The sequence below is a fragment of the Balaenoptera physalus genome, assembly GCF_965194825.1.
Source record: "Balaenoptera physalus genome assembly, chromosome: 15".
Taxonomy (NCBI): Eukaryota; Metazoa; Chordata; class Mammalia; order Artiodactyla; family Balaenopteridae; genus Balaenoptera; species Balaenoptera physalus.
Window position 1 is genome coordinate 25720501 of NC_138894.1, and position 72089 is coordinate 25792589.

Genomic DNA, 72089 nt, shown 5'->3' on the forward strand with positions numbered 1-72089 from the left:
GGGATTTGATTATGTCACAATAGTGCCCCTCCTACCCTGTTGTTTTGGCTTCTTCTTTGTCTTTGGGTGCAGAATATGATTTTTGGAGGTTCCAGTCTTTTTTTTTTGATGATTGTTCAGCAGTTAGTTGTGATTTGGTGTTTTCATGAGAGGAAGTGACCTCAAGTCCTTCCACTTCCCCATCTTGTCTCCACCTCTTCCTACTCACATAAAGTCCTTAAATGCATAGAACTTTGCCTCACTGGAAGCAAAGATGGAGTCCAAGCATGCAAGTATTTGGTGTTCAGTTGCTGGTTCTGAGACATAGGGACTACCTACAAGAACTGATGAGAGGTTGCCAGGAACTGACAGTCAGCTACGAAACAGGGACCTCAGTCATACAACATCAAGGAACTGGGTTACAACAGGCACTTGAATGAGCTTAGAAGTGGATTCTCCCTAGAGCTCCCAGATGAACTGTCCAGTCTGGCTGACATATTGATTTTGGTCTTTTGAAACCTGGAGCAGAGAAACCAGGAGCACCAACACAGATGGACTTCTGACCTACAGATCCTGGGCCACCGTCCACTGCTCATGCTGCCACACACTGCTCTGCTTGGGCCTGGACTGCGCTGGGGAAGGCCAGTCCATTTCTCTAATTTCCTGTTTTTAATATAACTTTTTATTTCTTAAACTAAACCAAAATTGGCCAAGTGTTATCCTTTTAAATTGCTTGTTTTATATGCATAAGTTAATTAATATTTTTGTTTTAAGATTTTTAATACTTTAATGATAAAAACAGTAGGGCTGTTGAGTTTAATTTAATTTACTATAAAATCAGCAGTTAACACGCAAAACAAATAGAATATGTAATACATATACTAAGATCACAGTCAAAAATGAGTAAATAATTAATGTATTGTTATTAATAGTCATATTACTTTAAAATTTTCATAATAGTTAGACTTTAAGCTGAGTGAGAGCAAGAGTTTTCATTTTAACTACTCTGTTTCTGTCTCTTAGCACAGTGCCTGACACACAATAGGCACTCGATGATTCCTGAATGACTGACTGAATCAGTAAATAGATAAGTATTATGATTACTAATAGCATTGTCTAATCCTATTCAACTGGTGCATGATTCAAAAGGGTGAATTCTCTTTCATGATTTCTTCAATAATGTGGTCCTGGGATTATGTTAATGAATGTTTAGTATGGTGCTAATCAGAAATCATAATTTTACTGAGGACAATCCAGCAAAGTCAATATTATTCTTTAGACACTTCTGGAAAATGAAGCAAGACTAAATACACAAAGAACAGAGAGGCAAAAAAATATACAAACTATTTTTCCTCAGACAAAATTAATACACTCATATTTTTTACTATTATTTATGCTTCCAACATGAGACCTTATTATCCATAAGTTCACCATGGAAAAATTGCATTGAGATACAAAGTTTGTTTTGAAAGGTTGCCACTCAGAAATCTCACAGGGACTCTAGATTTTTTATTTTCTGCAGAACCTGTTTCAGTGCTACTATTTCACTATATTCAATTCTATGTATGATCTATTTCTCCCATCACAGTATAAAGGCAAGAACACAGTTCCTCAGTTTAGATTTAAGAACAGCCAGGATGCAGTCCACAGTGCTCTGGACCAGAAGCTAATCAAGTTTGGCTCCATCCCTCTTGTGGGTTGGTGCACACATCTGCAGTAGTTCTCATCCTAATAACTGCCTCATCCTAGTAACCATCAGTTAGCAGACAGATGCAGGATTTTCCCTGTATGTCCAGTGTTTTGCCCCCAATCCCATTTTGCTTATTTCTCTTTTTATGATGTATAGGAAGCAGAAGTTTATCTTAGGCCTAACTTGCTACAAGCAGAATGGCATTCTAGTGAAAATTACTAATCTCTTTTTGTAGAGAAAAACTTCCTTTTTATTTCAGACATATATTTGTTCCATAGTGTGCATCAAAACAAGCATAAAATTAAGTAACATGATACATTAAACATATGAGATTTGGGGAAATAAACTGTTAAAAGGCTTTATGAATATGAGAGAATTTTCCCCCAAAAAATACTAACGAGTTTTAAAAAATATTTGAAAAAAATTTTCCATTAAAGTGTTCTGAATCCCCCAAATTTTGAAACTTGGTAACTAAAAGAACTGGTTAAAGTTTCAGCCATTATCATGTTCTGTATTAAACATCAATGCATAGGAAAATCAATTAAAATAGTCCTTACAACATGAAATATAATATTTAATTGTATGCATTTCATTTAAAAATTCATTGAAAAATTAAAATATATGTAGTCAAACAGATTCATTGGGATAGATAAGTGGCTTCTTAATAGATGAGGAATAATAACATATCCTGAAAAATACATGCTTCTGAAATAACAAAGATAAAATTAATCTCACTTTTACTTATTCAATAAATATTCATTGTACAGGAACTATATGTCAGGTATTCATCTAGATGTTAGGAATGCATGAAAATCCAGACTCATAGAGTGCACAAGTCTAATAAGTATGTAAAGAAATGAATAAAATTTTGATATATATGATAAAAATATAGAGTAATATAGCAGAGTGTTTGCTTTACTTTAGGAAGTAATTTTCTGAGAGACAGTTGAGCTATGGTCTACTTATCAGATATTCTGCTTGAAAAAATCCATATTTTCTGTATTGAAAGCAAGTATCTGTGGAACAGAAAATATATGTTAGTCACCCTGGAGTTCAAAATTACAAGAAATATAGTCTCTTCCCTCTAGGAATTTGCAATACAGTAGCAGAAACCTGATACTTGAACACAGGTCTAATATAAGTAAATGTGCTTAAATTTGCTTCACTTGGTTTGTGCTCACTATTTTCTGGCCCTGTTCTGAAAATTTTCTATATTTCAACACTTTTAATCCTCCAGTAACATTATAAGATAGCACTTAATATTGTGTATGTGGAAACTAAGACTAGAAGAGTAAGTTTTCCAATGTCACAAACATAATAGTGTGCGAAATGGGAATTCAATTCAAATAATCTAACATACAGTCCACTCTTAATTTCTATCATAAGAAATGAATGGTATGACATAAATGCAGTACTCTAAAATTATTAAAAAAAAGATAGATTTCTGGTTGATGTTCTCTGAGATGTTGTCAAGATGTATTTGCTCAAGCATGAGCACCTCACTCATTGCCTCTCCACTTTGAAGATGCTTCCATGACAACTGTGACAATAATCACATTGACATTACATTGGCGACACAAGTGACAATAGTAGCTTAAGTCATAAAAGACACCTTGGATTTCACCTGGAGATTTCTCTTGGGACATTTGCAGTATATCCATAAAAGGCTAATACTATAATTACAAAAATGTATGGATAAAGATAAGAAAGAAGAGGCTTGGATATTAAGCAAAAATAACAGAACATTATGAATGAACAAATGTCTTATGAAAATACATTCATGGACTTTCCTGGTGGCTCAGTGGTTAAGAATCCACCTGCCAATGCAGGGAACACGGGTTTGAGCCCTGGTCTGGGAAGATCCCACATGCTGCAGAGCAACTAAGCCCATGTGCCCCAAGTACTGAGCCTGTGCTCTAGAACTCGCGAGCCACAACTACTGAGGATGCATGCCACAGCTACAGAAGCCTTCATACCTAGAGCCCATGCTCCACAACAAGAGAAGCCACCACAATGAGAAACCTGCATGTTGCAACGAAGAGTAGCCCCTACTCACCACAACTAGAGAAAGCCCATGTGCGGCCAATGAAGACCCAATGCAGACAAAAATAGATATAAATAAACATATTTTTAAAAAGAAAATACATTCATTCTGAAGAGTAATCAAGGAAATAGTAATTTAAAATGTAAAACATGTTCCAGTAGCGTTGACAAAGAAGAATTAAAGACAGGAGGAGAGAGAGAAAAAGAGAAAGAAAGCGGAAGGGAGGAAGAGAGGGATTGGAGGAGGAAGGGAGAGAAGCGGGAAGAGAGGGAGGGAGGGAAAGAAAGTAGGGACGAAAGGAAAAATAGGAACCTCCAGCCCTCCAACTAGAGCACAGACTTGGAAAGCAGGAATCTTCATATTTTATAGAGGAAAGAACAACTGAACAATATAATCAAAGGCCTATTTAAAGTTCATGTCCTTTAATAAAGCAGTTTCACTTCTATGAAGCAAAAACATATATAAATTTCAACTTTAATGATATAATTTTAGAATATATGGATGGACTATCATGAAAACATTGAATATATAAATATAATTATTGATACATACATGTTTAAAATAAATGAATCTAAAAATTGTATACAGTGTTACCTTTGTTGCCTGCAGATGGAAATGCATTGTTTTTCTTTGTCAGAGTTGTTTATTCATGTTCATTAAAAAATATAATATCTGCCAATTCTTTGACTTTATTTAGGATATAACTCTATAACACTATTATTTGATAAGGCACTGATGAAAGAAATTGAAGACAACACAAACAGATGGAAAGATATACTGTGCTCATGGATTGGAAGAATTAATATTGTTAAAATGAACTTTCTACTCAAGACAATCTACAGGTTCAATGCAATCCTTAACAAAGTACCAATGATATTTTCCATAGAGCTAGGACAAACAATTCTAAAATTTGTAAGGAAACACAAAAGATGTCAGATAGCCAAAACAATCTTGGAAAAAAACAAAACTGTAGGTATGACACTCCCTCATTTCAAACTATCCCACACAGTTGCAGTCATCAAAACAGTACGGTACTGACACAAAAAATTTGGGATTGGATTTTTGCATTCAGGATAGATTTATGACAGTTCATCCAAATTGACATATATATTAATATTTCCTTACTTATTACTACTTTTTGCTTATTTCTTAGTAGTATTCCATAGTAGGAACATTTCACAGTTTGTTTTATTATACACATGTTGAAGGGCATCTGGATTCCTTTCCAATTTGGAGCTATTACAAATAAAGTTTTGTCATTTACGGACAGTTAAATAAATACAATCATGCAGTATATCCCCTTTTGAGACTGACTTTTTTCACTGAGTACAGTGCATTTGAGAGCCATCCAAGTTGTTACATGCATTAATAAGCTTGTTTCTTTTTATTGCTGAGTAGTATTCCATGCTATGTATGTATAAGAGTTATTTAACAATTCACCCATTGAAGGACAGGGTTGTTTCCAGTTTTGGACTACTGTGAATAAAGCTACTCTGCACATTCATTTATAGGTTTTGATGTGAACATAGGTTTTTATTTCTCTGCACTAAATGCCCCAATGTGCAATTACTGGGTCATATGGTCACTTAACACTGTACCTCACATGTAGAATTCACTTGTTAAGTTCTGGTTATATGAACACATTAAAATAGTTCACATATATTTCTTCCTAGTCAAAATATATAAATGAAGATTAGTTATTATTAATTTTTAGCTGCTCTATTTAAAAATAAAGTGGTTCATCAACAAGTTGTAAAGAAATTCTGACTATGTGTTCAGTACTGAATCAGGAAGTTGAAAATGCATAAGACCAACTTCCTATTCTAAGATTGATAGTAATTTGTTTGATAAAGTGTGTTTATATTACAAAATAGTATAGACTCTCCAAAAACTAACTGAGGTTCAATGGAGAGGTGATTCAATGAGCTTTTGCATTAGTCAAGAAAGAAGGTACAGAAAATGTGAGTCTGAAAGCAATGCTTTCCAAAATATTATGTGCAATCCATTACTAGGTTTAAGAACCTATCATTTTAAAACCAGTTTATTCATAGTTAAGACCAGTAATAAAATAGGAGAAAGAAGCAGTAGAGAAGAAGAGTGTGTTATAGAGACTTGGGAAACAGTTAAACTTTTGTGCCTTATTTTTTTTCTCCTTTACAAAAAGAGAGTATTGGATAAAATAACATCCATCTGTGAATGTTATTAATGAAATAGGAAACAAATCTCTGTTATAAAAATTGTGGACCTTTGAAATATAAGCAGAAATGCTTATAACACAATCTGCTTATAACACTGAAAATAATTTTTGGTGATGGAAAACACTGCACTCCAACATTTTGATACCAAAAATTTTTTCATTAACAGACATGTCTGAACAGTACCCTCCTCAAAGCCCATAAATGCCTCTGAAATATTTTCATATTAATGAGATTTAATGAGACACAAATAATACCTAGTTGACTAAAGCATTACTTAGAAAAGAAACACATGCCTCAAACTAATTAGAGTTCTTGAATGACATTGAAAAAGGGAGCTGGTTAAATCATTTTCTATAGCATTAGGTTTAATTGACATAGATATAATGCCAGTGATAATTTTATGCAATTACAAGATCAAGAGTTTAATGTATCTGGCAGTAAGGCAGGGATTTTCTTTCTCTGGCTGTGTTGAATAAACCTCTCTAATCCTTTTCCTTTAGCTTTCCCCTATTTCTAGGCTTAAGTTTAATAAAAGGCTAAAAAACAAATCAAGATTCCACTAGGCTTCTCAAAGCTCAAGCATAGAGAGAAAAAAGGTGTTATCTCAGAGAAGCTGTGGCTCAGAATCATTAAAAAGACTAATGGCAAGATCATAGGGCTAAGTTTACAATTCCCCTTGAGGATCCCAGAATCACCCTCTCTCATAGTAAACACTTTATCTACTTTCATCTTGCTTCCAAACCACCAAAACAGAGGCAGGAATCCAAGAGGGATTGGATGATTATAGTTTACAAGGTGCTGCAAAATGTTTCGTTGGATGTTCAATTTGTCCTGCATATGGTGCTTGTTTATACATTTACAAGTTATCCTAAAACCTTGCTATATAGAACTAAGATATTCTGATATAATGAAGTTCTACAACATGTTTCCTGAAAGAGTTTAACACTTTGTAGTTTAAAATTGTGATGGCCTATCTAGGCCATTTGGTGGAGGCTATGAAAATCATAAAATTTTTTAAAGCCTCTGAAATAAGCCAAATGATTTTAAATGAAACAATCCTTTTTACTTTGTTTTAATTATAAATTACAAATTGCAGAGCTTAGGCAAGTCTGGAGTCTGGATTTTTATAACCCTGGGAAATATCTTCTTTCCTTTAGTTTTTTTATGCTTTTCATTTTAACTCCTTGAATAAAATGCCTAGTCCATAATTTTCTTTCTTTCTTCACTCTTGGTAAATATTATAGGTACTGATACACAACATTCTCATTTTTATTATTTTCTAAGGCTTCTGTAGTTATGGTTTTTATTAATGCTTAGAACCAAGAGTCATTTATTTGAAATTTTTAAAATTTTGATATAACTATTTTTCACCTTTACTCCTTTTTTCTAACCTTATTTTAAGTTGGATATATAGTGACAATGGAATGTAGCCTCTGATTTGTCTCCTTTTAAAAATTCTTTGAGTTTTTCTTGGGGTCTAAAGTAGAATTTTTTTTTTTAATAAATAGGCCATGGGAATTGAAAGATCAAGTTGTGGAGTACAATTCAATATATAAGTATTTAGAAACACTCAAAAATCCTTCACAGGGAAAGATTTTGTTTTTTGTTTTTGTTTATTAATGTCAGGGAATTTTCTCCTTTATCGAGGTAAAGTTTGCCCTGGACTTCATTCTTGCTTTGAGACATCAAATTGGGATATATTACGTTGACAAACACTCTATTCTTTAAACAAATATTAAAAAAATAAGTTATGCTTATGCCAGACATTATGATTTTTCTTGTTAAAAATTATAATTTATTCATCAAGTCATCAATTATGTATTGTATTTATAATATGTGTTGGGCAGAGTTTTTAGCATCTGAAATATAACAGACAATAAAGCAAATTATACTTCTTGCTAAGTATGTACTTTATATCAAAATGGGTGAAGTAAGGTGGAATAGGGGAAAGATAGGAAATAAAAAAAATAAATAAATACAAAACAATTAAATTTAATGGTATGTTAGAATGTGATAAACATTATGGAAAGATACAGTGCATTGAACGGAATAAAGAGTGTGGGAATAAAAAGTGGGTTGCAATTTTACATAAGGCTGTTGGGGCAGGACTCACTAATCAGGTGATGCACATGCAAATATTGGGGGAAAGAGCAAAGCAGGCAAAGGGAACAACCATTGCACAATGCTGGAGGTGGGATGTGACTGGTGTATTTGGGGAATAACAGGGAAGTCATTGTGGCAGAAGCTGCATCCAGAAGACAGAAAGAAATGAAGTCAGAGAGGTAATAGGGGTCAAATAATTTAGGGCATTTATAGGCAATTTTAAGGATTTTCCATTTTTTTCTGAATAAAAAGTGAGAAGATTGAATAATTTGAATAGGAAAGTTACATAGTCTGACTCATGTGTTAAAATGGATCACTGACTTCTGTTCTGATAGTAGAATGTTTAGGGTAAGTGTACAAGCAGAAAGATAAATTTGGTGACTATTGTACAAATTGATACCAGAGAGAAGAATGGCTTTGATCAGAGTTGTATTGATATAGATAATGGTCATATTATTATGTATTTTAAAGTAAACTCAACATGAATTTTTGGCAGATTAGATATGATACAAGTGAAATGGAAGAGTCATAGATGACTCAGACATTTTGTCCTGAGCCATTACAAGGACGGCATTGTTATCAGTTGGAGTGGAGAATACTGTATTGTGGTGTGTGTGTGTGTGTGTGTATTTAACATATCTACAAGATATCTTAGTGGAGATATAAGTAGGCAGTTGGAGATAAGCATCTGGAGTTAAGGAGAGAGAACTGGCCTAAAGATATAACTTTGAGATTCCTGGCAAATATTTGATTATAAAGCCATTTAACTGAATAAAATGATATCCACTGAATATGGGCAGAAAAGAGAAGACTAACATGCTTCTCTTCTGACTGACTTCTAACATGCACAGTATCAAGAGGTTAGTAACGGGAAAAGGAATCACCACATGTCCCTGACTAGTAAATTAAGAGGAGAAAAAAATTATGTGATAACTTGGAAGTCAACTGAAAGTTAATGAAGAAGGAAGAATTCATAATTATGTATGTACTCTTAAAGGTACATTAGATAAAATGTAAGACTGATAGTAACAGAAAAACCAAATTAAGATAGTGCACAGGAGCCTTACAGTTGGGAGGTACAGGGTACAAGACAGTGGAGAGGAAAGCATGAGGATCTCTATTCAAGAGAGGGCAACATGCAGTTTCTTTGGAATTAGTCTACAGGTGCCCAAATTCTCAGCCCAAAATAAGTGTCCTTAGGGTAAGTTAGATCTTTTGTGCCTACTATCTCCACCAGGTCCCGATGTATTTTTTGATCTAGTTAGGCTGTATTTGTCTACTTCCCAACTCTTCTTCCCAACTCCAATGATCCCTCATTTTTCTTCAACACTTAGGAAGAAGAATCATTGTTAAACAAAGGATTACTTTGTAGCAAATTCTAGAATTTTGTTACACAAATTTTAGAATTAGAACTGCCAATTTTGAGTGATTAACATCAAATTTCTCCATGTTAAGCTCATTCTGAAAACATAACACATGACATGCTATGATTTAACAGAAATAACATTTCATCTCTGTAATTAATAAATTTTCTAAAATTCTTCCTATTTCCCTTCAATAAATGTAACTTGACCTTTGAGGTGGGTCAGCCTCTCTTGACTCTTCTTTTATAAATTAAGAAAACTGATTTGTGTGAGATAAAAGATAGCACCTGGGACAGCACTTTTCAGAAACTTTCAGGGTCCAAGACTTAGAAAATCAATTGACGTAAATCATTGTATCAATAGATTTTTTAAAATTATATAATCATATCATTTGATGCAGAAACAACATTTGACAAAGCTCTTCATCAATTCATGATAAAAAGAAAAAAAACACTCAGGAAAATTGAAATAGAGGATAACATCAGTGATTTGATTTAAAAATCTACAAAATGTATATGTATCTGATATCATACTTAATAGGGAGAACCTGGATACTTTCTTCCTAACATTTGGAAGAAAGCAAGGATGTCCTTCCTTTCCACCACTCTTATTCCACATTCAACATGTACTGGAAGTTCTACCGAGTTCAATATGCCAAAAAATGAAAATAAATGAAAATAGTAAGTATAAAGAATGGAAAGGAAGAAATAAACTACAGATATTCACAGATGATATTATGGCCAATGTAGGAAAGTCCAAAGAATCATCATTAAGAACAACAAAAACTCATAAAACTAATATGCAATTAAAGCAAGGTTGTAGGATACAAATGTAATATACAAAAGTAAGTTGATTTTTCATATATCATTAATGGGCAATTGGAATTTGAAATTAAAAGCACAGCACCATTTACACTAGTACCAAAAACAAAACAAAGAAATACTTAGACACAAATCTATAAAACATGCATGTGAGATGACGAAATACTGATGAGAAAATCAAAGAAGATTTAAATAAATGGATATTCTGTAATCATGAATAAAATACCAAACATTAAGATGTTAATTATTTGATTTAAAGTAAACCCAATTGAAATCACAGCACGTTATTTTATTCATATCAACACTGATTCTGAAGTTTGTTTGAAAAAGCAAGAGAACTTGAATAGCCAACACTGAAAAAGAAGAACAAAATCTGATGACTGACACTTCCCAGTTTAAAGACTTAAAACACTGTAGTGTTGGTGAAAGATTATACATGTAGATAAATGGAACATAATAGAAAACACAGTGATAGACCTACACAAACATAGTCACTTGAGCCTTGAACAAGGAACAATGCCAATTTAATGGAGAATGGATGGTCTTTTCAACTAATAATGCTGGAACATTTGGATGTCCATACACTAAAAATGAACCTAGACACAGATTTTACACCTTACAAAAATTAACTCAAATTGGATATAGGCCTAAAGTGTAAAACTTCTTGACAAAAAAATAGAATAAAATACATAACCTTGGATTTGATGAGGAGTTTTTAAATACTAAAATAAAAAGATTGTAAGCAGGTTAATGGTTACTAATTGTGTATAGGGAAGGGGAGATGAATAGATATAGCACAGAGGATGTTTTCAGGTGGTGACTGTATTTTGTATTCTAGTGTAATTAAGCATTTGTCAAAACTCACAGAACATTACCAGATGAAATGTAAGATTAATGTATGCATGATTCTGGAGGATCCTAGGATGGAAGGCAAAATGTGTCCAAAAAATCTAAATGTGTTCAAAATGCATTAACTAGCATCGATAAAGGGATTGGAGGAAAAAGATGCAGATCTAAATAATGTTGGAAATAAGTGAAAAGTTTAAGACTAAAACAAAAGAAATTTACATAAGCATTATACCTAATTCAAAGTTGTGTCCTGTTGTGGGTATGGGTTAAAAATTCTGAAACCACTCCACATGTATACTGGAATTGAACAACAAAGCAAATAAGTGTCAGATGGTAGGAGCCCTGTTTCTTACTGTTGTTACAGAAGATTACAGATAAATAAGAGGTGGAGCCTAGAATAATCCATGTGATAATGGATTAGACTTGGAACATCGGTATGAACTCATGTTTAGTTTAATATCTATACAGATGGTTACATGTAGAAATATTTACAGATGTTTACATACACAGGTTAGTATACATACCTGCATTTTCTTGCTCTGCCAGCTGCTTTAGAAGCAACAATATGCCAGTAGCAATGAGCACAGATTGCATCCAGATACTGGTTTCTAATACCATTCTTCAATAAAAAGACCCATGGTTGCTTGTTCTAGTACTAAGGAAGGAAATATACAAGATAAGCCTGAAGCATCTTGTGGTTTGTAATGTCAGAAAGTGAGAAAGTACTCAACACACATACACACACACACATACGTGCACGTGTGCACACACACACACACACACACGCACACACACACACACTGATGGGTTATGTCAAAGGGACATAGGAGTAAATAAATGAGATCCAAATGACAAATTGGAAAATTTCATCAACAAAATTAATTAATTAACATTGGATTGTAACCCAATGTATAAAAAATATTCATGGTGTAAATAAATGATCAGATGCTTAAATAAATGGAGACAAGGTAAATCTCTCATGCAGAAAAATTCCAAATTATTTATAAACATACTGTGCCCTTAGAATGTGGAGAATGAGTCCCCTCTCCTTAACGGTTGAATTCACACAGTGATTTTCTTCCAAAGATGTACTAGGTGGAAAGCACTTATTAAAAAGTAAATTTATAATGGAGTAAAGTGACAAACAATAACTTAAGCCAGGTGATCAGGTTAAAATCAACAGTGGTAAGGTATATTAGTAGTATGTACTCTTGATAAGGCGTCATGCAAATGACACTTACAACTGTGGTCTTCCTCTCCAAAACCCATGGATCCTATCTAATCATGGGAAAAACATAAGATACATCACAATTAAAGAATATTCTACAAAATACATGAAGCAGTAATCCTCCAGTAAAGATCATCTAAACCAAAGAAAGTCTGAGAAATACCACAGCCATTAGGGAACTAAGGGGACATGGTTATTCAATGTAATATGGTATCATAGGTGGGTACTGAAATGGCAAGAACATTAGGGAAAGTAAAAGAAAATCTGAATCATTTACGGACTTTTGTGGTAGACAGAATAATGGTTCCCCATAGTGTCCACATACTAATCTCCAGAATCTGTGAATATCTTATCTTACATGGAAACAGATAATCTGCAAATGTGAGTTTAGGTTCTTTAGTAAACACAAGGGTCATTGTAAGAGGGAGGCCGAAGGGTCAGAGTTAAAGATTTGGTGATGGAAATAGAGATGTGGGTTCCTGTGTGTGTGAGAGAGCGAGGGCGAGCGAGCGAGCGAGCGAGCGAGCGAGAGAGAGAGAGAGAGAGAGAGAGAGAGAGAGAGAGAGAGAGATTTGGAGATGCTGTGTGTGTCTTAAAGGAAGATAGAGGAAGGAGACCATGACTAAGGAATGGAGCTGGCCTTTACAAACTGGCAAAGCAAGAAAACGGATTCTCCTCTAGAGTCTCCAGAATGAACATTTGATTTTAGGATTCCTGACTTACAGAATCATAAGACAATAAATTTGTTTTACTTTAAGCCACTAAGTTTGTCGTTAGAGCAGCAATAGGAAACTCACACAATTTTAATAATAGGGGAAATTGGAGGAATTTCTGCACTATCTTTACAATAATTCTATTAATATAAAATTTTTAAAATAATTTATTTAAAAACAAATTAAATGATTGAGTTTTATGAGATAGAAACTAGCACCTGAAGATAGTAGCTTACAGGCGCCCCCTGACATGGCCCTTAGAACATATGTTTAGCTTTGTGTTACTTGTCCTCTCTGACTTTACTTACTTTTCTTCTGCTGGACCCTTTGCTCTCTGCTCAGTCATTTTCTCCTTTTTCAACTCAAAAATTAAATGTATTTATTCTTCATATATCCAAACTGTAATATTCTCTAAAATAATGTTTAAAAAATATAATACAGAAAACTGTTGAAAATTTGGAAGGAGAGTACATTTTGCCAACTAGAATTTTTAAAAATGATTTATCGTGAATTCACTTGATGAAATATTATGCAGCCTTTGTAAACATGGCAAAAAACTAAAGGATGCTTTAGAAAGAGAAAAATAAAAAACAATAATGATGACTTATTCACTTATAAATATGAAATTATAATTTTTACTCAAAATATAATTTTTTTTTATTACCATGTTTAGGGTTAAGTGAAAATATTTCTAGTAATATTTTCCAAAATCAGAGTGTTTTTTTGTTTTGTTCCACTGTTTCATTTATTTTATCTATTTCACCATTTTAACTATCTCTATTTTGTTTAATAAATAATGCTATTGTTTCCTTTAACTGGAAGCCATACTTTAAAACTTTGGGAAAATTTCAAGAGCCAGTGACTTTGACAAATTTGATTTTTCAACTTCTTTAATCTGCAACATTTATTATATGAGATTATAAAAGTTAGGAAATAATGAAGTCTTATCCACTGATTTGCTAGGTATTGTTCTATTTTTTATGATTTTATTTTACTTTATTTTATGTGTGTATTTATTTTGGAGTAGTAGTGGAGGGGTAAAATAGTGTAATGAAAGGAACAGTTTTTCCTTCACTACTTCCTAACCTTTTTATCCATTAAGCCCATTGAAGACCTTCCATGTGTCAACGGTTAGCAGCATTTATCAGGTAGGACTCACTTTTATCCTGACAAAAAATTGGTTGTTCCATTCCATTTATGTTCCACTTTTCCCAATCTTATACATTCTTAAGGTCCACATGAAGTCCAAATGTTTCAAAAGACTTTGCAAACTACTCCATTTCACAGTGTTACCTAACATGCTCTAGAATATATTTTCCCCACTAAATTGTTAATTTTCATTTAATACTAGAGACATCTCTGACACATATAGCAACCAGGAATTAGTCACCCTTTACGAGGCCCTTATTTTTTTCCCCATCATTGTAACTAACAAGGTTTCTACTGGCTCAAAATGACGTCAGGTTATCCTATTGCAATGTTTTTAGTGAACATTTTTATATCTTTAATGAAATTTTTTCCCCAGCAAATAAATTATAATATTAAAGCACATTCTATAAAATGTACACAATTACAGATGTCTTGGTATAAAATGAAGTAAAGGTGAAGAGGACCTGGAAAAACTGCTTCTCCCTTTCCTTTGTGTCTCCTTTAAGGAGTTATTTAATGACCTTGGATTTCCTATCAACATAGTATAAAAACACTAGACTAAAACACAGGAAAAAGACTAATCCACTAAACTAATGGATCCCAACTACTTAGTTGTATATACTATCGGTTAAAAAAATCAAGTTCTTACTTGCAATGTATTTCTACTTATTTGTTTATAAATTATACCCATGTACTACTGTACTGATGTATTTCATATTGTACATAAAAATGTTTGAATAAAAACATCCAATTTTTAAAAAAAAATTAAATATAAATATAAATTCAAGTTCTATTATTTTCTCCTAACACACTGATGAATTTCCTCACACGTCATTTAGGTGACTTACATGAGACTTCAGAGACCATTAATCTATATCAGTAATATTTAACATCCTGTTTTGGAAGTAGATAAAATGTGATAAAATTCACAGTGCTAGGTAGTGAAATAAGATAAATAAGAACACTGTAATGAAATGTCCGTAAGTTAAACTAATTACATTTAAAGGATAGTTCTTATTCTGAAGTTATTTAATTCATTTGATTAGTGTACTAAATATCAATGTTTTAATTTCTGAATGCACTGATCATGTAATGTGTGGCTATTGTTCCAATTTTTAAAGTTAATAAACTCTGTTAACTTCCAAGGCCTGAGAACTAAAGTTTTGCTGAAGTTATTATATATGTGCAAAATAAATAGAATGATGTAGTCACACAAGTGAAGTTGATGAAGTTTGCATTCAGATAATAATTGTATTTTTAGGGAATTCTCTGGTGGGCCAGTGGTTAGAACTTGGTGCTTTCGCTACCAGGGCCCAGGTTTGATCCCTGGTCAGGGAACTAGGACCCCACAAACTATGCGACAGGGTCAAAAAAATTAGAAAATTGTATTTTTGTATTTTATTCTGACTATAACTTCACCAAGTGAAAGGTTAGTGTCACAACTATTCTACATGGTGATCAATGAGAAAAACTTTGAAAATGAGGCCTTTTTATGAAAGTTTCCCTAGGTAACTGCTTACTGGTGATATTTATGGGTCTTTTCCCACCTGAGGCAGAAAAAGAGCTTTTTTATAGAAAACTAAAAAAAAAAAAAAAAAAAAAAACAACACTTTTCACTAGCAAGTATATGTCTCTTTTGAGTACTTTTGCCAAGAGCAAATACAAGGACAGTAAATACCATCAAAGCTGAGAATAGTCAATTTACCGTCATCTTAAGTCGGAAGTAGTAGTAAAACTGAACATAAAAACCCAGAAAATACATGCTACAGTGATGTTAACTAGGAATTAAATATTCATTGGCTAAATTTCATCTACTTTGCAGGAATCATAGAAAAAAGATATGGAGAACTAAACATTATGAAGAATTAGCAAAAACCAAAGGAAGATGTAACATGTTTTAATAGCCTAAAATAAAAAACAAAACACTTGCCATGTATGTTTTAAACCTGACCCAGTATTTATTTTCATTTGTTTCATTATTTAACTATCTAACTTATTTCATTAAAGTATGTGAATAATCAATGGTATTTAAGGTTGATTAATGAAAATAGTATTTTAAAAGTTTATTTCATAGAAGTAAAGACTTGTTATTTTTAGCATATATAATAAAGCTCTTTATTGAGAATAAAGAAGTAGATATATTTTTTTCATTAAACAAAAATCTGTTTTCTCAGTCTCAAGAAATACATGCGCAAAAATATTTTATGAATATCTGATTGACAGGGGCCCTGTTCTTTAGCATACTCACTACACAAAGCTCCAATATGCAAAATAAAGGCAGAGTCTACGTTTTATGTGAGTACATTGTGCAGAATCCTGTTCACAAGTGGTGTCTTAAAAATGTGAAAGCACTTTCTCTGAACCTTAGTGTTTCTTTGAGAATCACTCATCTAGGTCATGAAAGCAGAAATATGCTTTCCCTTGAAATATCAAGTTGTTCAAAAAATAATTTCAATATAAAACTCTTGTTTTCCAATACTAATAGTGTTTTTCTATATTTAATGCATTTAACTTTTAATTAATGCTTAAGTACCATATACTTAGCATAAAGAAAGCACAAAAAATGTTTAGGACCAAATTTGTTTTCCATTGTGGAATCTGCTTGTTCTGGCACAAGAGGGGCTAGAAGAGAAGCAAAACAAATAATTGGGGTGATAGATGTTTTGGCTGAAAAACAAAACAAAACAAAACAATGCACAACAAAAAAACCTGTGAGTTGAGTTTATTAGGTGTCTTATTGAGGAGTATAATGCCAGAAACAGCCTCTCAGCTCTGAGAAAGTGTTCCAAAGAGGCAAAGGGGGAGGTATGTGATTTTGGCAAAGGGGGTATGTGCAACCAAGCACACAACTGGGTAGAAGATTGCTGCTAGTTTCAAGGAACAGACATCTTAGTTAATGGTTTTAGTGCTTTTCTAAGTATGGGAAGATGCAAGAAACTGGGTTCATAAAATTTTCTCCTGAAAATATCAAATTATCTGAAGGCCTGTTCTGCCAGTTTTCCCAGAGCACAGAGTGCCTCATTCCTGATCTCCACCCTGAGCTCCTTTCAGGGTGTGTTAAAAGCCAGAGGCTACAGTGGCTAATGACTCAATCCTTGTTGGGCTGGATGGAGAGGAACATTCTCTAATCAGCACCTGCTAAATAATATGTTAGTAGGGACAACCCAAGGAAATCCCCATGATGAGGTATTCTGGGAGAAGTTCCTCATAGCCAAAGAGACATCTTTGGTCTCTTTGCTTAATAAAATGCCGTCGGGTAGACAGAGCTATGGGATTTCCTGTGCTTCTAATAAATACTCATATTAAATAAATTACAGGGCCTTAAATATTCTGTAAAATCCCAGGAAAAAAAACAGAAATTTATACGAAATCCTTTTTAAAACTATCATTTTGGTAAGTATTTCAGATGTTCTCAGCTAGTAGATAAATATGGTGAGATATAATGAAGAATTAGAAGGTATCTCTTCAAAAATTTAAGGCATTATTTTCTATATGCATGATCAACCTCCCAACCATACATAAATAACTTATGAAAAATAGAAAAAAGTGGCCATATAATAAATGTGATATTATATGGTTCAGAAAGGAGCTACCAGAATACCGGAAAGGTGAAATGGGAGGGCAGTTGGGAGGTTTTCCTTGGGGAAGTACAACTTAAAAGCAGTGTACAGAACCAAGATCAGTTTTCAAGGTGTGCCCTGTCTTGATCCCTGATCTAACATGATTTTCAGTAACTTTGGCTACACTGTGTTACAAGACGTGGCCCACAGCCTAATTGTGATCTGAATAGTTTCTTTCAGGTATTGTATCATCTACACTTTAAATACGCTCTTCCTTTTCAATACATCACAAAAGATTGACCCTTCTTTTGTGAGAGAAAAGTAATACTCTCAAGGACTTGAAAAGAAAGATATCAAACTCATGAGTCTGTTTTTAAAGAGACCATTCCAACAGCAATAATATTCTGTAACAAAAAAGTGTCATTGTCTCCTCCTTCCTGACCTGAACAATTTGTGGAGGGTTCCTCTGTGAACCTTTGCCGGAAGTGTGTGTGTGCGCATGTGTGTGTGTGAATGTGCGTGTGTGTTTGAGATTTATTTTTCTAGTTTGAAGTTGTAGGAATTATTGTGTTACTAAAATACACAAACCAATATCTATCGAGTATGATTTAACAATGCCATGATTGACTTTTAATTAAGATATTCCAATTAAATGAGCAGGATTTTATTTTAAAAACAATATGAGTAATATATCCATCATGAAAAATAAAATTGCATAATAGTGATTATAGACCATTTTGAAATAGTTGTTTAGGGGTTCATTAAAAAAGTGGAGAGATTGTGTACTTACCTATATGCAACAAGAGCTGAGAGATATACTTCATATGGAGATTGGATCAAAGTTAATTCTCTAATGAAAGTAAATTTTTCTTTTTCCTAGTGGTCAATGCAGAAATAACACTGGGAAGACATTTTCAGAGATTAGGAAAAAGAATACTGAATTTAAAACTATAAATTAAAATGAAGCCTATAGAGGTAAAATGGAAGCAAAGACAAACATTTTCGCTCGGCCACATAATTATGTATCTTTAGAGTTGAGGCTGGTACTTTACTTTAAAAAGCAATCCAGGCTCCCTTGGAGCGTGGTGTACTTTACTCAGCAATATTAGCCACTCAACATTGTCCTTTTCCACAGGTGTTGAGAGTATTCTTTGTCCTTTCAATTTCTTTATGAATTTTAGAATAAGATTGTCAATTTCTGCTAATAAGCTATTGGGATTTTTACCGGAATTTCATTGAATTTATTTCATAGATCAATTTAGAAAGAATTGCTATCTTAACAATACTAAGTCTTCTCATACATAAAAAAGATATATCTTTACATTTCTTTAGGTCTTTTTCAATTTCTCTTAGCATAGTTTTGTAGTTTTCAGGTTTTGGAGCTTTCTTAATAGATCTCATATTTACCCTTGTGTATTTTCTATTTTTGATGCAACTGCAATTTAATAACTTCTAGGAACTAAACAGGATAGACTGACTTAATGGAACTTATGCTTTTTGGGTATATAAATAATAAACAAGTAAAGATAAAAAATTAGACATTTTAAAAGGGCAATAAAGAAGCAGGTAGAAAGAAAAGAAGGCACTTTGGGATAGTATCTGTGAGGCAGGAGATAGATGGGCCCCAGGCTGAACAGCTGGAGTTTGTCACCTGTGGACAGATACTCCAAGATGAAGAGGAGGAGGAGCTAAACCCTGCCCAGATAAGAGACCACATATTTCTCATTCTCAAGGTCAAGGAGACCTTCCTGACTATACATGCATAGAAAGGCTCCTTGGAGGTCAAAAGGGAGTGATTCCAATCTACCCACAGACCTCTTCACTAGAATCCATTTTGGCTAAGAGATGAGTGCACACACATGGGAGGACCCTGAGCTATACCAAATACGGACTCAGAGCCAGGTACAGTAAGATGATTGGCCAGAGGAAACCCAGAAGAAATATCCCATATAAGTGATTCAAACTACCACAAGTGTGCAACTCTTTCTCTGAGTCCACCTATGTATCCATCCACATGTACTCTTTTTCCTCCTGTTAAACACCTTACTTGTTTCACTACTTCCCATCTTTGTGGGAATTCATTTTTGCAAAGCCAGAGGGCCAGGGCTTTGTGGCCCTTGGTCTAGTGGCTAGTATTCAGCTCTCTCACTGCCATGGCCTGACTTCAGTCTCTGGATGGGAACCGAAATCCTGCTTCAAGCCGCTGCAGGCCGAGGCCACCTGAGATCATCTGTACTTAGAAATAACAGTCCAACCACGAAGATATTGTTAAGGACAAAAACAAATTTCAAATTTATATTTTTAAAACAAATTTCAACATGAATTATTCTCCTGTTGAAAATAGGGAAGATGTTTCCCTCCCCTTTTATCAGAACATTTACCCTAGAAAACACGTAAATATAAGTACCTTCTCTGTTTCTTTGAAATGTATCTTTTAGAAAGAATTTATAATAATAATAATAATAATTATTATTATTAGTAGTAGTAGTAGTAGTATTTGCAATTTCAGAACCTTGGCATAGCTTCCTCAAGGACCTGGGCGCCGTCTCTTTGAAAAGTAAATTTCTCCCTATCTCCCAGTTTCTGTGGGAAGCTAGGAGTCTAACTTAAGTGTGTATCTTGCCCCAAGTTGTAAAATTTCCTCCAGTCATATAAAAAGAGTTGTTTCTTTTTTTTTGTAAAAAAAGTCAATTAACTAACATAAATGGTCACCCCAATTACCAGATAAAGTTAGAATGAACTATATGTGACAAAGGGTGCAGTCAATTCCTCTTACTGGAGGCCTAGTTATTGGTTACCTTGAGGACACATATGTAAAGCATTGTATTTGCTCACCTATATAAAAGGATGATGTAACTTTTTGTCTTTGCAGCCTCTTACAGGATTGCCTGTCATGTGCATTACATTCTGGTTTAATGCTTATTTAATAATCTATTCTCTTTCTCTACCACCTTTATGGAAAGCATTTCTGAGTTGGGGGAAGATTTTATATATCTCCAACAATATCCTAAAGATAAGAAAATTCTAGAAAATTGCATTCTAATTGAAGAGCATATGTAAAGGTGTAAAGTGGAGAAAGAGCTTGACATGGAATGAGTGAAGTTGTTTGGTGTGAGAGAATGGTAAGAAATGAAGTTGGAGAGGAAAGAGTTACATTAAACTATATTATATAAGAATATTAAAATATAAATATTAAAATATAATCAGGAGTATAGGTTTATTATAATGTCAATTACTGGATGTTGAAATGGTTCAAGTGTATCTAATTTGCTTTTGTAAATGATCAAACCAGCTGTTAGGTTGAGAATTAATTTAAGAGTTAAGAATGGAAGGAAACCAGTTGGTGTTGCAGTATCCTTGAAAAGAGATGTACTGACTTCAAGAATAGGAAGTAGAAATATTAAAAGAAAGGTAGCCAAATATTTTGTCATTAAAGCACAGAAAAAAAGGTTTGGACAAGATGTAGAAAAAAAGAATGAACCAAAAAGATTCATATTTTTTTGACTGGAGCAACAAGGTAGACACTGCTTACAGAAATGGATAAAATTGGAGAGGGATTTGGGTGGAGTGGAAGGCAAGAATTATTATTATTATTATTTTTAACATCTTTATTGGAGTATAATTGCTTTATAATGGTGTGTTGGTTTCTGCTTTATAACAAAGTGAATCAGTTATACATATATATATGTTCCCATATCTCTTCCCTCTTGCATCTCCCTCACTCCCACTGTCCCTATGCCACCCCTCTAGGTGGTCACAAAGCACAGAGCTGATCTCCCTGTGCCATGTGGTTGCTTCCCACTAGCTATCTATTTTATATTTGGTAGTGTATATATGTCCATGCCACTCTTTCGCCCTGTCACATCTTACCCTCCCCCTCCCTATATCCTCAAGTCCATTCTCTAGTAGGTCTGTGTTTTTCTTCCTGTCTTGCCACTAGGTTCTTCATGAACTTTTTTTTTCTTTCCTTAGATTCCATATATATGTGTTAGCATACTGTATTTGTTTTTATCTTTCTGACTTACCTCACTCTGTATGACAGACTCTAACTCCATCCACCTCACTACAAATACCTCCATTTCGTTTCCTTTTATGGCTGAGTAATATTCTATTGTATATACGTGCCACGTCTTCTTTATCCATTCATCTGATGATGGACACATAGGTTGCTTCCATGTCCTGGCTATTGTAAATAGAGCTGCAATGAACATTTTGGTACATGACTCTTTTTGAATTATGGTTTTCTCAGGGTATATGCCCAGTAGTGGGATTGCTGGGTCGTATGGTAGTTCTATTTTGAGTTTTTTAAGGAACCTCCATACTGTTCTCCATAGTGGCTGTATCAATTTACATTCTCACCAACAGTGCAAGAGTGTTCCCTTTTCTCCACACCCTCTCCAGCATTTACTGTTTCTAGATTTTTTGATGATGGCCATTCTGACTGGTGTGAGATGATATCTCATTGTAGTTTTGATTTGCATTTCTCTAATGATTAATGATGTTGTGCATTCTTTCATGTGTCTGTTGGCAATCTGTATATCTTCGTTGGAGAAATGTCTATTTAGGTCTTCTGCCCATTTTTTGGATTGGGTTGTTTGTTTTTTTGTTATTGAGCTGCATGAGCTACTTGTAAATCTTAGAGATTAATCCTTTGTCAGTTACTTCATTTGCAAATGTTTTCCCAATTCTGAAGGTTGTCTTTTGGTCTTGTTTATGGTTTCCTTTGCTGTGCAAAAGCTTTTAAGTTTCATTAGGTCCCATTTGTTTATTTGTGTTTTTATTTCCATTTCTCTAGGAGGTGGGTCACAAAGGATCTTGCTGTGATTTATGTCATAGAGTGTTCTGCCTATGTTTTCCTCTAAGAGGTTGATAGTGTCTGGCCTTACATTTAGGTCTTTAATCCATTTTGAGTTTATTTTTGTGTATGGTGTTCAGGAGTGTTCTAATTTCATTCTTTTACATGTAGCCGTCCAGTTTTCCCAGCACCACTTATTGAAGAGGTGTCTTTTCTCCACTGTATATGCTTGCCTCCTTTATCAAAGATAAGGTGACCATATGTGTGTGGGTTTATCTCTGGGCTTTCTATCCTGTTCCATTGATCTATGTTTCTGTTTTTGTGCCAGTACCAAACTGTCTTGATTACTGTAGCTTTGTAATATAGTCTAAAGTCAGGGAGCCTGATTCCTCCAGCTCCATTTTTCGTTCTCAAGATTGCTTTGGCTATTCGGGGTCTTTTGTGTTTCCATACAAATTGTGAAATTTTTTGTTCCAGTTCTGTGAAAAATGCCAGTGGTAGTTTGCTAGGGATTGCATTGAATCTGTAGATTGCTTTGGGTAGTAGAGTCATTTTCACAATGTTGATTCTTCCAATCCAAGAACATGGTATATCTCTCCATCTATTTGTATCATCTTTAATTTCTTTCATCAGTGTCTTATAATTTTCTGCATACATGTCTTTTCTCTCCTTAGGTAGGTTTCTTCCTAGATATTTTTTTCTTTTTGTCGCAATGGTAAATGGGAGTGTTTTCTTAATTTCACTTTCATATTTTTCATCATTAGTGTATAGGAATGCAAGAGATTTCTGTGCATTAATTTTGTATCCTGCTACTTTACCAAATTCATTGATTAGCTCTAGTAGTTTCCTCGTAGCATCTTTAGGATTCTCTATGTATAGTATCATGTCATCTGCAAAGAGTGACAGCTTTACTTCTTCTTTTCTGATTTGGATTCCTTTTATTTCTTTGTCTTCTCTGATTGCTGTGGCTAACACTTCCAAAACTATGTTGAATAATAGTGGTGAGAGTGGACAACCTTGTCTTGTTCCTGATCTTAGTGGAAATGATTTCAGTTTTTCACCATTGAGGACAACGTTGGCTGTGGGTTTGTCATATATGGCCTTTATTATGTTGAGGAAAATTCCCTCTATGCCTACTTTCTGCAGGGCTTTTATCATAAATGGGTGTTGAATTTTGTCGAAAGATTTCTCTGCATCTATTGAGATGATCATACGGTTTTTCTCCTTCAGTTTGTTAATATGATGTATCACGTAGATTGACTTGCGTATATTGTAGAATCCTTGCATTCCTGGAATAAACCCCACCTGATCATGGTGTATGATCCTTTTAATCTGCTGTTCGATTCTGTTTGCTAGCATTTTGTTGAGGATTTTTGCATCTATGTTCATCAGTGATATTGGCCTGTAGTTTTCGTTCTTTGTGACATCTTTGTCTGGTATTGGTATCAGGGTGATGGTGGCCTCATAGAATGAGTTGGGGAGTGTTCCTCCCTCTGCAATATTTTGGAAGAGTTTGAGAAGGATAGGTGTTAGCTCTTCTCTAAATGTTTGATAGAATCTGCCTGTGAAGCCATCTGGTCCTGGGCTTTTGTTTGTTGGAAGATTTTTAATCACAGTTTCCATTTCAGTGCTTGTGATTGGTCTGTTCATATTTTCTATTTCTTCCTGGTTCAGTCTCGGCAGGTTGTGCATTTCTAAAATTTGTCCATTTCTTCCCAGTTGTCCATTTTATTGGCATAGAGTTGCTTGTAGTAATCTCTCATGATCCTTTGTATTTCTGCAGTGTCAGTTGTTACTTCTCCTTTTTCATTTCTAATTCTATTGATTTGAGTCCTATCCCTTTTTCTCTTGATGAGTCTGGCTAATGGTTTATAAATTTTGTTTATCTTCTCAAAGAACCAGCTTTTAGTTTTATTGATCTTTGCTATAGTCTCCTTCATTTCTTTTTCATTTATTTCTGATCTGCTCTTTATGATTTCTTTCCTTCTGCTAGCTTTGGGGTTTTCTTGTTCTTCTTTCTCTAATTGCTTTACGTGAAAGGTTAGGTTGTTTATTCGAGATGTTTCCTGTTTCTTGATGGAGGCTTGTATTGCTATGTACTTCCCTCTTAGAACTGCTTTTGCTGCATCTCATAGGTTTTGGGTTGTCGTGTCACCATTGTCATTTCTTTCTAGGTGTTTTTTGATTTCCCCTTTGATTTCTTCAGTGATCACTTCGTTATTAAGTAGTATATTGTGTAGCCTCCATGTGTTTGTATTTTTTACAGATCTTTTCCTGTAATTGATATCTAGTCTCATAGCGTTGTGGTTGGAAAAGATACTTGATACGATTTCAATTTTCTTAAATTTACCAAGGCTTGATTTGTGACCCAAGATATGATCTATACAGGAGAATGTTCTATGAGCACTTGAGAAAAATGTGTATTCTGTTGTTTTTGGGTGGAATGTCCTATAAATATCAATTAAGTCCATCTTGTTTAATGTATCATTTAAAGCTTGTGTTTCCTTATTTATTTTCATTTTGGATGATCTGTCCATTGGTGAAAGTGGGATGTTAAAGTCCCCTACTAGGATTGTGTTACTGTCAATTTCCCCGTTTATAGATGTTAGTATTTGCCTTATGGACTGAGGTGCTCCTATGTTGGGTGCATAAATATTTACAATTGTTGTATCTTCTTCTTGGATCAATCCCTTGATCATTATATAGTGTCCTTCTTTGTCTCTTGTAATAGTCTTTATTTTAAATTCTATTTTGTCTGATATGAGAATTGCTACTCAAGCTTTCTTTTGATTTCCATTTGCAAGGAATATCTTTTTCCATCCCCTCACTTTCAGTCTGTATGTGTCCCTAGGTCTAAAGTGGGTCTCTTGTAGACAGCATATATACAGGTGTTGTTTTTGTATCCATTCAGCCAGTCTGTGTCTTTTGGTGGGAGCATTTAATCCATTTACATTTAAGGTGATTATCGATATGTATGTTCCTATTCCCATTTTCTTAAATGTTTTGGGTTTGTTATTGTAGGTGTTTTCCTTCTCTTGTGTTTCTTGCCTAGAGAAGTTCCTTTAGCATTTGTTGTAAAGCTGGTTTGGTGGTGCTGAACTCTCTCAGCTTTTGCTTGTCTGTAAAGGTTTTAATTTCTCCATCAGATCTGAATGAGATCCTTGCTGGGTAGAGTAATCTTGGTTGTAGGTTTTTCTCCTTCATCACTTTAAGTATATCCTGCCACTCCCTTCTGGCTAGCAGAGTTTCTGCTGAAAGATCAGATATTAACCTTATGGGGATTCCCTTGTGTGTTATTTGTTGTTTTTCCCTTGCTGCTTTTAATATGTTTTCTTTATATTTAATTTTTGATAGTTTGATTAATATATGTCTTGGCCTGTTTCTCCTTGGATTTATCCTGTATGGGACTCTCTGTGCTTCCTGGACTTGATTAACTATTTCCTATCCCATATTAGGGAAGTTTTCAACTATAATCTCTTCAAATATTTTCTCAGTCCCTTTCTTTTTCTCTTCTTCTTCTGGGACCCCTATAATTCGAATGTTGTTGCATTTAATATTGTCCCAGATGTGTCTGAGGCTGTTCTCAGTTCTTGTCATTCTTTTTTCTTTATTCTGCTCTGCAGTAGTTATTTCCACTATTTTATCTTCCAGGTCACTTACCCGTTCTTCTGCCTCAGTTATTCTGCTATTGATCCCGTCTAGAGTATTTTTAATTTCATTTATTGTGTTTTTCATCGTTGCTTGGTTCCTCTTTAGTTCTTCAACGTCCTTGTTAAATGTTTCTTGCATTTTGTCTGTTCTATTTCCAAGATTTTGTATCATCTTTACTATCATTATTCTGAATTCTTTTTCAGGTAGATTGCCTATTTCCTCTTCATTTGGTATGTCTGGTGTGTTTTGACCCTGCTCCTTCATCTGCTGTGTGTTTTTCTGTCTTCTCATTTTGCTTATCTTACTGTGTTTGGGGTCTCCTATTCACAGGCTGCAGGTTCGTAGTTTCCGTTGTTTTTGGTATCTGTCCCCAGTGGCTAAGGTTGGTTCAGTGGGTTGTGTAGGCTTCCTGGTGGAGGGTACTAGTGCCTGTGTTCTGGTGGATGAGGCTGGATCTTGTCTTTCTGATGGGCACGTCCACGTCTGGTGGTGTGTTTTGGGGTGTCTGTGGCCTTAATATGATTTTAGGCAGCCTCTCTGCTAATGGATGGGGCTGTGTTCCTGTCTTGCTAGTTGTTTGGCATAGGGTGTCCAGCACTGTAGCTCGCTGGTCATTGAGTGAAGCTTAGTCTTGATGTTGAGATGGAAATCTCTGAGAGATTTCTGCCATTTGGTATTACGTGGAGCTGGGAGGTCTGTTGTGGACCAGTGTCCTGAAGTTGGCTCTCCCACCTCAGAGGCACAGCCCTGATGCCTGGCTGGAGAACCAAGAGCCTTTCAAATACACAGCTCAGAATAAAAGGGAGAAAAAATAGAAAGAGATAAGAAAGAGGATAAAATAAAATAATATAAAATAAAATAAAGCTATTATAATAAAAAATAAGAAAAAAATTATTAAGAAAAAATTTTTTTAATTTTTACAAATAAATGTATTGATTTTTTTATAATGAAAAATAAGAAAAAAATTATTCAGAGAAAAATTTATTAGAAAAAAATTTTTAATTTTTTAAAATAAAAAATAAGAAAAAATTAAGAAAAAATTCTTTTAATTTTTTTAAAATAAAAAATAAATATTTATTAAGAAAATTTTTTTTTAATTTTTTAAAATAAAAAATAAGAAAAAAATTATTAAGAAAAATTTTTTAAATTTTTTTAAAATAAAAAATAAAAAAAAATTAAGGAAAATTTTTTTAATTTTTTAAAATAAAAAATAAGTAAAAAATTATTAAGAAGAAATTTATCAAGAAAAAAAATTTTTTTAAGTAAAAAAAAAAAGAAAAAAAGAAAATAAAACGGACGGACCTAACCCTAGGACAAATGGTGAAAGCAAAGCTATACAGACAAAATCTCACCCAGAAGCATATACATATACACTCACAAAAAAAGGAAAAGAGGAAAAATTAATATATCCTGCTCCCAAAATCCACCTCCTGAATTTGGGATGATTTGTTGTCTATTTAGGTATTCAACAGATGCAGGTACATCAAGTTGTTTGTGGCGCTTTAATCTGCTGCTTCTGAGGCTGCTGGGAGATATTTCCCTTTCTCTTCTTTGTTCGTACAGCTCCAGGGGTTCAGCTTTGGATTTGGACCTGCCTCTGCGTGTAGGTCATGTGAGGGCGTCTGTTCTTCGCTCACACAGGCCGGGGTTAAAGGAGCAGCTGTTTCGGGGGCTCTGGCTCACTCAGACCGGGGGGAGGGAGGGGCACAGATGAGGGGTGAGCCTGCAGTGGCAGAGACAGGCGTGACGTTGCACCAGCCCGAGGCGCACCGTGCGTTCTCCAGGGGAAGTTGTCCCTGGATCTCGGGAGCCTGGCAGTGGTGGGCTGCACAGGCTTCCGGGAGGGGCAGTGTGGATAGTGACCTGTGCTTGCACACAGGCTTCTTGTTGGCGGCAGCAGCAGCCTTCGCGTCTCATGCCCGTCTCTGGGGTCCGCGCCGATAGCCGTGGCTCGCGCCCATCTCTGGAGCTCATTTAGGCGGCACTCTGAATCCCCTCTCCTTGCACACCGCGAAACAAAGAGGCAAGAAACAGTCTCTTGCCTCTTCGGCAGCTGCAGACTTTTTCCCTGACTCCCTCCCGGCTAGCTGTTATGCGCTAACCCCTTCAGGCTGTGTTCACGCCCCCAACCCCAGTCCTCTCCCTGCGATCTGACCGAAGCCCAAGCCTCACCTCCCAGCCCCCGCCCGCCTCGGCGGGTGAGTAGACAAGCCTCTCTGGCTGGTGAGTGCTGCTCGGCACCGGTCCTCTGTGCGGGAATGTCTCCGCTTTGCCCTCCGCACCCCTGTGGCTGCGCTCTCCTCCATGGCTCTGAAGCTTCCCCCCTCTGCCACCCGCAGTCTCTGCCCATGAAGGGGCTTCCTAGTGTGTGGAAACCTTTCCTCCTTCACAGCTCCCTCCCACTGGTGCAGGTCCCATCCCTATTCTTTTGTCTCGTTATTTCTTTTTTCTTTTGCCCTACCCAAGTACGTGGGGAGTTTCTTGCCTTTTGGGAGGTCTGACATCTTCTGCCAGTGTTCAGTGGGTGTTCTATAGGAGCAGTTCCACGTGTAGATGTATTTCTACTGTATCTGTGGGAAGGAAGGTGACCTCTGCGTCTTACTCTTCCACCATCTTGCCCTACTCAAGAATTATTTTGATTATCATTTTTTTACTGCCTTTGAGATACATATCTGCAATATATCTATTTTAAATACTTGCTTTTTAATGATTTTATGGTATTCCACCCTATGAATATATGCTAATTAAAATAAACATCCTTCTATAATTGAGTATTTGTTTCTTTATTATACATAGTATTGTGATTAACATTTTTCTTATTAAATATGTATGGACTAACCTTGGATTCTTTTGTAAGGGTAAATTTGTGGAAATAGAATCTTTAGTTCTATGTAATGCTTCAAATAGGTTAGTACTGTTGACTGTTCCCTCTCAAAAGGCCACCAGAAAAAGCTGTTGATTAAACAAAGCTAAGTATATTAGTCTTACTAAAATAAGAGGGGACATCAACTTGAGAAAGTGTTTCAGGAGGAGGAAGTGAGGAGAGTATATTTACAGAGTTTGAGAACTTGATTTGTGTGATATTAAGGTGAAAATTGCAATGTGTGAAACTGGTTGAGATTAGCCAGACTTTATGATATTTTGGCTTTGAATTGATGTACAATGTGAAGGGTCTTGAAGTAAATCCTAAGCAATCTATTAGTCCTGAAGAGAAAACTATTTTAGCTGGCTCACTGTCACATCTTCCAGAAGCAGATATTTGCTTGTCCCTAGCGTTTTAAGATAAGGACATGGATATGGTCCAGTATTGTTCAATACAGGGACAGGTAATTATATTGATTTCAGTCCTCAATGTATACTGTTAAATTACTCTTAGTGAAGTTCACATCAACTAATATTTTTCTATATTTACTCTTTGGAATTTTATTATTGTTGCTGATTATATTTTTAGGTGGATTTAAGGTATGATTATCTGAAAGATCGTTTATTGCTAATCATATGTAATCACATCTGATTTGTGATGCATGTCTTATTCTTAATATAAATCTATACATTTATAAAGTAAAAGGTAAATAATAGTTAATCATTAATTATTTGATAAATAGAATTATTAAAAATATGCATATGCAAGCCAATTAGTCTTGTAAGAAGAAATATTAAATGAAAAAGGTATTGAAAATTAAGTATCCTAAGCTTCAGACAAACAAATGAATTTATCATATGAGTCACTTTTGCAATATTTCCACTATAGCATTTCAACTGCCAGCAGAGATTAGTGAGCATAGATGGCTCTGGTATATTTCCAAAATGAGCTCAATATTGAACCCCTCAATTAAGGAGCTACAGCAGTGTTAGAGAGATATGATGGAGTCTCTTCCCAGTGGGAGGAATTGGGTTGCATATCTCACTTATTATTCTTGTGTATAGTGACTATCAGAAATAGCTGTAGAAGATTAGCCAGTTTGGCCCATTTTATCTAGGCAGAGCTTTCATGACAGGTATCAAAAGAAAGAAACCTAATACTCCTAACCTTTGTGAAATATAACCTAAGGGGGGAAAAGCCCAGTTTTGTACAGAAACATTTGCAAGGAAATGTTTTAAAAAGCAGTGAGTATTTTGCATAAAGCAATACAATCGAATTATATTTTTTGACAACATTGACCTTTCTCACTAAAAACGTCTTTTCCTTAGAATACAAAACAGTCACAAAAGAATAAAGTGCATTCTTTAAAACTGGAGATAAAAATACATATATAATCATTTTGATGCAAAAAAGCAAAATGTAAATTATACTGACATCATTGTAATTTTTAACAGGATGATTGTGGCATAGAGTGTGATTTAATGATTGCATTTTCTAATTTTATTAACTTTTAATTGTATATTGATATTATTTACTTAAGATTTTCACAAGTTTATAAATTGTTTCTTATCAACAATACGGAATGATTTAGAATCCTAGACAAAAAATAGAAAAACCCAAAGAAGGGAAAAATCCCTTTAAATCATATTGTTAGAAAGTAAATATTAATATATTTGCTGAGGGTAGGGGACATAAAATTTATTTTTCCTTACAGTTTTATTGAGATATAATTGACATACAGCACTGTATAAATTTAATGTGTACAGCGTAATGATTTGACTTACATATGTCATGGAATATTTACCACAATAAGTTTAGTAAACACCCATCATCCCATATATAAACAAAAAACGAGAAAAAGGAAAGGAATTTTTCTTTGTGATGAAAACTCTTAAGACATATTCTTTGAACGATTTTCATACATAACATACAGCAGTGTTAATTATATTAACTGCATTGTACATTACATCCCTAGTACTTATTTATCATATAACTGGAAGTTTTTACCTTTGACCACCTTCATCCAATTCCCTCTACCTTCATGCCCCAGCCTCTGAAAACCACAAATCTGATATCTTTCTATGAGCTTGTTTGTTTATTTGTTTGTTTTTCTTTTAAGTATAAGTGACTTACACCTCTGTGCTAGTCCCTGGTGTACAACATAGTGATTCAATATTTCCATACATTTCAAAACGATCAGCACCATAAGTCTACTTACCATCTGTCACCACACAAAGATATTACATTACTGTTGACTATATTCCCCATGCTGCATTTCATATCCATGACTCATTTATTTTGTAACAGGAAATTTGTACCTCTTAACTTCCCTCATCTATTTCACAAATATCCTCACCCACTCCTCTCTGGCAACCACCTCTTTGTTCTCTGTTTCTATGACTTTACTTCCATTTTGTTATGTTCATTCATTTGTTTTGTTTTTTAGATTCTACATATAAGTGAAATCATAAGGTATTTGTCTCTCTCTGTCTGACTTACTTCACTCTAAATAATACCTTCTAGGTTCATCCATATTGTAGCAAATGGAAAGATGTCATTCTTTTTTGTGGCTGAGTAATAGTCCATTGAATATATATCCTGCACCTTCTTTATCCACTCATCTCCTGGTGGACACTTAGGTTGCTTCCATATTTTGGCTATGTAAATAATGCTGCAGTGAACATATGGGTGGACATATCTTTTCAAATTAGTGTTTTCATTTTCCTCAGACAAATACCCAGGAGTGGGATTGCTGGAGAGTATGGGAGTTCAGTTTTTAATTTTTTGAGGACCCTCTTTACCGTTTTCAAGGTGGCTGAAACAAATTACACTCCCACTGAGGTGTATGAGTGTTTTCTTTACTTCACATTATTGCCAACATTTGTTATTTGTAGATGTTTTGAAGATAGCCATTCTGACAGGTGGGAGGTAATATCTCCTTCTGCTTTTGATTTGCATATCCCTGATGATTAGTAATATAGAACATCTTTACATGTGCCTGTTGGCCACCTGCATGTCTTTGGAAAAATGTCTATTCAGGTCCTCTCCTCATTTTTTTAGTCAGATTTTTTTATGTTGAGCTGTATGAGTTCTTAATATATTTTGGATATTAACCTCTTATTTAATATACCATTTGCAAATATCTTCTCCCATTCAGTAGGTGACCTTTTCATTTTGTTGATAGTTTCCTTTACTGTACAAAATTTTTTAGTGTTGATGTATTCCCATTTGTTTATTTTTGCTTTTGTTTCCCTTCGCTGAAGAAATAGATCCAAAAATGTATTGCTAAGAATGACATCATAGAGTGTTCTGCCAATGTTATCTTCTTATGTTTCCAAAACTTAACATTTATGATTTTAACCCATTATAAGTTTATTTCTGTATATGTTGTGAAAAAGTAATCCAGTTTGACTTGCATGTAGCTATCCAGTTGGGAACAACAACATTTATTTAAGAGGCTGTTTTTTTCCCCATTGTGCATTCTTGACTCCTTTGTCATAGACTAATTGACCATATCACTATGGGTTCATTTCTGGGCTCTCTATTCTGTTCTATTGATCTACATGTGTTGTTTAGCCTTAACTTATTTGTGTTTTTTTGCAGTTTTTTCTTGTAGTCAATTTCTGACCTCATAGCATTGAGGTTGGAAAAAATGCTTGATATGATTTCAATTTTCTTAAATCTACAGAGACTTGATTTGTGACCTAGCATGTGATCTATCCTGGAGAATGTTCTATGTCCACTTGAAAAGACTGTGTGTGTATTCTCCTGTTTTTGGGTGGAATATCTTATATATATCTATTAAATTCATTTGTTCTAATGTGTCATTTAAGCCAGGTTTCATTATTGACTTTCTGTCTAGATATTCTGTTTATTCATGTATGTGGGGTGTTAAAATCCCCTACTATTATTGTGTTACTGTCACTTTCTCCTTTATATCTGTTAATGTTTGCCTTATGTATTTAAGTATTCTTATGTTGGGTGCATATATAATTATAATTGTTATATCTTCTTCTATGGATTGATCCCTTAATCAATATGTAATGTTTTCCTTTGTGCCTTGTTACAGACTTTGTTTTAAAGTTCATTTTGTCTGATATGAGCATTTCTGCCTGGCTTTCATTTCCATTTGCATGGAATTACTTGTTCCAGCCCCTCACTTTCTGTCTGTATGATCTTTAGATCTGAACTGTGTCTCTTTTAGGCAGCATACATATGCATCTTGTTTTTGTATTCATTCAGTCATTTCACGTCTTTTTTTTCTTTTAAGCTGAAATCTTGAGTGTTACATCGATATATATATATACATTTTTTAAACTTTGGGTTTATTTATTTATTTATTTATTTATTTATTTATGGCTGTGTTGGGTCTTCGTTTCTGTGCGAGGGTTTTCTCTAGTTGCGGCAAGTGGGGACTACTCTTCATCACGGTGCGTGGGCCTCTCATTATCGCGGCCTCTCTTGTTGTGGAGCATAGGTTCCAGACACGCAGGCTCAGTAATTGTGGCTCACGGACCCAGTTGCTCCGCGGCATGTGGGATCTTCCCAGACCAGGGCTTCAACCCGTGTCCCCTGCATTGTCAGGCAGACTCTCAACCACTGCTCCACCAGGGAAGCCCACATTTCATGTCTTTTGATTGGAACATTTGATTGGAACTGCAATAAGCAGTTGCGAGGGACTGAGTCTTTGACAGAGGGGAAAAGAGTAGCAGGGTGAGATTATTGTAATGTAAAAGCGTTATGGGAGGAGCAGTTAAGAAAAGGACTTTATAGGTTTTGAGCATTTGATGGAGAAATGTTGAGTAAAATGAGAATTCAGGATGGTTTCTATTGCATGGTGTACAAAAATGATTAAAGGGGATTCCAGAATAATTTTTTCAGTGGCATTAACCAAAAGAGCAGTGGCAATAAATTCTCTAAGGCAAGTGGGTATCCATCTGTCACAAGGGCTAGTTGCTGGCTATAATATACAATGCGTCAAGGCCACTTGTCATGTTTTTAGGTGAGTAGCCCAAGGACATTCCTTTGCTTTCATATACAAAAAGAAAAAAGAGAATCTGATAATTGGGATGCCCAAGGGCAGGAGGGTTTATCAAACTTTCCTTTAAGGTCTTAAAGATTATGTCATCCAGTTCTTCCCTTAAAATTGGGTTGAGATTGTTGTTCTTCAGTAAAACATACAGAGATTTGGCCATAAGAGAGAAATTTGGAATTCATTTTCACCAATAACCTACTATGCCAAGAAAACCTTATAATTGATGCTAGTTTTGGATTTTGGGAAACTTCGAACACCATGAAGCCTACTCGGATCTAGGTGTAGTCCTTGTTCTGATATCAGATGTCCTAAATATCAAACCTGGGTTGGGCAGACTGCAATTTTTCCTTGTCAATCTTATGTCCCTTGAAGGCATAAGAGGTTTAGCAGTTAAGTGCTCTCTTCCTGTGAGGAGGCTTGAAATGGAGAGCAAAGAAGCAAATCATTCACATATTGCAACAACATAGGACCTCTAGGGAACTTTAAATTATCAAAATCATCCTTCAGGATTTGTCAGAATTAAGAAAGACTCTCTGTAAAACCCTGAGGCATCACCATTCAGGTAAATTGTTTTCCTTCCCAAGTGAAGGAAAAATATATTGGCTAGCTTAGTCAACTGGAATACTAAAGAAAGCACTGCATAAATCAATTGCAGTAAAGAATTTACTTCTAATGGAAATGGATGTTAATAAGGTATTAGGGACATCAGAACGTGAATGGATAACAGTGTTGTTTATTGCTCAGAGGTTCTGTACACACCTCCACCCTCAGCCCTTAGGTTTTCTCACTGGTGAAATAGGAGTATTACAGAGACTAGAACAAGGAATAATGAGACCTTGAGCTTTGTAATCTTCCATTAGGGGCTTTATACTTGAAATGCTTCTTTACTTACAGGGTATTGATTAATTCTGGGAAGAGACTTTGAGGGATCTATTTGAATCTTGATGGAAGGTATGCTGTGAATTTTGACAACATCAGTTGGAGATTTTGCCCCTAATGTTAGTTGATTCAATAAGGACAAATGATCCATTTTTCCAGAATCAGCTCTAGTACCATCAGAGACGGAACAAACAAAAGATGTCAAGGGGTCATTTAGTTCACCTGGTTAGCTGCTTTGATGATTACTATCAAATTCTGGAATTATTTCACCCTTTTGGGAGAAAGAAATTCTGGCATGATGCTTCTCTAAGAAGTCTTGGCCTACTAAATGGGTAGGGAAAGGAACTAAGAAGAAAAAGGGCGTGTATCTCTCAAAGGGTCTAAACAAAAGGGATTATGTTCAGAGAAAAGAAACTCTTCAGGTTCACTAGATATCATTTTTGAACCGTTTTAGAACTTTGAGGAAAGGGCTGTTTTACACTGGTGGGGGGCAGTGAGCACTGAGAGTGTGGCTCCAGTGCCACACTCAATGGGGAAAAGATTTATCACCAATCTGGAGAAATGTTTCTCCAACCCAATTAAGAGGGAGGATTGGGAAGAGCCCCTGTAATTCCTTGAGAATTGGGAATTTAGATGGCTGTTGGTTAGAAGGCGGAATTGCACCTGAAGCACTTAAATTTGTACCAATCTCTTTTCCAATGTCCCAGATCTTTGCAATTATAAGAGGAACTGGGTGGAGGGGTGGGGGGGAGGTTCCTTTAGAGGCCTTCATTTACTGGAGTTGAAGAATAAGAATTTTGGCAGTCTTTCTTTTATGTGACTCATCTAGAGTGTAATTAAATCTGCAGCTGACATAGTTTTTCATTCTATCCTGGTCCTTTTTACTGGAAAGGAAAAGTCCCACTTCAGCCCACTAATAAACAGTGTTAAAAGTTATTTGAGTGGAATCAACATCTGAAGACCAGAATTTTCTTTAAAAACAATCTGAAGTCAATCATAATTGTCATGATCAGTTTCATCAAGTTTTTGTGTGCAAGTCTGAATTTTGTTCCACTCAACAGGCTTTGGAAAGGCCCTAGGAATTGCCCAATGAAGTTACGTAGCTATTGCTTGAGCCTGATTATAAAACAAGTTAGCAAGCTAGTCTCCCATTTGTAATTCTAGAGACTTTTCAGGATGTTCCCAATTTTTAGTTTTCAGCTAATAGTGGGCCTTGGTCTTCAAGAACATGCATATAAAATAGTTGATAAAAGTTAGCGAAATCAGGTTGATAAATTTGAATGACTATATTAAGTTCCTCAGAAAATCTGTGAGAATCTTCAGTTACTTTGGGATAAACTTTGCCTGTGACTCGCAGTTCAACTTTAGTCCAGGGAATATAAGAAATTAAGGACTTGACCTCTGGATTCTCAAGAAGTTTAATTTTAAAGATAGAGATTCTGATAGATTCAGAGGAAAAGAGGATGGGGAGAGTTTCAAGTGAAAAGGAAAGTTCGGCCAGAGAATTAGTATGGGAGAACTGAGAGTATAGAGGAGGTGTAGACTGTAAAGAAAAGGAGAAGGAAGATGGTGCCAGAAGCAGGGCCTAAGCAAAAGGAGGCAGGGAAGAGGAAGAAGATGGCACTGGAGGGAGAGCCTGAGACAAAGAAGCTGGGAAACAAGAGCATGAGACTTCAGAAACAATTTTATCTTTTTTTAATCATTTGCTTGCTTCAGTTAATCTTAAAATTGTGTTTTGCAGAGTTAATTTTAGACTCCTGATAACATTTGGAAGTCCCAAAATGCCAATCAAAATAAGTGTTCCATTCAGTTTTGGAAGTTTCAGGGCCAAGGTTTTCCAATTCAGTTTTAAGAAAAGTAAATTTAGGGATTTCAAAAGTTCTCCATAATGGGCATCGATATTGTAACTTGCCTTTGGTCAGGTCGGTCCATTTAGTTAGAAATGTCCATGCAGAAGGACCGTGGTTTTTAAACATAAAATCAGCCAGAGTCCCTGTAGAGGAGGTGCCCTCACAATATTTAGACACCTGGGATTCTATTTCTCAAAGGAGTTTCTCTAAAGTGAAGAATAATTTTCCAACAGCTCAAACAGCTCAAACAGCTTAAACAGCCCAAAGAACATTCAGGCCTAATATTATCCAGTCCTAAGGGAACAGTCTAGCCTCAAAGAAGCCAGACTGAAGGCTGATCAGCAGAGTTGTAATGGAACAGCCTAATGCTTAGGGAGTCAATCTTAACAGGACAGTTCTAATAGGACAGCTCCTATTCCAAAAGGAATCAGGACAAAGGCTGAACCTGCAGAGATCCCATAAAACAGCCCCTGTTCCTGAAGGAATGTGCCAAAGTTTAGCCAGTTCCAATAGGAAAAGCCTGATTTCAAAAATCAGTCTGCAGTACCAAATGAGAACAAGCTCTTAACAAGAAAGGAGGAAACCTTAAAATAGATTCCAAATAAAATCTGGAGAGCTTTAAAATACAAAGAAGGTGGACGCTCAGATCTAGGTAAAAAACTTACCTGCAAACCCCAGGGTTGGCAAGAAAATCAATGAAAAACAATGGATTCAATGTGGGTGCAACACCTGTTTGCTCACTAGCCTCAGAGTTGTTGGCAGTCTTCTCTGCATCCCTGTACTGGCCCCCAAAATGTTGAACTAAAACAAATAGGCTGCTAATTATTTCTCCAGCAAAAATGGGCTTATTTGGGATCAATAAAGAATGGCAATTTAAGGTCTGCAACCATGGTGAGCCACGTAAAAGTCCCTGCACAGCAAGGAGATAATTTTTTTAAAGAGGTTAAAATGAAGTTGGGAGGGCTATAGAAATAAAGTCTTCATTGGAGGCATTGAGAGTTTGAAGTATGTTGGCTTTCATTGACTGAGACCTTACAATCTCTCATTGGCTGATCTCTTGTGGGGACAGAGGAGGAAGTCTTTCTCCTTCCTGTTTGGCTCTGCTATTATTGTAGGACAGGATAGCTCTTTCTTCTGACTTCCTGACTCTATTTTAATTGAGGTTTCTGTTTATTAATTTTTGCACCCTCATTCCCCCACCCTCACCCCCAGGGTTAGCCAAACTTTGAGGTGTAAGACACAGGCCTATAGAATACTAGCTCTTTCCAGGACTTTTGAACCCAACTGTAAGGATTTAGGGTCCAGTTATAGAATTAGAGGGAATAGTCTACACAAGACTACCTTCATTTCTGAAGCCAACTGCAAGATTGGGGGTTTTCTAAAACCACGCTCAGTTTCAGGTTCAATAATTAGAGAAAAGATTCACAGGATATACCGAAAGCTATTGTATTTATGAATAAAGCTTATTACAAGGAAAAGTTTCAATTTAGAAACATCCAAAGGAAGAGACCCACAGGGCAAAGTGTAGGAAGATTCCAAATGTGAAGTTTCCGTTGTCTTCAGAATGTGTTATGCTCCCAACATTCACTTGTGATAATGTGCATGTGGTATTGCCTACTGGGAAAGTTCACTCAAGCTTCGGAATCCAGAACTTTATTGAATGAAACTTTGTTATGTTGGCCTGATTAATTTATTGTGCACATAGTTGAACTCAGTCTCTATGTCAATTGACACCTCTGACCTAATGCCCCACTCTAAATCACCTGGTTAGTCTTTCTGTTATGGCCAGCCTCCACCCTAAGACCATCAGGTATGGAAGTTCATATTCTGAGTTATCTCATTAACGCAAACTATTAGTTGTGGTCAGAAAGGCCCACCATTGAGTAAAAAAAAACAAAACAAAAAACAAAGCATTCCTTTCACTCAGAAATTCCAAAGATTTAGATGTTATCACCTAGAAGCTCAGTACGAATACCAGACTTCTCTTTGGGCAAGGTCAAATATTGTACTTCTCTGTCTCTGCCTGTCTTTCTCTTTCTCTCTGTCTCTGTCTCTATATCTCTATCTCTCTCTCTGTTTTTCCTCCATTTATGTCCATAAATGTTTCTATTAATATCCTATATAAGTTAGTCTGATTTTTCTTTATTCTATATCAGTGGTTTTTAAAATGTGGCTGCTGCTGCACCAGCACTTGGAAACTTTTTGGAAATGCAAATTCTTGAGCCTCATCCAGATCTACTGAATCAGAAATTCTGAGAGTGCACAGAAATCTGCTTATAACAAGCCCTCCAGGTGATTCTCATTCATGCTTAAATTTATAATCCACTGTTCTAATGCTGAGATCTTTAGTGGTCATGGAATAAGAAAGAGAATGGAAGAGCGTTCAGGAGGTTTTCTAGAGAAGTAATACCACTGGAAAACTAGTAATATTTGAATAAACAGATGGCTCTTCATTTGCTTCTTGAAACTTGAGTCAAATTCTCCATCTTTGTGTCAAGGGAAATTTACATGACACTTCATTCATCTTCCATTTTTGTTTCCAATTTGACTCATTTTAAAAATAACTATTAATTTATGTTAGTAGTAACCATCAGGGAATTGTGCAGAAACAGCTTTAATAAAATAAAAATTGTGCCTTCATTTTCACTGTTAGATTTGTGGATGTTTTTGTTCCCCTAACTGAAAATAAAGATAATTCTCTCATAAGTGGAGAACTTGTTTCATACTCTGAAACATGGAATAACTTTTTAAAATAGCTGTGCTATAAACCATTCAACATAGGGGTCCATGATATGAAGGCCGACAGTTTGTAATGTAGGTTTAATTAAATTGGCCACTACTATAATTAAAGGTTTTGAGTAATTAATGCATCTCTCTGCCAAACATTTCATTTTTATCTCGCTGGTGAAACTTATATTAAAACAGGATATTAGGACAGCTAAATAGAATTTGCTGCAGGAATAACTTGGATTTTTAGTTGTAATTCAGCACAATGCACTGCAGTGATTATTTTCTTTTTAAATAAAAAAAGAGGACTCTTGGAAGCTCAAGAAAATGAGTACAGTTTGAGATGAGAGTAACTCCATTTTAAAAAAATCACAAATCAGGTATAGTGAAACTAACTTGGAGAAGAATAGTTATAAATCTATCTATGGTCACCCCAAACCATAGAATAATTTTGGCTTCTCAATATGGATTCTGAAGTTTCAGGTTATTTCAGTATAACTTTTACTGTTTTAACAAATATTTTACTTATTCCATTTGCAACTACAAAAGGCATAGGGGCAGATGCATCATTAACCTGTTGATTCTCAATTTCCTCTAAGAGCTAACATTAATGAAAAACATCATCTGTATTTGTCTATCATGGGTTCCAGATGATTCTCTCAAGTAGAGGTATTTTTCCTAGCCAGTATTCCAATGCAGGTTCAGTGATTTTTTCTCTGATTCTTAGATTCTGAATATGGAATACAGAAACTCAGAACCCAACATTTCTCAGAGAAAATTCTAGGAACACTAGTTGCAGATTTGAGTCTCTCATAGAGCAAAACTTAAGTTAAATGAAGTTGGTAAATATTACATTCTATGTCCCATTTGCAAGATTCAAATTATGTGATAGCACGTGAAAAATTATGAGGAACCTTGTAGTTAAGAAATACAGAAAACTTTGTTTCAACATTTGTTAAACTTAATTTACTACAAGACCTCTCCCTGTCCCCTGATCATTATACTGTTCCAAACAGCACACATTGGAAAATGCTGTCATAGTGAAAAGAGGGCTGATTTAGCATTAAGGGACCCCAAATCAATCCTGCTTCCCTTATTTGCTGTGTGAGCTTAGAGAAATTAATTAAACGCCTGAAGATTCAGTTTCTCATCTCTAAAATAAGGTTGATAATTACCATAGAAGCTTATTGTAAGTATTAAAAGAATATATAGATTCAGAAACTCAGTAAGCTTTAAAGCTTCATAAAATGTTAGAATTGTTGTCAAAGGCTACATTTTTTATTGACTTCAATTAGATAGCAATGGTTTCACCCAAGACAGTTTTTATCAGAAACTTTATCTTTCAGATACTGCAGAGAGAGAAATTCACACACATGTATACCCCAGGAGGTGACTGACAGTAAATGACTTTAGCACAGGATAATCACATCTAGGATCCAACTGATTTTGCATAATGATCTAACCATACCACCTAATGTTTTAAACTTTTAAACACGTTCAATGTTGAAAAGTGACTCGTTATTTATAGAGTACATAATGCAGATAAAAATTCCTGAATAAAGAGATTATACATGTTTAACTTTGCTACTATGAGAAATAGTTTTTCATTCCTTGGCTTCTTCTCAAAAAAATTGTGATGCCAGTTATTTATCAACCTTATTAAAATCACATACTTTAAAAATCTAGTGCAGTATCTTACTTGAATAGTCCCTATTTAAATGCAAATTTTAAGTTCTTTCTGTCATAAAATGAATTTTCCAATAAAAAAGAGGTATGTATTTTTTAATGCTAATGGCCTGTTTATCCCTCTCCATGACTTGGCATTAATATCCAAGCACAGGAGGTTTGTCTTTGGGAGGGGATAAAGAAAAGATAGATGTACAGGAAAAAAAAATGCATAAATCTTCTTTGGTGGGAGAATTTACTAGTAGAATCCAGAAAACTTTTAAAGAGTAAATTTGAAAATGGTCTCTCTTAGGAAACCTAATTCTATTTTACAGCAAAATATAAAACAAAATCTTAGTGCCTGCAGATTCCTGTAGGGGAAAAGATCTGTAGTTCTATAAATCTTCTTATTACAGTGTAAAGAGATACAGCTGGGTTTGTTGAGTTCAATATTTAAACTGTGTATTTCTTTATTTTTCTTAATGGCTTACTTTTTTTAAATGACTAGTCTTGAACTTGTATTGAAGACATATTACTGAAGGCTCTGTATGCACAAGACACCCTGACAGTCAATCTGAAGGATGGCCAGTCCCCTGCTTTGCTTTCTCTAGTTTCACTCAGCTGAGAACACATGCCTAACATTTTCAGATACTTCAAATTTCTGCACTGATACTAACTGAGCAGGAAATTAGATTAGTGTCTCAATCTCCCTGTTTTAAATATAATATTAGAGCTATGATATTATATATAATAATGTATATATAATTACCTCTGACACAAGGCAACAAGTTATAAGGGCCTTAAAGTAAATAAAAACAACATACCAGGCTCAGGAAAGGGGCAGGGGACAGGGAGAGGGAAAAAATTGTGTGGGCTTCATGAAACTGAATTATTTAAATCTTGAAGGGTTGGAAACGTATATGTGAGTTATGGTGAAAAAAGTGAACATTTCATTAGGAAAAATTAAATAAATGAAAAGATACAAAATTAAATTTTAAGAAACTTTACTTTGTACAGTAACTTTAAAGCAGCATAAGAAAATGATAAGATAAAGAAAAAGTTTAGTTGGGATCAAATTGCAGAGGATCATTCATGGCAAGGTAAAATTGTAATTTTGGGGCAAAATAAATGGAAAATGGTAAACGGTCTCTAAAAAGAAGATTCAGATGTCAGAACTACATTATTTGTAAAAATTAGTAATTCATTTCTTATTGCATTATTTATTATATATTGGTCCTGGCCTTGTTCTCTAATGTTGATTACATTTATTAATATAAAAGGAGAAGAAGGATGTTTCTATCACACTTTTAACCCCAAGGTAGAAAAGCACCAGATTCAAGTCAAGGCAAAGAAAATGATTGTGGGACTTCCTTGGTGGTCCAGTGGTTAAGAATCAAACTTCCAATGCAGGGGATGCGGGTTCGATCCCTAGTCGGGGAACTAAGATCCCACACGTCACAGGAAAACTAAGCCCGCATGCTGCAACTACAGAGCCCATGTGCTGTGGAACCCGCGTGTCACAACTAGAGAGCCCACATGCTGCAACTACTGAGCCTGTGCACCACAACTAGAGAGAAGCCTGTGCACTTCAACAAAGAGCCCGCACGTCCCAGAGGAGGATGCTGAATGCTGCAATGAAGATCCCACGTGCCACAACTAAGACCCAATGCAACCAAAAATAAAATAAATAAATAAATATTTTTAAAAAAGAAATTGATTTTGTGAGTCAAAAGATGGATTTCTCAAGTATTATAGCTCTGTGTTCTTGTATTCCTTACCTCCCAATGATATCAAATTGACTCTTTCCTGTAGAATGCTTCCTCCAATTGCCTGATGTGATAAAATAGAATTGGTTCTATTTCTCCATTTGGTATTTTTTGGAGATTAGCAGTTTATTTTAGCGTCTTTGTGGACCTTAGAAACAGACCTCTTTTATTTTTTATCTCTTTCCTCCTGTCTTGGATTCATCATGGCTTGCCTCATCTTACCATAGGAATAAATACATAAAATATATAGTTCAACAGATTGACATAAGAATATTCAATGAGACAAGGGATCTGAGAGGCAAGTCATATCAGGCCCTAAAACTTAAAAACTAACTTTATTTACAACTACATTTTTTAAGTAAAGTCTTTAGACAGAAATTCTGACTTCAGGATTTGAAGAGAATTTGGAAATAGAATCTGGATGACATGAGTTATTTCTGGGGCTGGATGAGCCATACAGAGCAAGTTACATCAGAGAAGAAGCTAGGGAGTTCTAGGTTTTTCCCTTCATTCCCCATTCTCCACCCAGGAAATGGTCTGTTTTCTAGAGGCAGAAAAAGACATGATTTTATGGTGAAGTCTTCTGAGTCCTCTTCAATAAGATTTACTCTAAAGTTATTATTTAATTTGATTAAAGTTCACTATTTTTCTTGTCTGCATCATGTCTAGCAGACATATAAAATTTATTTTTAATAAATGTCATCTTTCTTTAGTTTCAGTTGATGCTGCAGGCATTTCTTTCTTATTTTTTTTTATATTTCTGTGCTCTTTTCTTTGAGAAACTTGAGAGAGGTTAAGGGAGGTGGGCTTAGAGGCATGTGCACAAACACATCTCTATCTGTAAGTAGACTAGAGGCTTTTGAATAGGGCTTTGAGAACATTGTTGAGATGCTTCAAAGGTAGCATTATTTCAGATTAAAAAGAGAAGCAATATTGACTGAAAAACTCTTTCCTTAGGTGATGCTTATTTTTTTCTAAAATTAACAATGCTTTTTAAAACAGAGCTGAAATCTTGAGGAAACATGAACAAAAGTTCAGGAATGTAGAGTGTCAAAGCATGGTTGGAGGGATTTTTCTTGCCAATTATTCTGGTACAAGAGGAAAAGCCTTGATGTCGATAAGGAGGTGAGAATTGCACTTATAAATCTTCCTCTTATTGGCAGAAATAGGCAGAAAGATGTTGCTTAGATTCACTATTAATAAATCATCACTGGGGATTATTCTACTCACATAATTCAGAGATTTAAATATGAAGTGCACCTTCAGATTTTAATCATAGCAATCCTGGAAACTAGAAAAGGAAATAAAGAGGGGAGTTACCTAAAACAGAAATTGTTGCTGAGAACCCTACAATGTCTGCAATGATTAGTGAACATTAGCTTCTAATACAACACATCAAGATAATGGGAAGAAATTTGCAGGGCATCAGAAATAAAGGATTTCTGTTCAATCCATATAAAACTAATTTTGCTAGAGTAAACTTATGTAAATTCTCTATCCATTTATATTGTTGATAAGAAACATATAAACTAAATTTAGTAGCAAAGATAAGAATCTTTCATAATTGCTATATACTCCATGAAGGAAACCTGAAAGTGGTAGGACATCACTAAAAGAAAGCTGGTTATATCTTTAAACTGTAGGTACAGATCCTAACCATTTTTATGTTTCTTTCTCCACCTCTACTGATAGGATGAAGAAGGGACTGAGGGAACTTGAGATAATTCATTTAATTTATTTAGGCATGAAAATTCATCCAGGATATGATAATTTACAATGCTCTCTGCTTTTCCCCAAAGTATATATACAGAAGTGTATTTCTAATAATTATTTTCATGACCATTATTCCTATACACCCCATTCAGATTTCTTGAACTACTTAATCTTAGATTTTATACCATTTTTCTATTTTTCAAAAGTCTCCTGATCTTCATTCTCTTCTAAGCTTATTGATCTCTTGTACTGAGAATTATACCATTATTATTTTCAGTGAAATTTATATTCACCAAACTACAAAGAAATTGCCCCTACTTTCTTCATCTTCTAAACAAGCTATATAATCTCATATGTTTCTTATTCTCTAATCAGTGCCACTTAAGGCTAGAACATACTTTGGTTTCAATACTGAGGGCTTGTGGAAAGGGATATTTTAATTTCCACAATATTTGGAGTACTGCATGAGTGAAATTATCCAGGATCAAAAAAGCATGGTTATAGAATTCATTTTACTGCACTACTGTTCAATTTTACTTTGATAACACTCTGTGTTATGCAGGGGGAAAGGTCGGTCTATACCATGTTTAAAGATGAAAATGAGAATAAAAAAGAAAACAAAACAGCTCTAAAATTATCATGTGCATTGAGTTAATGTGTTTCCTATTGAAGAAGACACTAAGTAAAATCGCTCAGTGGCTCTATAAAGGTAAGTAACAATCTGCCCAGCATCTTGTTCTGGTTTTCAAAGGGAAATCATCATTAAAATAAAAGTAAAATTCTTCTTTATTTAAACATTGAAATAAAATAATATATTTTTAAAATTGTAATAAAAGATTTTTAAAAGACTTGATCTTGGTCTATAAAAAAGAAATAGCAATATTTGGTTATCTGTGTTTTTCTAACTAGTATGTTGTAAGGAAACAGAATGCAGTTATTGTTTCATTGAATTTCTCCATGCCTGATTAAGAATTGCATTTTATATCTTAACTGAAAAACAAAATCAATTACACATTGCAGAGTCCAAAGCAATAGAGTATTAAAAGAGGAATATTATATATGGAATCTTTCAATAAATTATTATTAGGTCAGCTTATACAAATTGGTAAATGTAGGTCTTATGTTAGACTCTGTAAACAAGGCTCCATTATGCATTATTCCAGATGAGCTCAGCCTCATGTGGTCTCTCAGTTTAGGATACTTGCAGTGCTTCTGGGCTACAGCTGTCTCAGTGATGGCCTATGCCATTCCCAAGGTCATAAAGTTCTGACTTCTGCTGGTGTGACTCAGAATGAGTGTGTCATTAGTGAGCAGACCACACCATTCATCTGAAAAAGAAGAGAAGCAACGAGAGAAACAGGTCTTGGACACATGTCCAGTGAAATTAGAACCACCAAATCTCTGGCTTTTCCAAGGCTACCTGGAGGAGCCAGGTAACATAGACAGAGGTACCAATGAAAAGCAGGAGAGAGGAAGAAGCCAACAGAAAAGTAGCTTGTCCTTGCTCTTGACTGTTATGAGAAGCAAGGGCTTTATTGGAGACGTCTTACTTGAACTATCAATCAGCTGTTTTCTTAAGAATTGTACTCAATCTATAATGCATCTCCTTGTGTTTATTTTGCTTCTTCACCCTCCTCAACCCTGCACCATTTCCCTTTTTCCCTCAATCTGTCCTCTCTGGGATTGCATCTCCTAAAAACAGTGTTTGTTTGAAAATATGTTTTCTGATCTGCTTCCTGAAAAAACTATTTTTCTTTTCTTGAATATCCTCTTGATGAGCAGTACAAGGTTTCTATAAAATGATTTATTATTTTATATTACTAAACTACAAATTTGTTAGTGAGTTTGACACCTTTATTTATGTTACCTTTCAGGAAGAAAGAAGAGCAAGTGTCATCTGTGAATGAGGAATTTTCTAAAGAATAATATTATGATTATTTCTCCTTGAAAATATAAGTAAATGGTATTCTGAAAAGGTTTGTTTTTAATGTAAAATGAATCAATGATATCCTTGTACTGTTCAGCATTAACATTTCACAGGAATATTTTAAAACCCAGTTATTGTTTAGGCTCTGATCTTTTAGGAAAAGCCATTGAAGCAAGGGCAATTAAGCTTCTAATTTTTTTAGTGATTTTAAGAGGATATAAGACAATGAACGGTAACTCCCAATTCTGATATAAAAACATGCATGGTGGAAGATGTTCATTAAGAAACTGCCCTTTGTAGATAGTGTTGACATAAAGTACCCCTCCAAATCATCTCCCCAAATGGTATGAAATGACCTTACATTAGCAAAAATTTTATGCAATTCCACACCTTCTGCATTACCTGCAAACAGAAAATGTCAAAACTACCAAAGAGATATGAGGAAAAAGAGAGAGGAAAAAAATACAGTTGCCAAGTTCTCACATTCTCCTACCCACTCCCACCCTGCCACAGAGCTTAATGGCAAAACAAGAAAAACTGTGAGAGATAGTGTTGGGAAACTACAGAAGAGGCCTGAGAATGAGGTGCAACAACAACTAGAAAAATTAACTCCACCTTACATATAAAAATCCTAAAAAATTACAAATAACAAGGAATATCAGACTATGAGCTACACAGAAACAAGTTGGAAGTATGCAATCCTTAAAGGGACAAACATCATAAAACATGCCAGATATCTGGTGTAAAGAGACAGTCTCTATTTAATGAAGCAAGGAATTTAAAAGGACAAGCAGAATTTAAAGGGATAATCTGAACCCATAAATTCTGGAAAAGAGAAAAATTCCAAAGGGAAGGAAGAAGTGTCCCTTGTAATTAAATATTGAAGAAAGAAGAATAGGGAGATTTAGGGTACTACAAGCTGCAATAAAATCACAACCCATACTACCAGATTAAAAACAAACAAAGAAGCCTTGTTAAGCACCAGGACTTTGTTAAAATGACAGAAAGGTGCATTCTTCAATTAGGAACTAAGTTAAACGCCTTAATATAAATAAAAAATGAACCAAACTGAAGACCATAGAAAGTACTGCAGAAAATCAGGGAAACTAAGTTAAGACCATGAAAAATAACAATGAAACAGGAGAAAATTGTAATCTATATTTCATACAGAATTAAATATACTCAAACAGATAATATAGAATACGAAAAATGACCTTGAAAGAGAAATTAAAAAAGAAAAAAACAAGATATAGATAAAATTAAATAAATAAATAAATAAATAAATAAATAAATAAATAAATAAATAAAAGACTTATTTGAACTCAGGAATAAAATGGATGAAAGAAAGACAAACTTTTCCCAGGATCAAAGAATTAGAAAGTTCCTAAGAGAGAATATACTCAAATAAATTTTTAATAATGAGCATGGAAGGCAATCAGTGGAATGAAAAATGACATAAAGAAAGGAGAAAAAAGGATCAACAGAGAAAGTAATGAAAATGGAAGGCAAAGACTGAATAATATCTGTATTACTGGCATGCTTTATGGAGAAAAAGAGCAAAATGGGACAAAATTAATATTTAAATCACTATCCCAAGAAAACATACTAGAAATTGAAAAAGAACAGAATATACAAAATTAAAAGGACTCACTGTGTACTTGGAAAAATTACCAAGAATGATACACTCTAAGACATGTCATAGTGAAACTATCAGCTTTCAAAGATTAACACTTCAAGAACTGGAACCAAGAAGACCAAATAGTTGACAATGATTAAAAAAAAAAAAAAATTGGACTAGCACATTTATTTTCAAAACCTCAAATTGCACAAAAAAGGAGCAACATCTCTTTAAAAAAATAAAATGGGAAATGTGATCCAAAGATTTTTATATCCAGGTAAGTTGTCTTTAAATATCAAGGCTAGTTTTCAAAATACAAGAACTGAGAGAATTCTACATCCATCAGCCTTTCTTGAGGAATACACTAAACCAGAAATCAATAAACATTGTACGTGAAGGGCCAGATAGTAGATAGTTCAGGCTTTGTGAGTCACTTTTTAAACTACTCAACTCTACCATCATAGTGCAAAAGATTTGTAGGATATTTGGCCTTGTTTAAAATGCCCATTGAGGGGAGACCTTCAAGATGGTGGAGGAGTAACACGTGAAGAACACCTTCTTCCCCACAAATACATCAGAAATACATCTACATATAGAACAACTCCTACACAACACCTACTGAACGTTGGCAGAAGACCTCAGACTTCCCAAAAGGTAATAAACTCCCCAACATACCTGGGTAGGGCAAAAGAAAAAAAGGAAAAAGAGAAAGAAAAGAATATGGACGGGACCTGCACCTCTGGGAGAGAGCTGTGAAAGAGGAAAAGTTTCCACACACTAGGAAGCCACTTCACTTTTAGAGATGGGGGTTGGATAGGAGGTAGCTTCAGAGCCATGGAGGAGAGCACAACAGCAGGAGAGAGGAGGGCAAAGTAGAGAGATGTCCGCACAGAAGGTCAGTGCCGACTAGCACTCACCAGCCTAAGAAGATTTTCTGCTCACCCACTGGGGCAGGTGGGGGCTGGGAGCTGAGGCTCAGGCTTCAGAAATCAGATCCCAGAGAGAGGACTGGGGCTGGCTGTGTGAACACAGCCTGAAGGGGGTTAGTGCACCACAGCTAGCCAAGAGGGAGTCTGGGAAAATGTCTGGACCTGCCTAACAGGCAAGAGACAATTGTTTCAAGGTGCACAAGGAAAGGGGATTCAGAACACCACCTAAACAAGCTCCAGAGACAGGCATAAGCCACGGCTATCGGCACGGACAACAGAGACGGGCATAAAACGCTAACACTGCTGCTGGAGCCACCAACAAGCCTGTGTGCAAGCACAGGTCACTATCCACACCTCCCCTCCTGGGATCCTGTGCAGCCCACCACTGCCAGGGTCCTGCGATCCAGGAACAACTTCCCTGGGAGAACACAAGGTGTGAATCAGGCTGTTACAATGTCATACAGGACTCTGACACTGCAGGCTCACCCCTAATTCCGTACCCCTCCCTCCCTCCAGCCTGAGTGAGACAGAGCCCCCTAATCAGCTGCTACTTTAACCCTGTCCTGTTTATATGTATCTTTGGGTGATTTTGTCTGTAAAGCTTTGCTTTTACCATTTGTCCTAGGGCTCTGTCTGTCCTTTTTTTTTTTTTTTAATTATAGTTTTTAGCGCTTGCTATCATTCGTGTATTTGCTTTTTGGTTTGGTGGCTCTCTTCTTTCTCTCTTTCTTTCTTTTTTCTTCTTATTGTGTTTTAGTATTTTTATTTTTAATAATTTAAATTTTTTTTAATTTTAATAACATTTCATTTCTTTCTTTCTTTTTTTCTATTTTTCTCCCTTTTCCTCTGAGACGTGTGGCTGACAGGGTCTTTGTGCTGTGGCCGGGTGTCAAACCTGTGCCTCTGAGGTGGGAGAGCTGAGTTCGGGATATTGGTCCACCAGACACCTCCCAGCTCCACATAATATTAAACAGTGAAAGTGCTCCCAAAGATCTCCATCTCAATGCTAAGACAGAACTCCACTCAACGACCAGCAAGCTACACTGCTGGACACCTTATGCCAAACAAACAGGAAGAACAGGAACACAACCCCACCCATTAGCAGAGAGGCTACCTAAAATCATAATAAGTTCACAGGCACCCCAAAACACAACCGGACGTGGTCCTGCCCACCAGAAGAAAAGATCCAGCCTGATACACCAAAACACAGGCATCAGTACCCTCCACCAGGAAGCCTACAAAACACACTGAACCAACATTAGCCACTGAGGGCAGACATCAAAAAAAAATGGGAACTACGAACCTGCAGTCTGCGAAAAGGAAACCCCAAACAGAGTAAGTTAAGCAAAAGGAGAAGACAGAGAAACACACAGCAGGTGAAGGAGCAAGTTAAAAACATACCAGACCATAAAAATGAAAAGGAAATAGGCAGTCTACCTGAAAAAGAATTCAGAGTAATGATAGTAAAGTTGGTCCAAAAATCTTGGAAATAGAATGGAGAAAATACAAGAAATGTATAACAAGGACCTAGAAGAACTAAACAGCAAACAAACAATGATGAACAACACAATAAATGAAATTAAAAATCCTCTAGAAGGAATCAATAGCAGAATAACTGAAGGCAGAAGAAGGCATAAGTGACCTGGAAGATAAAAAAGTGGAAATAACTAATGAGAGCAGATTAAAGAGAAAAGAATGAAAAGAATTGAACAGTGCAGAGCCCTCTGGGACAACATTAAATGCACCAACATACAAATTATAAGGGTCCCAGAGAAGAAGAGAAAAAGAAAGGGACTGAGAAAATATTTGAAGAGTTTATAGTTGAAAACTTCCCTAATATGGGAAAAGGAATAGTCAACCAAGTCCAGGAAGTTCAGAGAGTCCCATACAGGATAAATCCAAGGAGAAACACGCAAAGACACATAATAATCAAACTATCAATAATTAAATACAAAGAAAAAATTTTTAAAGCAACAAGGGAAAAACAACAAATAACATACAAGGGAAACCACATAAGGTCAACAGCTGATATTTCAGCAGAAACTCTGAAAGCTAGAAGGGAGTGGCAGGACATCTTAAAAATGATGAAAGGGAAAAACCTACAACCAAGATTACCCAGCAAGGATCTCATTCAGCTTTCATGGAGAAATCAAAAGTTTTACAGACAAGCAAAAGCTAAGAGAATTCAGCACCACTAAACCAGCTTTACAATAAGTGCTAAAGGAACTTCACTAGGCAGGAAACACAAGAGAAAGAAAAGACCTACAATAACAAACTTAAAACAATTAAGAAAATGGTAATAGGAACATACATATCGATAACTACCTTAAATGTGAATGGATTAAATGCCACAACCAAACGACATAGACTGGCTGAATGGATACAAAAACAAGACCCATATATATGCTGTCTACAAGAGACCCACTTCAGACCTAGAAACACATACAGACTGGAAGTGGGGGGATGGAAAAAGATATTCCATGCAAATGGAAATCAAAAGAAAGCTGCAGTAGCAATTCTCATATCAGACAAAATAGACTTTAAAATAAAGACTATTAGAATAGACAAAGAAGGACACTACATAATGATCAAGGGATCAATCCAAAAAGAAGATATAACAATTGTAAATATTTATGCACCCAACCTAGGAGCACCTCAATACATAAGGCAACTGCTATAAAAGGGGAAATCGACAGTAACACAGTAATGATAGGGGATTGTAACTCCCCAGTTTCATGAAAGGACAGATCATCTAAAATGAAAATAAGTGAGGAAACACAAGCTTTAAATGATACATTAAACAAGATGGACTGAATTAATATTTATAAGACATTCCATCCAAAAACAAGAGAATACACCTTCTTCTCAAGTTCTCATGGAACTTTCTCCAAGATAGATCATATCTTGGGTCACAAAGCAAGCCTTGTTAAGTTTAAGAAAATTGAAATTGTATCAAGTGTCTTTTCCAACCACAAAGCTATGAGACTAGATATCAATTACAGGAAAAAAAAAACTGTAAAAAATATAAACATATGGAGGCTAAGCAATGCACTACTAAATAACCAAGAGATCACTGTAGAAATCAAAAAGGACATCAAAATATACCTAGAAACAAATGACAATGAAAACACGAAGCCCCAAAACCTACGGGATGCAGCAAAAGCAGTTCTAAGAGGGAAGTTTATAGCAATACAATCCTACCTCAAGAAACAAGAAACATCTCAAATAAAGAAGCTAACTGTACACCTAAAGCAATTAAAGAAAGAGAACCAAAAAACCCCAAAGTTAGCAGAAGGAAAGAAATCATAATTATCAGATCAGAAATAAATGAAAAGAACTGAAGGAAACAGTAGCAGAGATCAATAAAATTAAAACCTGTTTCCTTGAGAAGATAAACAAAATTGATAAACCATTAACCAGACTCATCAAGAAAAAAAGGGAGAAGACTCAAATCAATAAAATTAGAAATGAAAAGAGAGAAGTAAAAACTGACATGGCAGAAATACAAAGGATCATGAGAGATTACTACAAACAACTCTATGCCAATAAAATGGACAACCTGGAAAACATGGACAAATTCTTAGAAAAACACAGTCTTCTGAGACTGAACCAGGAAGAAATAGAAAATATAAACAGACCAATCACAAGCATTGAAATTGAGACTGTGATTAAAAATCTTCCAATAAACAAAAGCCCGGGACCAGATGGCTTCACAGGACAATTCTATCAAACATTTAGAGAAGAGCTGACACCTATCTTTCTCAAACTCTTCCAAAATATAGCAGAGGGAGGAACACTCCCAAACTCATTCTATGAGGCCACCGTCACCCTGATAGCAAAACCAGAAAAAGATGTCATAGAGAAAGAAACTACAGGTCAATATCAATGGTGAACAAAGATGCAAAAATCCTCAAGAAATACTAGCAAACAGAACCCAACAGCATGTTAAAAGGATTATATGCCATGATCAACTGGGGTTTATCCCAAGAATGCAAGTATTCTTCAATATACACAAATCAACCAATGTGATAAACCATATTAACAAATTGTAGGAGAAAAACCATATGATCATCTCAATAGAGGCTGAAAAAGCTTTCGACAAAATTCAACACCCATTCATAATAAAAACTCTACAGAAAGTAAGCGTAGAGGGAACTTACCTCAACATAATAAAGGCCATATATGTCAAAAACACAGCCAACATCGTTCTCAAAGGTGAGAAACTGAAAGCATTTCCACTAAGATGAGGAACAAGACAAGGGTGTCCACTCTCACCACTATTATTCAACATAGTTTTGGATTTTTTAACCATGGCAATCAGAAAAGAAAAAGAATTCCAAATCGGAAAAGAAGGAGTAAAGCTGTCACTGTTTGCAGATGACATGATACTGTACATAGAGATTCCTAAAGATTTTACCAGAAAACTACCAGAGGTAATCAATGAATTTGGTAAAGTAACAAGGTACAAAATTAATGCACAGAAATCTCTTGCATTCCTATACACTAATGATGAAAAATCTGAAAGTGAAATTAAGGAAACACTCCCATTTACCTTTGCAACAAAAAGAATAAAATAACTAGGAATAAACCTACCTAAGGAGAAAAGGCCTTTATGTAGAAAACTATAACACACTGATGAAAGAAATTAAAAATGATACAAATAGATGGACAGATATACCATGTTCTTGGATTGGAAGAATCAACATTGTGAAAATGACTATACTACCCAAAACAATGTACAAATTCAATGCAATCCCTATAAAACTACCACTGGCATTTCTCACAGAACTAGAACAAAAAATTTCAAAATTTGTATGGAAACACAAACGAGTCCAAAGAGCCAAAACAATCTTGAGAGAGAAAAATTGAGCTGGAGGAATCAGGCTCCCAGACTTCTGACTATACTACAAAGCTACAGTAATCAAGACAGTATGGTACTGGCACAAAAACAGAAATATAGATCAATGGAACATGATAGAAAGCCCAGAGATAAACCCACACACATATGGTCACCTTATCTTTGATAAAGGAGGCAAGAGTATACACTGGAGAAAAGACAGGCTCTTTAGTAAGTGGTGCTGGGAAAACTGGACAGCTACATGTAAAAGAATGAAATTAGAACATTCCCTAACACCATACACAAAAATAAACTCAAAATGATTAAAGACCTAAATGTAAGGCCAGACACTATAAAACTCTTAGAGGAAAACATAGGCAGAACACTCTATGACATAAATCACAGCAAGACCCTTTTTGACCCACCTCCTAGAGAAATGGAAATAAAAACAAATATAAACAAATAGGAACTAATGAAATTTAAAAACTTTTCCACAGCAAAGGAAAACATAAACAAGACGAAAAGACAACCCTCAGAATGGGAGAAAATATTTGCAAATGAAGCAAGTGACAAAGGATTAACCTCCAAAATATACAAGCAGCACATGCAGCTCAATATCGAAAAAAAAAAAAAAAAAAACCTAACCCCAAAATGGTCAGAAGATCTAAATAGACATTTCTCCAAAGAAGGTATACAGATTGCCAACAAAGACATGAAAGGATGCTCAACATTACTAACCATTAGAGAAATGCAAATCAAAACTACAATGAGGTAGCTCCTCACACCAGTCAGAATGGCCATCATCAAAAATCTACAAAAAAAAAAATGCTGGAGAGGGTGTGGAGAAAAGGGAACCCTCTTACACTGTTGGTGGGAATGTAAATTGATACAGCCACTATGGAGAACAGTATGGAAGTTCCTCAAAAAACTAAAAATAGAACTATCATATGACCCAGCAATCCCACTACTGGGCATATACCCTGAGAAACCCATAATTCAAAAAGAGTCATGTACCACAATGTTCATTGCAACACTATTTACAATAGTCAGGACAAGGAAGCAACCTAAGTGTCCATCGACAGATGAATGGATAAAGAAGATGTGGCAGATATATACAATGGAATATTACTCAGACATAAAAAGAAACAAAATTAATTTATTTGTAGTGTGGTGCATGGACTTAGAGTCTGTCATACAGAGTGAAGTAAGTCAGAAAGAGAAAAACAAATACCCTATGCTAACACATATATATGGAATCTAAAAACAAAAATGGTTCTGAAGAACCTAGCGGCAGGACAGGAATAAAGACTCAGATGTAGAGATGGACTTGAGGACACGGGGAGGGGGAAGGGGAAGCTGGGACAAAGTGAGAGAATGACATGTACATATATACACTACCAAATGTAAAACCGAGAGCTAGTCGGAAGCAGCCGCATAGCACAGGGAGATCAGCTCGGTGCTTTGTGACCACCTAGAGGGGTGGGATAGGGTGGCTGGGAAGGAGGGAGATGCAAGAGGGAAGAAATATGGGGATGTGTGTATATGTATAACTGATTCACTTTGTTATAAAGCAGAAACTAACACATCACTGTAAAGCAATTATACTCCAATAAATATGTTAAAAAAATAAATAAATAAAATGCCCTTTGAGACATTTAATCCATGATTCATTAAATAATGCAAACTTTTAACTTCATTAAAGCTTTATTTATATAATTTTATTGTAATTCAGGTCAAATTCTGAATTTCACATTTATTCTTTTTTTTCTCTGTCATGAAATTCATCACGGTTACTCTTAAGTTGGTGAGCAATTACTCCCAAGTAGGTATTCACTTAATTACTGGACTTATATTCATTATATCTGTTAACAATTGCAGTTATTGCCATTTGATTTTTGTCAGTATTGTTATGAAGTTGGTGGCCACATTGCGGTGTGATCACCAAGAACCTGGGTGATACCTTGTTCACACAATTTGCTGTTTTTCTTTTTATCACATCAATAAATCTGAAAATTAAAGGATGATGCACCATCAGCTTTTGAAATTTGCTGTGCCAGCCTTCCACTCTATTGTTTGTTCTGTGATCACCATTCAGTAGTGATGTATAATACTCCAACTTTACTGTGAAAGTCTTGGAGCTTTTGGTCTTCTGCCTTACCACACCTTCCACAGACATACATTTTCTTAAAGTAATCCACTGGGTCATCTAAATTTTCTTCTTCATTCTCCAAAATGTAACCAAGGTTTTATTTACATCTTGCAAAGTCACAAATGGTAGTCCAAACAACATGGATGCAAACTACAGGTGTTAATTTCTCTTGTCATATATTCACCTGTTAGACCCAAAGAAGACATTTTTCACCACAGTGTTTTTGAAAAGTGAAACAAACATCTTTTTACTTGTGCATTTTTTAGGAGTGGTTGAATTACATTCCTGTTTGCAATTTCAAAATCTGTCATGCACAATGAAGGGTTAATGTCAAGGTTTTGTTTCTTTTGTGCACATATATATATATCTTCTCACTTTTGCATTGTTAGCTTATAAATCAATGGTATAGTATAACCCAACACTACACCATGCACAGAGTGAACTGTGTTAGTGCTATTTATCTTGAAGTTGCCTTTTCTGAATAATGTAGTACTGGCACTTAAATACCAAATATTGTCATAAGTTGTATAAATAAGAATTCTTTCATCATCTTGACCACTGGAATTGTGCATAAGAAATTGTTGTCTGCATCTGGTCACTTTATACTCCTCTAGAATTTCAATTCCATGCAATTAAGTTTGGCTTGGTTGTTGATGTTTGTTTTGAACTCTATTTACTTGCCTCTTTAGTGAGTTTCTATTACCATTATTAAGAACTCTTCATCATGAATATCTTGAAAAGTTCTTTGAAATACCTGCAAAGGTATTACATTTGGTTCATCTTTTGTATGATGTTTTACCCTCTTCAGGGTTTTCCTTAAGTCTCCTTCAGCACCAATGTTGTGCTGATGTTTTCCTGCCCCATCTTGAGTGATTATAATGTTATCCAAATCCTGACCAATTGTACATCAGGCAATGCTGATTCTCCTCTCTTCACAGCACAAGTAACTTTTACTCCTACCTCTGTTAATGGAACAGAAACAAAAACCATTATAATGTACCATTGGCTTTTCTTTTCGTGAGTATGCTATTTCTGCCATATTCCTCTGAGAATTTTCAAATAATGATGTCATATTGCCAAACAACAAAATAAAAGCTTTTTTTTTTTTTTTTTTTTTTTGTAGCTCTCTGACCAATGGTTACTGGTTTATTGGTAGGGGAAAACTTTCTAATGTCTTATGGATTTAACATCCAGTTTGACCAGACTGTATCAGCCAGTAGATAGGCACCAGCCAAGGGACTGGTGATCCATACCAATTGGCAGGAGGGTGAGGGTTGTTATTGGCAATGCTGTCACAATACAATGATTGGACCAATAAAAGTTGATAGTATTTTCTTGTGTTAATTCTGTAAACCAAAGGTATAAATCAATGTTATGGGCTATATGAACCCAGAGACATTTTTTAAGAATGGACATTTTTGACAGTATCAAATATCAAGGACAATTTGGCATGGCCAAGATGCTCAGGGGAGTTTTAAATATGACCAAATTTCAAGGACCTTTTTAGTGTGAATCAAATGTCTCAATGGATGTTTTAAACAGGGCCATATATCAAGGATCTTCTGGCATAGGTCAGATGTCACAAAACACATTTTGAACCAAATGTCCACTAGTACCAAATGTCCACTAGTTATGCAAAAATAGCCATATATAATACACAAAAATATAATTGTGCCTATGTTTCAATAAAACTTTATTTACAAAAATGCCTGAGGGCCTCACTTGGTCTGTGGTCATACATTCTTATCCCTGTACAAGAACAGGAGCTTTATCTAACCAAATAATTACTAGATATTTCATCAAACTGACTGGTTTTTAAAATAATAACACATATTTTTAAAAATACATAAATAGACATAGTGGACTAAAACAAATTTAGGGATGAGAGAGGAAGACTATTTTTGAAATGATATATATGTGATTAAGTAGAAATAATGCAACCAGAGTTAGGAGAAGAGAATAAAAGAAAATAAGAAAAACCTCAACTATACTTTTTAAAAACCTAATAAACAAGGTAATAAATAGATAAATTAAAAATCAGCTAACTATGGGTCTTAAAAAGGACATAAATACAAAGTTAACTACTAAAACAAAATATAAACTTTCATAAGAAAATAAAAAAAAGACATCTTTTTAAGAAAGACACACAGCAAGTAAAACAGTATGCACATAATATAAAATCTTATGGTTAATTTGAGACCAAACACATCAGTCATAATAGCAAATTGGAATAGGCTTAACTTATATTAAAAGAAATGATGACAATTTTTTCCACAACTCAATACCCAAATATGTGTAATTTATAAGAAATACACTTAAAAGAAAATGCTACGGAATCTAAAATTACATGAATGGATAAATATATACCAGGACAATGGAAGGCAAAAGAGAGCAGGCATAGCAATACTGATAATGCAATTAAGGAATAATTCAAACTCCCAAAACAAAGGAAAATGTTTAATACTAAAAGCCACAATCCACAATAAAGATATAACACTAATGAATACGTATGCATCAAATAACATAGCAGCTACTGTTTTAAAACAACCAAAAAAGGAAATGCCAGGAGATATAAGTAGTAACATACAAAAACAAGGAGAATTTACTACATTACTTTTAATACAAGACAGTTTAAGTGAACAAAAATAAGTAAGGAAATAAAATTTTTAGACAACATAATAAATGGAGTATGTCTTTTATATATCTATTGAAATCCACAGCCTGATAGTAAGGAACATATATTCTTTTTAAGTGCCCATACACTTTCACAAAAATTGTTCATATATTAGATTACAGAGAAAATATCTGCTTCCTAAGGTAGAACTATTATAAGAAAAATTCTAATCATAATGAAATTAAACTAGAATTAACTAACAAAACCAAAAACCAGACTCATTCATGTGGAAATAAAAAAAACAAACTTCTATTAATTAACTTTTAGTTGAAAAGAAGGAACACAAAATAAAATTACTGAATTTTTTAAAGGGACAAAGAAAATATTACATAATTGGATCTATAGGATGCATGTAAAACAGTAAGGAAACAAAATTTGTTGCACTAAACACTTACTTTGGTAAACATAAAAGAATCAAATTTAAATAATTAGATTTCTGGTTCAAAATACTAAAAAATGACAACCAAATAAAAAGAGAGCACAAGGAAAGAAATAATAAAGAAGTATAAATTAATAAGGTAGAGAATAGAAAAACAATCTAACTAGTAAGTCAAATTCCTGGTTTATTAAAAACATTTAAGAAAATACACAAACTATTGGCTGACTTCATCAAGAAGCAAAAGGATGAGCAAGAGTATGCACAGTAAGAAATAACAAGAGGGAAATAACCACTGCAAATGGAGAAATTCAAAGAAATCCTAAATTGGAGCTAAAATGTTTAAAAACATACCAATGCTCATAAGAAGAGATAAATATACCAAGGAGTACCCCCACAAAAAATGCACCAGGCTCAGTTACTTTTATAGGGTATTTTTACAAATTCTTCAAAGACCAGGTTGTCCTAATACTCTATTATTTATTCCAGGCCATTGAAAAGGAAAGAAATTGTTCTAATTATTCTTAACAAGCAATGATAAATATAATACAAATAAAGAAAACTGCAGAACAATTTCATTAATATGTATTAATGCAGAAATAAAACAAAATATAAGAAACTGAATTCTACACCACATTAAGAAATGCATGATGCTCAAGTGGGATTTATATCAGGAACACATAGTTCCTTCAATATTAGAAAGTCCATTAACAACACACAACATATGAATACACTTATGGAAAAGAAATCATTATCTTCATACATGCTGAGAAAACCAGCAACAAAATTCAACATATACTTTTGAGAAAAACACTCAAGAAAATAGGAATTGAGGGTTACATTTTTAACATCATAAGATGTCATTACCTTAGTCTTAAAGCCAGTGTCTTCTTTCATGAGAAAATCCTAGAGGCATTTCTAATAATGTCAGGAACACAACCAGAATGTCCATTATTTCTTTTTTTTTTTTAATGTCTTTATTGGAGTATAATCGCTTTACAATATTGTGTTAGTTTCTGCTGTACAACAAAGTGAATCAGCTATATGTATACATATATCCCCATATCCCCTCCCTCTTGAGCCTCCCTCCCACCCACCATATCCCACCCCTCTATGTCATCACAAAGCATTGAGCTGCTGCTCTTCCTGTGCTATGTAGCAGGTTCCCACTAGTCATCGTTTTACATTCTGTACTGTACATATGTCGGTGCTACTCTCTCACTTTGTCCCAGCTTCCCCTTCCCCTCCATGTCCTCAAGTCCATTCTCTATGTCTGCGTCTTTATTCCTGGCCTGCCACTAGGTTCATCAGTACCATTTTTTCAGATTCCATATATGTGTGTTAGCATACAGTATTTGTTTTTCTCCTTCTGACTTACTTCACTTTGTATGACAGACTCTAGGTTCATCCGCCTCATTACAAATAAATCAATTTCGTTCCGTTTTATGGCTGAGTAATATTCTATTGTATATATGTGCTATGTTTTCTTTATCCATTCCTCTGTTGGTGGACATTTAGGTTGCTTCCATGTCCTGGATATCGTAAATAGTGCTACAATGAACTTTGTGGTACATAACTCTTTTTGAATTATGTTTTTCTCTGGGTGTGTGCCCATTAGTGGAATTTCTGGGTCATATGGTAGTTCTATTTTTAGATTTTTAAGGAAACTCCATACTGTTCCCTGTAGTGGCTATATCAATTTGCATTCCTACCAACAGTGCAGGAGGGTTCCCTTTTCTCCACACCCTCTCCAGCATTTATTGTTTGTAGATTTTTTGATAATGGCCATTCTGACTGGTGTGATGTGATACCTCATTGTATTTTTGATTTGCATTTCTCTAATGATTACTGATGTTGAGCATCTTTTCATGTGTTTGTTGGCAATCTGTATGTCTTCTTCAGAAAAATGTGTATTTAGGTCACCTGCCCAGTTTTAGATGGGGATTTTTTATTTTTTTGAAATTGAGATGCATGATCTGCTTTTATATTTTGGAGGTTAATCCTTTGTGAGTTGCTTCATTTGCAACCAATTTCTCTCATTCTGAGGGTTGTTGTCTTTTCATCTTTCTTATAGTTTCCTTTGCTATACAAAAGCTTTTAAGTTTCATCATATCCCATTTGTTTATTTTTGCTTTTATTTCCATTAATCTAGGAGGTGTGTCAAAAAAGATCCTGCTGTGATTTACGTCATAGAGTATTCTGCATATGTTTTCCTCTAAGAGTTTTATAGTGTCTGGCCTCATGTTTAGACCTTTAATCCATTTTGAGTTTATTTTTGTGTATGCTGTTAGGAAGTGTTCTAAGTTCATTCTTTTACATGTGGCTGTTCAGTTTTCCCAGCACCACTCATTGAAGAGGCTTTCTTTTCTCCATTGTATATTTTCACCTCCTTTGTCAAAAATAAGGTGACCATAGGTGTGTGGGTTTATCTCTGGGCTTTCTATCCTGTTCCATTGACCTATATTTCTCTTTTGTGCCAGTGCCATACTGTCTTGATTACTGTAGCTTTGTAGTATTGTCTGAAGTCAGGAAGCCTGATTCCTCCAGTTCCATTTTTCTTTCTCAAGATTACTTTGGCTATTCAGAGTCTTTTGTGTTTCCACACAAACTGTGAAATTCTTTCTTCTAGTTCTGTGGAAAATGCCGGTGGTAGTTTGATAGGGAGTGCATTGAATCTGTAGATTGATTTGGGTAGTAGAGTCATTTTCACAATGTTGATTCTTCCAATCCAAGAACATGGTATTATCTCTCCATCTGTTTGTATCATCTTTAATTGCTTTCATCAGTGTCTTATAGTTTTCTGCATACAGGTATTTTATCTCCTTAGGTAGGTTTATTCCTAGGTATTTTATTCTTTTTGTTGCAATGGTAAATGGAAGTGTTTCCTTAATTTCTCTTTTAGATTTGTCATCATTAGTGTATAGGAATGCAAGAGATTTCTGTGCATTAATTTTGTATCTTGCTACTTTACCATATTCACTGATTAGCTCTAGAAGTTTTCTGGTAGCATCTTTAGGTTTCTTTATGTATAGTATCATATCATCTGCAAACAGTGACAGGTTTACTTCTTTTCCAGTTTGGATTCCTTTTTCTTCTCTGATTGCCATGTCTAAAAATTCCAAATCTATGTTGAATAATAGTGGTGAGAGTGGGCACTCTTGTCTTGTTCCTGATCTTGGAGGAAATGCTTTCAGTTTTTCACCATTGAGAATGATGTTGGCTGTGGGTTTGTCATATATGGCTTTTATTATGTTGAGGTAGGTTCCCTCTATGCCCACTTTCTGGGGAGCTTTTATCATCAATTGGTGTTGAATTTTGTCAAAAGCTTTTTTTGCATCTATTGAGATTAACATATGGTTTTTATCCTTTAGTTTGTTAATATGGTGTATCAGACTGATTGATTTGCATATATTGAAGAATCCTTGCATTCCTTGGATAAACCCCACTTGATCATGGTGTATGATCCTTTTAATGTGCTGTTGGATTCTGTTTGCTAGTATTTTGTTGAGGATTTTATATCTAGGTATCTCAGTGATATTGGCCAGTAATTTTCTTTTTTTGTGACATCTTTGTCTGTTTTGGTATCAGCATGATGGTGGCCTCATAGAATGATTTTGGGTGTGTTCCTCCCTCTGCTATATTTTGAAAGAGGTTGAGAAAGATAGGTGTTAGCTTTTCTCTAAAAGTTGATAGAATTCGCCTGTAACACCATCTGGCCCTAGGGTTTTCTTTGTTGGAAGATTTGTAATCACAGTTTCAATTTCAGTTCTTGTGATTAGTCTGTTCATGTTTTCTATTTCTTCCTGGTTCAGTATTGGAAGGTTGTGCTTTTCTAAGAATTTGTCCATGTCTTCTAGGTTGTCCATTTTATTGGCATATAGTTGATTGTAGTAGTCTCTCATAATTCTTGGTAGTTCTGAGGTGTCTGTGATTACTTCCCTTGTTTCATTTCTAATTCTGTTGATTTGGGTCTTCTCCCTTTTTTCCCTGATGAGTCTGCCTAATGGTTTATCCATTCTGTTTGTCTTCTCAAAGACCCAGGTTTTAGTTTTATTGATCTTTGCTATTTTTTCCATCATTTATTTTTCTTTTATTTGTGATCTGATCTTTATGATTTCTTTCCTCCTGCTTACTTTGGGTTTTTTTTTTTTTTGTTCTTTCTCTAATTGTTTTAGGTGTAAGGTTAGGTTGTTTATTTGAAATGTTTCTTGTTTCTTGTGTTAGGATTGTATTGCTATAAACTTCCCTGTTAGAAGTGCTTTTGCTGCATCCCATAGGTTTTGGGTCATTGTGTTTTCATTGTCATTTGTTTCTAGGTATTTTTTGATTTCCTTTTTTATTTCTTCAGTGATCTCTTGGTTCATAGGTTATGTATTGTTTAGCCTCTATGTGGTTGTATTTTTTACAGTTTTTTCCTGTAATTGATATCTAGTCTCATGGCTTTGTGGTCAGAAGAGATGCTTGATATGATTTCAATTTTCTTAAATTTACTGAGGCTTGATTTGTGACCTAAGATATGATCTATCTTGGAGAATGTTCCATGAGCACTTGAGAAAAATGTGTATTCTGTTGTTTTTGGATGGAATGTCCTATAAATATCAATTAAGTCCATCTAGCCTAATGTATCATTTAAACTTGTGTTTCCTTATTTATTTTCTGTTTGGATGATCTGTCCATTGGTGAAAGTGGGGTGTTAAAGTCCCGCACTCTGGCTTTACCGTCAATTTATCCTTTTACGGCTGTTAGTGTTTACCTTATGTATTGAGGTGCTCCTATGTTGGGTGCATAGATATTTACAATTATTATATCTTCCTCTTGAATTGATCCAATGATCATTATATAGTGTCCTTCCTTGTCTGTTGTAATAGTCTTTATTTTAAAATATATTTTGTCTGATATGAGTATTGCTACTCCAGCTTTTTTTGATTTCCATTTGCATAGGATATCTTTTCCCATCCCCTCATTTTCAGTCTGTATGTGTCTGTAGGTCTAAAGTGGGTCTCTTGTAGACAGCATATATATGGGTCTTGTTTTTGTATCCATTCAGTCAGTCTGTGTCTTTTGGTTGTGGCATTTAATCCATTTACATTTAAGGTAATTATTGATATGTATGTTCCTATTACCATTTTCTTAATTGTTTTTGGTTTGTTTTTGTAAGTCTTTTCCTTCTTTTGTGTTTCCTGACTAGAGAAGTTGCTTTAGCAATTGTAAAGCTGGTTTGGTGGTGCTGAATTCTCCGAACTTTTGCTTGTCTGTAAAGCTTTTGATTTCTCTGTTGAATCTGACTGAAATCCTTGCTAGGTAGAGTAATCTTGGTGGTAGGTTTTTCCCTTTCATCACTTTAAATGTATCTTGCCACTCCCTTTTGTCCTGTATAATTTCTGCTGAAAGATCATCTGTTAACCTTCCCTTTTATGTTATGTGTTGCTTTTCCCTTGCTTCTTTGAGTTTAATTTTTCATAGTTTGATTAATATGTTTATCAGCTTGTTTCTCCTTGGGGTTATCTCTACACTTTCTGGACTAGATTGACTATTTCATTATTTGGTAAAAATCACTTTAATAATTAATAAACACAGCATCCACTAATGAACATTAAAATTAGTGGGAAATGTTTGAGGATAAATATATTAGTATAATTTCAAAGCATATACCTAAGTTATTCATTAACTACAAAGGTAATGATAGTTACTATGCAGTGGAGAAACAGAGAAATCACCTTGTTTAAATGATCTAGGTCAACTTTACTAATAATAAGATATATCAGCATCATGAAGTCTGGGATTTAATTCACTTAGAAGGATATACTGTCAATTATGTGGCATTCTTGGCTAGAAAGAATAATCTCAGTCCATTCATGAGAAAACATGAGACAAATTCAAACTAAGGGACCTTTGGGGAAATAGAACTGAAAAAAAACTAATCAACATTCTTCAAAAGTATCAAAGTCATGAAAACAAGGAAAGAATGTGGACATGTAGGAGGACTGTTGGAAACTAAGGAGAATGAACAATCATAAACAATGTGGGACCCTAAGTGGGATCCCAGAGTAGAAATGAAAATAACATTAACGAAGAAAGTAGTAAAATTTGAGTAAGCTCTTTATTTTATTTATTACAAGTTTTATTTTCCTAGCTGTGTTAATTGTTCAATTGTTATGTAAGATGTTAACATTAAGTGAAGCTATGTGAGGAGATGTATGGAAATTCTCTACTATTCTTGCAATTTTTGTGTGTATCTAAAATTAGTTCCCCCAAAAGTGTATTAATGTTGTAAAAAAAATCAAAAAAGAAGACGGCCTACCTCTAATGGACAGAAAAGTGACGTTTTGTGTCTACTCTGTATTACTCTTGTCTGTATGAGACCAAGAGGGGTAAACTCATGAACATAGCTTTCCCAGAACAGGAAAATTGAAGACTGTCTCAGATGAAGCACAGCCCAGATTGTATCATAAATATGGCACCAGTTGTGAAGTACAAGTTTCTGGAGGAGAAAAATGTCTGGAACAAAAGGATGCCCTGCACTGGGAACAAATATGGAAAAAAACCCTACAGAATACAATTCCAATATGTTCTTGTCTAAAATTTCCAATAATTATACCTTTATCTCAAAATATTTTTTTGGCCTTTTAGAAAATTTTAGTTCATTTACATTAAGCATATGTAGATAATAAATAATTTAAGGATGCTACTTCCATTGTCTGCTAATTTTGATTACTGAGACAGTTTCTACATATTTACCATGCAATTCTAGGTTCCCATAAGTTTGGGTAAATATTCCCTTTTTGATTGATTTATTCTCTGTTTTTTTTTTTTTTTTTATTTTAGAAATGGCACAGTCAGGATGGATATGGGGACAGTTGGATATATTAGATAAATATATCAAAGCCATTCTTGCATTGTAGAAATACAAATGTACCTGCTTAAGCTAAGTGTGTCCAAGATGAAAATCATGTAAACCTACAAGTAGCTGGGAACTATATCAAAAAGAACATAAACTTGTTGCCAAAGGAACCATTGTTTAAATTAATCCTCCAAGAAGGAGAACTAAACACAAGTGAATAACAAATGAATATTACAAGGAGGAAGATGAGAAAAAAGCTTGTGAAATCTGTATCAGTTTTGCAACTGTGTGGTGAGAAATGCATTACAAATGTCGAGGGTTAATTTAGGAAATATCAAATGAATCAAGGCCACTGGAGAACAAACTCAGGAATTTGGAGTGTATGAACTGTAAAATCATCAAATCCAAGACTAATTATTATAATAAAAAGAAACATTCAAAATAAGTTAAACTTTTCTCCAGATTTCATTTGTATTCTATTCAAACATCTATGATAACACTAATTTCATTGTATTGTTATTGCTGTACTTATTCTCTCTCTGCACCTAGTAATGAGTTCTTAACTTATAGCACAGTGCCTGGCACAAAGCAAATATTCCATGTGTGTTTAAATAAATAAGTAAAAATAATATATTAGTCATTTCAGGAGATGTTGCACAGTGGAGTTTCTATTTCTTAAATTTATTGTTTTAAAAAAATGCTGCTATTATCTTTATGTAAATGTGATGTATATTATTTGGAATAATTTGGAAGATTAAAACAAAAGTGAAAAGAAAACCCCCTAGGTATAAACTGCTGTTAATTTTTTTGGGATTATGCTTTTAGTACTTTTTCTATGAATGATTATGATTATGTACATGTGTATGTTTATCTCTTTATCTCTATATATAATTGAAAGCTGCTTTTGCATTTACATGTATATCATGAATATACTTCCTTTCACTAAATATTTTTTTCTGTAATGTTTCTTGTAATTATTGCAGAGTATTAATTTCAAAGGGACACCTTATTCAAGGACATATTTTGATTATTTATATCATTATAAATATTTGGCTATTATATTTAATTGTGTAACAAATATTCTTCAGGCTATATCTGAACACAATTGTTATGTATTTTCCACCCTTCAAAGAAGTATTGCTCATTTCAATGATGTGCATATTTTAAGGTTTTACTCTTTACTGTCAAAATGTTCTCCAGAAATACTTAATTTTCCACCAGGATGGATGAAAATATCCTTTATCCCACAAAATTTATTCTTTAATATTACTTGGAATGAATTGTTTCAGCTCAAAAGCATTAATATTAATTATGTTAAATTATATAATAGAGGCAGGCCATCAAGTAATATGAGCTGTTCAGAGAATTAAAAACAATTATGAAGGGACTAAAAGAACTTAACCTGGTCCATAAAGCTCACTTGCATTATACAAGCCAGAATATACATTTACTTCTATATTCTTTAGAGGAGTGTGTACTCATCTGTCTTCTTGTGGTAAAAACCAAGAGTCCAACATCTACACAAATGCCACGAAATAAAAAGCACCCTTTAAAGCTCCAAAAGCAACAAGAAAAAACAGATTGTTGCCACAAGAAAATTTAAGATTTTTCTCTCCAAATAATTCTGTAACTATTTTGTTGACTCAAATTGTGTAGATAAGGTTACAGAAACTTTGCTAAAGAGATATGACCACAGGACAGCAGAAACGGTTGTAGCTTTTCTATGTTCAATTATAAAATTCTGCACCTGGAGCACAAATCTGAGGGTGCCACTGTCAATGTAAAGAAGAGCCTCATTGAAACTGAAAAGAATAACAGTACACATCAAATTGTATAACACACACAAATGTATATATTAGAAAATATATATATCCATTGTAAAATATCATGTCTATACTATGAAAACATGTCTATACATATTATAAAGAGTATACATATATTATAAACAGTATCTAGCTACATGTATGTGTATTATAAAAGGTATACATAATACTTATTCACATTTGGGAACACTTAACGAACTGCTTTCCCACAATACTTTGCCCTAACAGGAAATAATTAATTACATACATTCTGAAGCATATTTCATAACTTTCTAACCTTAAGGTCAACCAGGCCATATCCTATATTGATGGGAAAACCCTCTTCATTGCCCAGGGATGATTCCAGAGCAGTTTCCTAGCCTACATAGTTCAGGATTACAGAAGCTGACTACATCACATTATTCAATCTACTTTGAATATATCCTTCATTTTTGGGCATGAATGAAAAATTTGAAGTAGAAACGGATAAAATGATGTAGAAATGAGATTTTTTCCTAGATAACATCAATAGGACAAATATTTTTAAAAACTGCCAGAATTTCAAAGCATCTTTATTAATTTATTTTAATTTTATTCTTTATAAAAGTTAATTTCCTAGAACAAGCTCTAATTATGTATATACAGGATAAATATATATAATATACTATATATTTTTATGTATATAGTATACACTACATACATACATAATATATATAGTACATACTACATACATATATATATATATGAAGTTCTTTTACAGTGAAAAAAGTATAAGCTTTGTTATCAAGATGATTAAAACGGGCTTCCCTGGTGGCGCAGTGGTTGAGAATCTGCCTGGCAATGCAGGGGACACGGGTTCGAGCCCTGGTCTGGGAAGATCCCACATGCCGCGGAGCAACTATGCCTGTGAGCCACAACTACTGAGCCTGTGCGTCTGGAGCCTGTGCTTCGCAACAAGAGAGGCCACGATAGTGAAAGGCCCGCACATTGCGATGAAGAGTGGCCCCCTCTTGCCGCAACTAGAGAAAGCCCTCGGACAGACACGAAGAGCCAACATAGCCAAAAATAAAAAATAAATAAAAGTTAAAAAAAAAAAGATGATTAAAACACATTTGGGGATAAATATAGACAATTAATTATGGAAAGTCAATATTTGAAAAATACCATAAGATACACTGCTATCAGTATATACTGTCAAGCCTGGAAGATTTGTTTTTATAGTTTCTTTGGTTTTTCTGTTTTTTTAACATGTTTATTGGAGTATAATTGCTTTACAATGGTGGGTTAGTTTCTGCTTTATAACAAAGTGAATCAGTTATACATATACATATGTCCCCATATCTCTTGCCTCTTGCATCTCCCTCCCTCCCACCATCCCTATCTCACCCCTCTAGGTGGTCACAAAGCACTGAGCTGATCTCCCTGTGCTATGCAGCTGCTTCCCACTACCTATCTATTTTACATTTGTTAGTGTATATATGTGCATGCCACTCTCTCACTTTGTCCCAGCTTACCCTTCCCGCTCCCCATATCCTCAAGTCCATTCTCTAGTAGGTCTGTGCCTTTATTCCCGTCTTGCCCCTAGGTTCTTCAAGACCATTATTTTATTTTAGATTCCATATATATGTGTTAACATATGGTATTTGTTTTTCTCTTTCTGAATTACTTCACTCTGTATGACAGACTCTAGGTCTAACCACCTCACTACAAATAACTTAGTTTCGTTTCTTTTTATGGCTGAGTAATATTCCATTGTATATATGTGCCACATCTTCTTTATCCATTCATCTGTTGATGGACACTTAGGTGGCTTCCATGTCCTGGCTATTGTAAATAGAGATGCAATGAACATTTTGGTACATGACTCTTTTTGAATTATGCTTTTCTCAGGGTATATGCCCAGTAGTGGGATTGCTGGGTCGTATGGTAGTACTATTTTTAGTTTTTTAAGGAACCTCCATACTCTTCTCCATAGTGGTTGTATCAACTTACATTCCCACCAACAGTGCAAGAGGGTTCCCTTTTCTCTGCACCCTCTCCAGCATTTATTGTTTGTAAATTTTTTGATGATGGCCATTCTGATCAGTGTGAGATGATATCTTACTGTAGTTTTGATTTGCATTTCTCTAATGATTAATGACGTTGAGCATTCTTTCACGTGTTTGTTGGCAATCTGTATATCTTCTTTGGAGAAATGTCTATTTAGGTCTTCTGCCCATTTTTGGATTGGGTTGTTTGTTTTTTTGATATTGAGTTGCATGAGCTGCTTGTAAATTTTGGAGATTAATCCTTTGTCAGTTACTTCATTTGCAAATATGTTCTCCCATTCTGAGGGTTGGCTTTTGGTCTTGTTTATGGTTTCCTTTGTTGTGCAAAAGCTTTTAAGTTTCATTAGGTCCCATTTGTTTATTTTTGTTTTTATTTCCATTTCTCTAGGAGCTGGGTCAAAAAGGATCTTGCTGTGATTTATGTCATAGAGTGTTCTGCCTATGTTTTCCTCTAAGAGATTGATGATGTCTGGCCTTACATTTAGGACTTTAATCCATTTTGAGTTTATTTTTGTGTATGGTGTTCAGGAGTGTTCTAATTTCATTCTTTTACATGTAGCTGTCCAGTTTTCCCAGCACCACTTATTGAAGAGGTTGTCTTTTCTCCACTATATATTCTTGCCTCCTTTATCAAAGATAAGGTGACCATATGTGCGTGGGTTTATCTCTGGGCTTTCTATCCTGTTCCATTATCTATAATTCTGTTTTTGTGCCAGTACCATACTGTCTTGATTACTGTAGCTTTGCAGTATAGTCTGAAGTCAGGGAGCCTGGTTCTTCCAGCTCCGTTTTTCTTTCTAAAGATTGCTTTAGCTATTCGGGGTCTTTTGTGTTCCCATAGAAAGTGTGAAATTTTTTGTTCCAGTTCTGTGAAAAATGCCAGTGGTAGTTTGATAGGGAGTGCATTGAATCTGTAGATTGCTTTGGGTAGTAGAGTCCTTTTCACAATGTTGACTCTTCCAATCCAAGAACATGGTATATCTCTCCATCTATTTGTATCATCTTTAATTTCTCTCATCAGTGTCTTATAATTTTCTGGATACATGTATTTTGTCTCCTTAGGTAGGTTTATTCCTAGATATTTTACTCTTTTTGTTGCAATGGTAAATGGGAGTGTTTTCTTAATTTCACTTTCATATTTTTCATCATTAGTGTATAGGAATGCAAGAGATTTCTGTGCATTAATTTTGTATCCTGCTATTTTACCAAAGTCATTGATTAGGTCTAGTAGTTTTCTGATAGCATTTTTAGGGTTATCTATGTTTACTATCATGTCATCTGCAAACAGTGAGAGCTTCTTTTCCAATTTGGATTCCTTTTATTTCTTTTCCTTCTCTGATTGCTGTGGCTAAAACTTCCAAAACTAGGTTGAATAACAGTGGTGAGAGTTGGCAACCTTGTCTTGATCCTGATCTTAGGGGTAATGGATTCAGTTTTTCACCATTGAGAATGATGTTTGCTATGGGTTTGTCGTATATGGCCTTTATTATGTTGAGGAAAGTTCCCTCTATGCCTACTTTCTGCAGGGTTTTTATCATAAATGCGTGTTGAATTTTGTCAAAAGCTTTCTCTGCATCTATTGAGATGATCATATTGTTTTTCTCCTTCAATTTGTTAATATGGTGTATCCCAATGATTGATTTGCGTATATTGAAGAATCCTTGCAGTTCTGGAATAAACCCCACTTGATCATGGTGTATGATCCTTTTAATGTGTTGTTGGATTCTGTTTGCTAGTATTTTGTTGAGGATTTTTGCATCTATGTTCATCAGTGATATTAGCCTGTAGTTTTTTTCTTTGTGACATCTTTGTCTGGTTTTGGTATCAGGGTGATGGTGGCCTCGTAGAATGAGGTTGAGACTGTTTCTCCCTCTGCTAGATTTTGTAATAGTTTCAGAAGGATAGGTGTTAACTCTTCTCTAAATGTTTGATAGAATTCTCCTGAGAAGCCATCTGGTCCTGGGCTTTTGTTTATTGGAAGAATTGTAATCACAGTTTCAATTTCACTGCTTGTGGTTGGCCTGTTCATATTTTCTATTTCTTCCTGGTTCAGTCTCAGAAGGTTGTGCATTCATAAGAATTTGTCCATTTCTTCCAGGTTGTCCATTTTATTGGCATAGAGTTGCTTGTAGTAATCTCTCATGATGTTTTGTATTTCTGCAGTGTCAGTTATTACTTCTCCTTTTTCATTTCTAATTCTATTGATTTGAGTCTTCTCCCTTTTTTTCTTCATGAGTCTGGCTAAT

General features: G+C 34.8%; 1 long non-coding RNA gene across 1 annotated transcript; it reads left to right on the plus strand.

Moving 5' to 3' along the window:
- The first annotated feature begins 818 nt into the window (after positions 1–818).
- On the plus strand, positions 819–16480 carry LOC309644421. The gene is made up of 3 exons (XR_014254416.1): positions 819–8193; positions 14092–14137; positions 15961–16480. It is a non-coding gene; the product is annotated as an uncharacterized lncRNA (long non-coding RNA).
- The last annotated feature ends 55609 nt before the right edge of the window (positions 16481–72089 follow it).